Source organism: Hordeum vulgare, chromosome 5H (genome assembly GCF_904849725.1).
Source record: "Hordeum vulgare subsp. vulgare chromosome 5H, MorexV3_pseudomolecules_assembly, whole genome shotgun sequence".
NCBI lineage: Eukaryota > Viridiplantae > Streptophyta > Magnoliopsida > Poales > Poaceae > Hordeum > Hordeum vulgare.
Window position 1 is genome coordinate 461,644,287 of NC_058522.1, and position 72,089 is coordinate 461,716,375.

The following is a 72,089-nucleotide window of genomic DNA, read 5'->3' on the forward strand; positions in this document are numbered from 1 at the left end:
ATGGCTCCTACGGGTTGACGTACCATCGACGTGCAAGTCGATATTAACTATTACAACATGATCATCTCATACATCCAATATATCACATCACATCGTTGGCCATATCACATCACAAGCATACCCTGCAAAAACAAGTTAGACGTCCTCTAATTTTGTTGTTGCATGTTTTACGTGGTGACCATGGGTATCTAGTAGGATCGCATCTTACTTACGCAAACACCACAACGGAGATATATGAATTGCTATTTAACCTCATCCAAGAACCTCCTCGGTCAAATCCGATTCAACTAAAGTTGGAGAAACTGACACTTGCCAGTCATCTTTGAGCAACGGGGTTACTCGTAGCGATGAAACCAGTCTCTCGTAAGCGTACGAGTAATGTCGGTCCATGCCGCTTCAATCCAACAATACCGCGGAATCAAGAAAAGACTAAGGAGGGCAGCAAAATGCACATCACCCCCCACAAAAACTTTTGTGTTCTACTTGAGAAGACATCTACGCATGAAACTAGCTCATGATGCCACTGTTGGGGAACGTCGCATGGGAAATAAAAATTTTCCTACGCGCACGAAAACCTATCATGGTTATGTCCATCTACGAGAGGGGGTATTCGATCTGCTACCCTCATAGATCAGCACATCAGAAGCGTTAGTGAACGTGGTTGATGTAGTGGAACGTCCTCACGTCCCTCGATCCGCCCCGCGAACCGTCCCGCGATCAGTTCCACGATCTAGTGCCGAACGGCGGCACCTCCGCGTTCAGCACACTTACAGCTCGACGATGATCTCGGCCTTCTTGATCCAGCAAGAGAGACGGAGAGGTAGATGAGTTCTCCGGCAGCGTGACGGCGCTCCGGAGGTTGGTGATGATCTTATCTCAGTAGGGCTCCGCCCGAGCTCCGCAGAAACGCGATCTAGAGGTAAAACCGTGGAGATATGTGGTCGGGCTGTCGTGGCAAAGTTGTCTCAAATCAGCCCTAAAACCTCCGTATATATAGGGGGAACAGGGGGAGCCTTGACTTGGGGCTCAAGAGGCCCCAAGGGTGTCGGCCGAGCCAAGGGGGGAAGGTCTCCCCTTCCAAACCGAATCCAACTTGGTTTGGAAGGTGGAGTCCTTCTTCCCTTTCCCACCTCCTCCTTTTTTTTCCTTTTCTCTTTGATTTTATTCCTATGGCGCATAGGGCCTTCTTGGGCTGTCCCACCAGCCCGCTAAGGGCTAGTGCGCCACCCCCAAGGCCTATGGGCTTCCCCGGGGTGGGTTGCCCCCCCCCCACCCGGTGAACACCCAGAACCCATTCGTCATTCCCGGTACATTCCCGGTAACTCCGAAAACCTTCTGGTAATCAGATGAGGTCATCCTATATATCAATCTTCGTTTCTGGACCATTCCGGAAACCCTCGTGACGTCCGTGATCTCATCCGGGACTCCGAACAACATTCGGTAACCAACCATATAACTCAAATACGCATATAACAACGTCGAACCTTAAGTGTGCAGACCCTGCGGGTTCGAGAACTATGTAGACATGACCCGAGTGACTCCTCGGTCAATATCCAATAGCGGGACCTGGATGCCCATATTGGATCCTACATATTCTACGAAGATCTTATCGTTTGAACCTCACTGCCAAGGATTCATATAATCCCGTATGTCATTCCCTTTGTCCTTCGATATGTTACTTGCCCGAGATTCGATCGTCAGTATCCGCATACCTATTTCAATCTCGTCTACCGGCAAGTCTCTTTACTCGTTCCGTAATATAAGATCCTGCAACTTACACTAAGTCACATTGCTTGCAAGGCTTGTGTGTGATGTTGTATTACCGAGTGGGCCCCGAGATACCTCTCCATCACACGGAGTGACAAATCCCAGTCTCGATCCGTACTAACTCAACGAACACCTTCGGAGATACCTGTAGAGCATCTTTATAGTCACCCAGTTACGTTGCGACGTTTGATACACACAAAGCATTCCTCCGGTGTCAGTGAGTTATATGATCTCATGGTCATAGGAACAAATACTTGACACGCAGAAAATAGTAGCAACAAAATGACATGATCAACATGCTACGTCTATTAGTTTGGGTCTAGTCCATCACATGATTCTCCTAATGATGTGATCCCGTTATCAAGTGACAACACTTGTCTATGGTCAGGAAACCTTGACCATCTTTGATCAACGAGCTAGTCAACTAGAGGCTTACTAGGGACACTATTTTGTCTATGTATCCACACATGCACTGTGTTTCCAATCAATACAATTATAGCATGGATAATAAACGATTATCATGAACTAGGAAATATAATAATAACTAATTTATTATTGCCTCTAGGGCATATTTCCAACAATAGGTGCCTCACAAAGACGAGCAGCAGTCGCCTCCCTCTCATACTCCTATGCCTCTCCTATGGTTATGTAGTATCTCCGTTTAACCTGAAAGTCAAAGAAAGCAGGAGCGGGAAGGGTAATATGGAGAACATGCTGCCTGTTAAATATCAATCGGTATAGGAGGAATTCATCATCCCTCTCAAGGAACTGGTAGCGTGTCAAAGCGACGCGGTCAAGGAAGGTTGTATGGAGCGGGGGATCTCCTGCGCGGATGGGCACTCCATGAAATTTGCTATGCGAGTGGCATAGATGTCGCCAAAGAAATCTCCCTCAATAGCGTTCTTATTCAGCCTCCTTGCTATAATAGCTCCCATGTTGAAGCTTTTGTCACTCGTAACTGCGCTCTTAAGGATACTATGTCGGATGCGTAGGTGACAATGTTCAACCTTACCGTTAATGCACCTACCTATGAAGAGGGATAAGTAGTGCAAGGCAGGGAAATGAATGCTTCCTATGGTAGCTTGCCTGATGTCTCTAGTTTCTCCAACAGATATACTAGATAAAAAATCTCTAACCGAAGATTTAGCAGGATCTTTAAGATTACCCCCATCGGGTATTTTGCAAATCCTATTGAAATCCTCCAAATCCATGGCATAGGATTTATCATACAAATCAAACAGTATGGATGAGTCACGGCCAACTAAAAAATTAAATTTACGCACGAAAGAGGCAGTGAGCATAGCATACTGTTCACATTTATCTGCGAGGAATTCTTCTAACCCGGCATTGCGGACAAGTGTATCAAACTCATCCTTGAAGCCTGCTTCGATCATGATCTCATCGGAAGACCATTCACATGGTTGTACCGGTGCATCCCTTAGTTGATAAGGATCGGGCTCCCGAATAGAAAGACGGGGACCCTTCTTACTTGAGGAACCACCATGAAACTTCCTCCTGAACATACTTACTTTTGCTGAAATTTTTGAAGTTCAAGAGAAGAGTGAATAAAGACCAACCACACCTTGTAGAAACTACTCCTACTAGTGCCCAGAGACCGTATCACGCGCTGAAACTACTTGGGACCAGCTAAAATCAACATTTCAAGCTCAAGAATAGGGTCACCAAGGTAGCAAGAATACGCGAAGGATAAAGCACTAGAGCAAAAACTAATTGGACCAATGAAGGAGTCACTTACCAAGGAGTAATTTCCCCAAAACGGTTCGGAGAATGATGCTTTGAGCAAGGAGATCGAAAATCACAGCCAAATGAGCAAGAACACGGGTTTCAGCTGCGAAAGGATTTTTTCTGGAGGTAGAGGAAGATGATGGGAGCTTGAATGAGTGGAGGGGGGCCCTGTGGGCCCCACAAGCTTGCTTGCCGCGGCCAGGGGGGTGGATGCGGTGCCAGGGCTTGTGGCCCACTGGGGTGGCCCCCAGGCCAGCTCTCACTCCCAATATTTTTCAAATATTCCATAAAAAATCATACTAGATTTTCAGGACCATGAGAGAACTTTTATTTTCAGGGTATTTTTCTCCGGGACGCAAAAACAGGAAACAGGAAAAACTAAACTAAACCTATGATTTTTATTCTAAGCAAAAGAAAGTGAAAGCTTAAAACAGAGGTATGTGACTCTTTGATTCATCCATTTCATGGTCATCGAAATAAATTCGTCAATGGGATTGATCAAATCCTCATGACAAAACTTTCTCGAATCGCAACAGAGAACGGAGAATTTTCGAATAGCCACTAAGTCTCCTCAATGGGGATATGAATCTCCCCAACAAGCAAATCATACTTCATCTTGACACGAGGAATAGGGCATTCAAAGCTCCTAATAAGAATCGATGAAGTTTTTTCGATAGCATTGATGCAATGTACTTGATATTGTTTCTTCGGAAAGTGCACGGTGTGCTCATTACCATTGACATGGAAACTAACATTGCCTTTGTTGCAATCTATAACAGCCCCTGTCGTGTTTAAAAAGGGTCTTCCGAGGATGACAGCCATGGCATTGTCCTCGGGAATATCCAAGATAACAAAGTCGGTTAAGATAGTGGTGTTAGCCACCACAACATGCACATCCTCGTAAATGCCAACAGGGAAAGCAGTTGATTTGTCGGCCATTTGCAGAGAAATTTCAGTGGGTGTCAACTTATCCAGTTCAAGTCTACGATAAAGAGAGAGAGGCATAACACTAACACCGGCTCCAAGGTCACATAAGGCAGTTCTTAGATAGTTTCCTTTAATGGACCAAGGTATAGTAGGCACTCCGGGATCACCAAGTTTCTTAGGAGTTCCACCTTTGAAAGTGTAATTGGCAAGCATGGTGAATATCTCAAGATCTGGTATCTTCCGTTTGTTGGTCACGATATCTTTCATGTACTTGGCATATGGAGACATTTTGAGCATAACAACTAACCGCATCTGCAGAAAGACGGGTCTTATCATTTCAATAAAGCGCTCAAAATCCTCATCATCCTTTTTCTTGGATGGCTTAGGAGGAAAGGGCATAGGTCTCTGAACCCATGGCTCTCTTTCTTTACCATGCTTCCTAGGAGTGAAGTCATTCTTATCGTATCTCTTAGGTTGTGGGTTATCAGGATTAACCGTAGGTTCAATCTCCACATCCTTATCATTACTAGGTTGAGCATTATTATTAACATCGCTGTCCATATTGTCACCAGGTTCATGTTCATCACCAGATTGTGTTTCTGCATCAGACGCAGAAATATCATTTGGTTCTTCAGGTGTGACAGTATTTGGTGAACTAACATGCAGGTTTCTGTCATCCTTCTTCTTCTCCTTAGGATGACTGGGTGTATGTGCATTAATTCCTTGAGAATCTTGATCAATTCTCTTAGGATGACCCTCAGGATACAAAGGTTCCCGAGTCATTTTGCCTCCTCTAGTAATGACTCTGACAGAGTTGTCATTTAATTCATTGAGCAGGTCATTCCGAGCTTTAAGTACTTGTTCTACCTCAGTAGTAATCATAGAGGCATGTTTACTCAGAAGCTTTAGATCATTGACATTTCTGTCTACACAAGCACTTAAATGACTAAGCATACGAGTACTTTGTTCCAAATGTCTGTTAACATAATCAATGAAACTCTGTTTTTTGGCAACAAAGTTGTCAAATTCATCAAAGCATAGGCTAGCAGGTTTATCAAAAGGAATATCACTCTCATCGAACCTACGCAGAGAATTGTCTTCCACTACCTGTATCGGGTTATCGAGACCATGGATCTCTTTGATAGGTGGTAGGTATTTGACATCTTCAGATCTAATGCCTTTCTCTTGCATAGATTTCTTGGCTTCTTGCATATCTTCGGGACTGAGGAATAGAATACCTCTTTTCTTCGGAGTTGGCTTAGGAGGTGGTTCGGGAATAGTCCAAGCATTATCGTTGATCAAGATGTTATTCACTAGGATCTCAGCTTGTTCTACAGTTCGTTCCCTAAAAACACAACCGGCACAACTATCTAGATGGTCTCTAGAAGCATAGGTAAGTCCGTTATAGAAGATATCAAGTATCTCGTTCTTCTTAAGAGGGTGATCAGGCAAAGCATTCTGTAGCTGGACGAGCCTCCCCCAAGCTTGTGGGAGATTCTCTTCTTTGAGTTGAGCAAAGTTGTATATTTCCTGCAAGGCAGCTTGCTTCTTATGGGCAGGGAAATATTTCTCACAGAAGTAATAGACCATATCCTGGGGACTACTCACACATCCAGGAGCAAGAGAAGTGAACCGGGCTTTAGCGTCATCCTTTAGAGAGAAAGGAAACATCTTAAGGATATAGTAGTGGCGGATCTTCTCCTCACTCGTGAAAAGGGTGGCTATATCGTGTAGTTTGGTAAGATGGGCTACGACCATCTCAGACTCATAACCGTGGAAAGGATCAGATTCGACTAGAGATATTATCTCAGGATCGACAGAGAATTCATAATCCTTATCGGTGATAAAGATAGGTGAAGTGGCAAACTTCGGGTCGTATTTCATCCTAGCTTTCAGAGATTTTTCTTCCACTTGAGAAGTAATTTCTCAGCGTCATAGGCATCCTTACACGCAAGAAAATCCTCAGCTATCTATCCCTCCATAACATAACCCTCGGGTATATCAGGCAATTCATATCTAGGATCTAGCAGGTTCTATCTCAACAGTATCGACAATTTCAGAAGCATCACGAGCATTGGCAGTAACTCTAGCAATATGAGTATCAAGGAACACCCCTAGTGGCACATCAGGCAAAGTAGTATCTCTAGCAGTATCAAGCATAGCATCATCAGGAAAAATAGCATCTCTAGCATCATCAGGCAAAGCAGTATCAAGCATAGCATCTCTAGCAGTATCAGGCATAGCATCTCTAGCAGTATCAGGCATATCATCTCTAGCAGTATCAGGCATAGAATCAAGCATAGTAACATCATAAGCATCATCAAGCACATGCGGCATATCAAGATTTCTAGCAGGAGGTGATGTCGCAAAATTACTCATAACAGAAGGTGAATCAAGTGCAGAGCTAGATGGCAGTTCCTTACCTCCCCTCGTAGTTGAGGGCAAGTCTTTGGTTTTTGGATCTTTCACATTCTTCATAGTGATCAGCAGATATAAATCCCAAGTGACTCAGAGAATATAGCAATCCTCCCCGGCAAGAGCGCCAGAAAAATGCTGCTAACGGCAGTCCCCGACAACGACAATAGAAGAATGTTGTTGACGTGTCCCTGACTTGATGCCTTCGCGACAACAGAGCCAGAACTGCTCCGAGTTGCTCAACAATTAGCAATTCTCTTGCAATGGCCCACCAGCGCGTGGGTTCGCTGCAGTTTTCAAGGGTAGAGTTTTCGACCCAAATTTGTAGGTTCGCCAGGGAGGAGGAGAGAGGATACTCTCGAGTATTAGCAGCTGAATGTGTCAGATTCAACCACACTTGAAAGATTAGTATCTGCAAGAAAAGTATCAGCAGCAAAGTAGTATGATAACAACGGTGTCAGAAACGATCTATTGACGGCACACTATTCCTAACTGTTGTATCAATGGCGCCAGAAGTTGCCCGTAGACGGAAATAGTCTTTTGCCGTCAACATCGAGCGAAAAAGTATTGTAGCGGGTAGCAGCAGTGTAACGTGTAACATCAGTGGCAAGGAATAGCAGTAGTGACAGCGGTAGCAAGTAGCAACAGTAGTAACAGCCGCAGAGCAAAACAAGTAACAACAGCAGAGCAAAACAAGTAACAGTAGCAGTGGGACAAACTTGTAGGCAATGGGTCGGTGATTCGTTTGGATGATATTCATCATGCAACAGTTATAACACGGAGAGATATGTGGCTAGCTCCCGTTCGTCAATGTGATGTAGGCATGCATTCCGTGTGTAGTCATACGTGCATAGGGAAAAGAACTTGCATGACATCTATTGTTCATCCCTCCCGTGGCAGCGGGGTCCAAAAGGATACTACATGATATTAAGGTTCTCCTTTTAATAAAGAACCGGAACAACGCATTAGCACTTGGTGAACACATGAACTCCTCAAACTATGGTCATCACCGGGAGTGGTTCCGGTTATTGTCACTCCGGGGTTGCCGGGTCATAACACATAGTAGGTAACTACAACTTGCAAGATCGGATCTAAAACACACATATATTGGTGACAACATAATAATTTCAGATCTGAAATCATGGCACTTGGGCCCTAGTGACAAGCATTAAGCATGGCAAAGTAGTAGCAACATCAATCTCAGAACATAGTGGATACTAGGGATCAATCCCCGTCAAAACTAACTCGATTACATGATAGATCTCATCCTACTCATCACCTCCCAGCGAGCCTACGAATAGATTACTCACGAACGATGAAGAGCTTCATGGAATTGGAGAGGTAAGAAGGTTGATGATGATGATGGCGACGATTTCCCCTCTCCGGAGCCCAAAACGGACTCCAGATCTGTCCTCCAGATGAAGAACAGGATGTGGCGGCGCCTCCGTATCGCAAACGCAACGCAATCTTCTCTTCTAATTTTTTCTGGGCGAAAGTGAATTTATAGAGCTGAGTTTGGGGCGGCAGAGCCACGTGGGCCCTACAAGCTTGGTTGCCGCGGCCAGGGGGGTGGCCGCGGCAACAGGGCTTGTGGCCCACTGGCCCATCCCCTCCGGTGGATCTTTGCGCAGGTATTTTTCGTATTTTCCAGAAAAATTCTCCGTAAATTTTCAGGACATTCCGAGAACTTTCATTTCTGCACAAAAACAACACCATGGCAATTCTGCTGAAAACAGCGTCAGTCCGGGTTAGTTCCATTCAAATCATGCAAATTAGAGTCCAAAACAAGGGAAAAAGGGTTTGGAAAAGTAGATACGATGGAGATGTATCACTCCTCCTCCTGCGCGTGAGGGCACTCCGCCTCCTTCTTCGACTCCTCCTCCGGCGTGTCGGAGCAGTCCACCTCCTTCTTCGGTTCCTCCTCCGGCACATCGGAGCAGTCTGCCTCCTTCTTTGGCTCCTCCTCCGGCGCGGCGGATCAGTCCGCCTCCTTCTTTGACTCCTCCAACGCGTCGGAGCAGTCCGCCTCCTTCTTCGGCTCCTCCTCCGGCGTGTCGGAGCACTACACCCCTTCTTCGGCTCCTCCTCCAGCGCGTCGGAGCAGTAATCCTCCTTCGGCTCCTCCTCACGCGCGTCGGAGCAGTCCGCCTCCTCTGCAACAGCAGAAGACAGACGTCGTCGCCGCTCCGCCGAAAATTACACAAGTAAGAAAGATGCCGCCTCCTCCTCCTTCTCTCAAGCGGAAGACAGACTCCGCCGCCGCTCTGGCGGCTAGCAGTGATGCAATGTTAGCAAAACTAAGAAGTGGGAAAACAATTCCCCAGCTCGACCAACAGAAGAAGGAATCGTGCCCCCAGCTCAAGGTGTCTAGTGATGTCATCGTTGCTAATGATTCAGGGTTCTGCCCGATACCAATCCTGGTGATTACGTGAACGATTCGGTAATTTTTGAGATTGCTAAGATAACAAATGAAGAAACATATGAATACGTGCTCGGGAAGCCTCTCATCAAATCTGGCCATCCTCCTCTAACACCGAGGATGCACGAATTGCATGAGTGGAACATGAACATCTTCAGGGAGAAAACGTCTGTGTATATGAGAGTGAAAAAAGATCACGATTTCATTGGAGCTACAGTGCTGCTTGTTCAATTTGAGGAGTTATTTCAGTTATACAATGAACTGGCCCTCGACAAAAAACTCTTGACTTCCTACTATTTGTAAGTATTACTTCTATAGTGAAGTCTCTAGCTCAGCTCGTTCATTGGATGTATCTATAGTTATCCTCACTATATATATTATGCAGATTGAAGATCGTCGAATTAAAAAAAGCAGGAATCTTCGACGTTGGGTTCATTAGCCCAGAATCGATAAATGTATTGTCGGTACAAAATGAAACCAAAGAGGCCGAGGTTAAGTTGCTAAATTCGTTGCTTGTAAATCAAAACAAAAGGGAAATACTATTTCCTTACAACTTCAAGTGAGTGTTGTTGTCTTCTCTGTATACCCGGTTTTTCTTACTCGAGGTTAATTAGTAATTGTAATTGATGAGTTATATATGCATGCGCATTTACCACTTTATTCTGCTATCCATTAAGCTTGACGCGGCAAAATTAATTGTCTTAGACTCGAGATGTAAAGATCCCAAGGATTATGTGGACATGACTGCAATGCTCAAGAAGTAAGTTCACTCAATACCGGGACCATACCGGCATGCAACTTTCGTTAATTTCCTGATATCAAGTAATAATTTTCTTTGCCTGGCAGGGTTTGGAAGAAGTTCACGAATAAGGTTCGTGGTATACCCAAAGAGTTGCAATTTACGCATCCCTAGTAAGTAGTACTAGCTAGTTCCACGCATCTCTAATTGATTCAAGTTTTCATCAATATATCATTACCATGCTTGCTTATTAGTTTGATTAAACTCTATATATTCTTGTAAAGTGCTTGTACCATGTAGTTGGGACTGAAAAATGTGCATACTACGTATGCGAGTTCATTCGCCTCTCGACCTCTGGGCTGGGCATCTCTGACGAACAATTTGAAGTACATAAATAATATTCACAATTTTATTTTATATATTACCATGAATTGTGTTGAGTTTTATTCATATATATGCATGTATTGACCCCTTCTTTAAATTAGACCTAGAAGAAGCGGGATGAACCCCTATCAGATGATGGCATATGAGCAATTCAAGAGAAATTAGCGAGATTCTTTCTTGACCACGACATACCTAAAGACGGAGAATACCATGTGAGCTATTTGTGATTGGATCTTAGGTAGATGATGTTAGGCATTGTAAAAGATGTTATATTGTAAAGATGTTAAGTATTGTAAATGGTTTCAGTCATTTTCTTATTAGCTAGCGGCATGTTCTCTCTATATGTATAGTAGCTAGCGTCGACCAAGCACGAAGAAAGAGAGGACACTTCTCTCTATTAGCTAGCTAACAAAATATGAAACCACTAAATTAACTCTCCACCCCCACTCCCTCGTTAAAAAAAACCCAGCTCCGGCCAGATGCTGACGCGTGGATGCCATGTTGTCCTGGTTGGCGTGACCAACTGGGACTAAACGCCCTCCTGCCCGGGCTCCCCGCAGCGGCCACATGGAGACCATTCGGTCCCGGTTCTTAAGCGAACCGGGACAAATGGGCCTCTCGAACTAGGACAAATGGGTCATTTTCTACTAGTGAACCCCAGCCAAACGGATCACTCTTGCGCTGCGCAGGCAATCCATGTCTCGCATGTTTGGTCAACCGACGTAGTACACAACACTTTGGTATTTCAGAGAATTTAAGAAGATTTACCAACAAAAAGAAAATATGTTTGCAAGGCAGCCCTTTTCGAACCATCCTTCCACAACTACATGATATCGTTTCATCTGAGTGACTTGATTCATGTATAACATCATACCTGAACTTGTGGTTATTCTGCCATGTGACGATATAGGTAGACCGCTGAACTCCCACTAGCATCTCAAATATCTCCAATTCTGCCAGCTTCAAAAGATCTTTTTGCAGAATATAGAAATTAGCAGGAGTGAAAACAAGGGCAACATGATCCTCAATAGCCTTATATGCAGTAATTGATGGTGGAAGTGACTGATTAGTAGTGCAATCATCTTCCGCCTCGTCCTCACGTAGGTGATCTATACAGTTCTTATAATGTACTACCAGATCAACAATAGTCATACCATAGTCCAGATGGAGATGAAGGGCGGAGTTCAGACTTTCGCTCCTCTGATTGCTACGCATACCAACAAAGAATCCATGTGGAAGATATGACGCTGCCCATAGTGTCTTATTTATGTACATCCTATTAAGCCACTGTTCAGTTTCACCTATCTGCCACCTAACAATGACAGCGTTCCATCTCTTCTCAAAGTTGGCTGGCGAGGTCGCATAGTAAATCAGTGATTTGAACTCGATAAATGATTTGTGATAAAGGTGCCTCTGCATATTTTTCTCCACATGCCATGAACAAAGACGATGGAAGATATCCGGAAGAACGGTATGAATGACTCGAATCATTGCAGCGTCTCCGTCAGTGATTACTGATTTCGGTTTTACCTGATGCTACTGCGACAACAGACCTTCCCTGGTAACGGCGCCAGGAATCCAGCTGCTGCGGCTGTGCCTATAGGGACTTCCTTGGAAAATATGCAAAGGATTTCCCCGCGGCCTTGGAGCATTGCGTTGGTGTTCCCTTGAAGAGGAAAGGGTGATGTAGCACAGCGGCGGTAAGTATTTCCCTCAGTTTTGAGAACCAATGTATCAATCCAGTAGGAGGAGCATTCACAAGTACCTGCACAAACACAAAGAGCTTGCACCCAACGCTATGAAGGGGTTGTCAATCCCTTATAGATTATTTGCAAAGTGAGAACTGAAAGCAAAGAGTAAACAGAGCAAAGTAAAACTGAAAGTGGAAACGATAGTTGTGAATAGACCCGGGGGCCATAGTGTTCACTAGTGGCTTCTCTCATGAAAGCCAGTAGACGGTGGGTGAACGAATTACCGTCGAGCAATTGATAGAACCGCGCAAAGTCGTGACGTTATCTAAGGCAATGATTATGTCTATAGGCATCACATCCAAAACAAGTAGACCGATACTTTCTGTATCTACTACTATTACTCCACACGTCGACCGCTATCCAGCATGCATCTAGTGTATTAAGTTCAAAAGAACAGAGTAACGCCTTAAGCAAGATGACATGATGTAGATGGACAATCTCATATCTACGATAAAATCCCATCTTGTTACCCTTGATGGAAACAACATGATGCGTGCCTTGCTGCCCCTTCTGTCACTGGGAAAGGTCACCACACGGTATGAACCCAAAATCAAGCACTTCTCCCATGGCAAGAATCATAGATCTAGTTGGCCAAACAAAACCCCAAGACTCGGAGAGACTTACAAGGATATCAAATCATGCATATAAGAAATCAGCAAAGACTCAATATAATTCATAGATAATCTGATCACAAATCCACAATTCATTGGATCTCGATAAACACACCGCCAAAGAGGATTACATTAGATAGATCTCCATGAAGATCATGGAGAACTTTGTATTGAAGATCCAAGAGAGAGAAGAAGCCATCTAGATACTAACTACGGACCCGTAGGTCTGAAGTGGACTACTCACGAGTCATTGGAGAGGTGATGATGTTGATGTAGAAGCCCTCCAACTCCAAAGTCCCCTCCGGTAGGGCACCAGGAAGGGTCTCCAGATGAGATCTCGCGGTAACGGAAGCTTGCGGCGGCGGAAAAGTGTTTTCGTGGATGCCCTAATTTTTTCTGGATTTTTAGGGAATTTATAGGCCAAAGACCTAGGGCAGGGGAGCGCCAGGGAGGCCACAAGCCTGGTTGCCGCGGCCTCCCCCCTGGCCGCAGCAACAGGGCTTGTGGGCTCCCTGTGGGCCCACTGCCTGGGCCCTCAAGCCTCCCGATCTTCTTCCGTTCTGGAAAAATTTATTTCGGGGATTTTATTCCGTTTGGACTCCGTTCCAAAATCAGATGTGAAAAGAGTCAAAAACCCAGAAAAAACAGGAACTAGCACTGGATTAATAAGTTACTCCCAAAAAAAGATATAAAAGGTAAACAAAACATCCAAAGTTGACAAGTTAACAACATGAAACCATAAAAAATTATAGATACGTTTGAGACGTATCAAGCATCCCCAAGCTTAACTCTTGCTCGTCCTCGAGTAGGGAAGTGATAAAGAATGAATTTTTTTATGCTTTCATGCTACCTAGCATAGATGTCCTTTGTAACTCCTCTTATGTGACGTGAATGTTCAGATCCATTAGATTCAAAACATTAGTTTGCTATTGATGTGGAGACAATAATAATTCAAGCAAACTAGCAAGACAATCATGAACTTTCAAAATAACAAGGCCAAAAGAAAGTTATCCCTACAAAATCATATAGTCTGGCTATGCTCTATCATCATTGCACAACAAATTTAAATGATGCACAACCCTGGTATTGGACAAGTAATTGTTTTCACACCTTTACTTTCTCAAACTTTTCCGACTCTCACGCAATACATGAGCGTGAGCCATGGTTTTAGCACTATAAGTGGCGTGGAGTGTGGTGGAGGTTGCAAGGCAAACAAGGAAAAGATGAACACATTGACTAGGCATATCAATGAGCTATGGAGATGCTCATCAATAGATATCAACGTGAATGAGTAGGGATTGCCATATAATTGATGCACTAGAGCTAAGAATATGTGAAAGCTCTTAAACAAAACTAGTGGGTGTGCATCCAACTTGCTTGCTCACGAAGACCTAAGGCAATTTTGAGGAAGCCTATCATTGGAATATACAAGCCAAGTTATAAAATGAAAATTTCCCACTAGCGATGGTCGTGACAAAACGAGAGACTCTCAATCATGAAGATCATGGTGCTTAATATGCACAAGTGTGGAAAGGTGGTAGCATTGTCCCTTCTCTCTTTTTCTCTCATCGTTTTTTTGGTGGGCTATTTGGCCTCTTTTTTTTATTTAATTTTTTTTATTTTGGTGGGCATCTTTGGCCTCTTTTATTTCCTCACATGGGACAATGCTCCATCAATGATGATCATCACACTTACAACTCAAAACTTAGAGCAATGATGACTCTATATGGAATGCCTTCGGTAGTGTACCGTGACAATGATCTAGCATGGCATAGACATCAACGGAAATATCATGCTAGCTATCTTATGATCATGCAATGGAAATGTAGAAGTGGTGGCACATGTCATGGTGGTAGTTGCTTGGCAATATATCTCGGAATAGCTTTGAAAAAGACATAGTAGGTAGGTATGGTGGCTGTTTTGAGGGAGGCTATATGGGTGGTTTTGTGCACCGGCGAAAGTTGCACGGCACTAAAGAAGATAGTGATGGTGGAAGGTGAAAGTGCATCTAAACCATGGACTCAACATTAGTCATGAGGAACTCATATACTTGTTGCAAAAGTTTTAGTAGTAATTGAAACAAAGCATTCAACGCATATTCCTAGGGGAAGGGTTGGTAGGTATAAACCATCGCGCGATCCCGACCGCCACACAAAGGATGACAATCAATATAATAATCATGCTCAGACTTCATCACATAGCGGTTCACCATACGTGCATGCTACAGGAATCACTAACTTCAACACAAGTATTTCTAGATCCAGAACACCTTACTAATATAACTTCAATATTACCACAACCACAACTCAAAACTAATTGAGATGAATCAAACTTCTCTAACTATTCAATGCACATGAAGGTGGAAGTTTTCATATCCCTTTGGATAACTACCCCTTTTGAGACCTATCATAGCATAGATCAACTACCAAGCCACGCACCGCCGTGCTCTAAAAGATATAAGTGAAGCACATAGAGCAAAAGCAACTAGCTCAAAAGATATAAGTGAATCACATGTGAGCTGAATTGTCTAACCAAAGGATATAAGTGAAGCTCGACAAAATCATGGTGAGTGCATGTCTCTCTCTCTAGGTGTGCAGCAAGTAATATTGTGACACAACAAAAATAAAAGACTCCTACGATACAAGACGCTCCAAGCAAAACACATAACATGTGGTGAATAAAAATATAGCCCCAATTAACGTTACCGATGGATTGAAGATGAAAGAGGGGATGCCTTCCCGGGGCATCCCCAAGCTTAGGCTTTTACGGCATCCTTGAATCAACTTGGGGTGCCTTGGGCATCCCCAAGCTTGAGCTCTTGCCACTCTTTATCTTTTTGTCCATAAGAACTTCACCCAAAACTTGAAAACTTCACAACACGAAACTTAAACACAAACTCGTGATAACATTAGTATAAAAAAGCAAACCACCACTTCCTTAGGTACCGTAGAAAACTTCAATTCTACTTATGTTGATGTTGGGTTACTGTATTTTCAATCTTCCATGGCTAATACCCCCCGATACTATCTATAGTTTCATCAAAATAAGCAACCAACTCAACAAAAACAGAATCTGTTAACAGCAGACCAGTCTGTAGCAATATGTATACTTTGTATACTTCTGGTACTTCAAAAATTCTGAACAATTACGACAGTCTGAAGAATTTGCGTAGCAATCAGCTGAAAAAAGAATCAACTCAAAAGCTCTTACAGAAAAAAATGAAAATTCTTTTCGTGAGCAGAAAGTTTCTGTCTTTTCGAGCATGACTGTGGCACCCCGATAGAGGGCCGACACACGTCCGTCCCCAGGATAAGACCGGACGCACGTCATGAGCATGATACAGAAATTCTAGGGAAATATGGCTTTATTAATATGATGGAGTGCTACAATACTGTTGCATACAACAATATTACATGACTCCAAGGCTAGCTAAATGGCAGCGAAGGTCTAGATACGGCGGCTTCCACGATCCTGGCTGGGCTCCATAACTCGCAGGACTGGCTTGGTTACGATCTAGCACCACGAGTCTTCTCCTGCAACTGGCCACGTGCAAGGCCAGGTGAGTACTTTGAATGTACTCGGAAGACAGCCAAATACATAGCATCCAAACAGCGGATAACAGAGCAAATACTATGATTATAAGATAACTACTCTATGGCATGGAATCAACGGGAAGAATATCAATCAAGCATACCAGGTTATTAACTCAATATGTAATCCACCTCACTAGCATGACAAAGATCACCACAAGTGTTTAACTAGTTTACCATTGCCGAATATCAACTTACTCTCTTCGGGGTTGTCCCACAACCCTCGACATACTCACGATCCAAACGAATCTCATTCTCATCACATAGTCACCAGACCATTCATCATATAACCTTCCCTTGGCTAGCATATCCGGTTATCAACATCCTCGGATGTTCTCATGAGACGAGTTCTTCCATCATTACTATCATAGATACGGTTGATCTCTTCTGAGGTCTGTTCCGGTTGTCCATTACCGCGGACACGACTATTCGAATAGATTTGACACACTCTGCAGAGGTTGCACACTTTACCCACACTCTGGAGTACTGACCTCGTGATCCCATTCGGGTGGATCATCATTACTCCATTAGACTTTCCTGAACCGCGATCCTCTCATCATACCTCCGGCAACCACTCCCTCTCTGGAGTCCTGCCCTGGGTGGCCCTGTGTCCTCATGACACCTGCCACCGTCGTGGACAAACTAAACTTGTCCCAATCGGGGACGCGCCCTATCTCAACTGGGCTCACAGGGTTATCACCGCCTACCGGGCCAAGGTAGCACGCATGCATAACCCTCCCTCTTTGGAGGTATCGGTGAGAGCGATCACGCGAGCAGCTCAGTCACGGCCGTCCCATACCGGCAAAATGTGGTTGTACGATAATGCCCGGAGAGGTGACTCAATCAACCAACTAGATTGTCTCAACTCAAATAACGTATTTGTCATAGCTGACACTCTAGGGTCACGGCAATCCGATGATAGATAAGCTCAACTACTACTGTTCATGCATAGCCAATAACCGTCGAGTAAAATAATCATAGACAGTAATCTCAACAGTACGATATAAATAGCAAGAAATTCCTTTACCGATTATAGCTGTAGGTGGGACCGTCGGAACCCTCACATAGAATCAGCAAATAAATCGGTAGCCACCAGATCGGTCTTTACAACACAGATCTGGGACATTACCGGAATAACTCAACCCCGACTCAAGATGGCCGGAAAGCAGCTCAGAGCATGAGGCGCTGTCGGTAAGAAGAATGTGGCAGTTCCCTAAGATGGCCGAATGACAGCTTAGAGCATAGTGTCACTGTCAGGGAAAGAAATCCAACAGTTGCTCGTGACGGTTGAAAAACAGCTCAGAACACGAGACAACTGCTGACGAGAGAAATATAAAGTTGGCATCCACCCCGGACGGCTAGAAACAACACCGACTCAGGCATGGTGCCATTATCGAAGAAAATGCGATCAAGGGTTCGTCGGCGTCTCCCACGTTACATTGCTCGTTTATGAATATCACAAATTAAATATGTAAGAGCATCATAGAACAAAGTGTGAGAGTACCTCCTATATGAAAAGCACTACGGAGGAATATACGACTGTCGTTACCGATGCATATAAACACAGAGTACCGGTGTTGCAAATAGTCACACAGAGTGCAAGCAAAGCTATCACACATATCCGGAGCTCATGATAAGAGGTTGACTTGCCCGGGGGTCGTCGAATACACCACGGAGAAGCGCACTATGACACCGAGAAACATTACCGGAGAGGGTTCTCTCTCGACAGGCTCGATCGGAGGGCAAGGGCAAAATGGTCGATTTTTACTGAGCAAACATCTCGTGAAAATAACATAGTCGGGACGGGCTCGACAAGACGAAGACGTGGCTGCTGGTTTTACCTCGATCGGAGCTACCAGCAAAAAGATACGGGCGAAAGAAGATCAGGGACCAATCTGCTATAAAAATATCTGCACATAGGTCCCTGGGCTGAACCGAAAGCGCCTTTTGTCGGAATATGTTTTCCTAATAGGAAAACATATTTCTCAGAAATATGTTTCCACTTACTCCCCTGGGCCCGGCTCTCTCTCTCTCTTACGGGCGGGGCCCACCTTATCCACTCCTCTCCTCTCTCTCCTCTCTCTCACCTGCACCTGGGGCCCACCCAATCTCTCCTCTCCTCTCTCCTCTCCTCTCATCTCATCTCCTCTGTGCCCGTCCCCTACCTCCAACCGCGACAGGGCCAGGAGGGGGGGGGCTCCGGCCGGCGCTACTGCTGCTGCTACTCCCATGCGCGGGAGGTGCACCCGGCGGCAGGGGCGGGTGTCCCGTGCCTCACCGCGCCCATGGGAGGCGGCTCCGCCACTTGGGGCGGCCGAGGCGAGGTGCGGCGACGGCGGAGGTGCCGCGGCCATGGCGGCCAAGGAGCTCGAGGCTCGGGGGGGCGAGGAGACTAGGGAAAGGGGTGAGGGGCTGTGCTGCTCCCTAGGAGGGACTCGGGGACGCCTTAAGTAGCTCGGGAGGGGAGGTTCTAGCGACGCCGGGAGGAAGCTCCGAGATCCATGGTGAACTCCAATGGCAGGCACCTCCAGAGGCAAGAGGACAGAGGGGAGAGAGCTCTAGAGCATGCAGGAAGACTTGGGGAACCTCCTAGACATCCATGGACATGCTGGAACCAGCTGGAGCGAAGCTCCCATCACCTCCAATGCACAGAGCACCGATTTGGCAGTCTCTGCCCATGGTCACCATGTGTCCATGGACTTGACCTGTCCTATGAGATGTCAAACCATGCCTGGGGTGTTCACCAAGGAACACTGAGTTGCACTATGCCTTTGGATAGCCATGGGGAACAGTGAGGTGACTACACCAAGGTCAAATAGTTCCCAACAACAAGGTGTTTGTGCTGTTTTGTCACCACCACATTACACCTTTTGGAAAGATGCTTGGTCTGAGGTTGACCACTCACTAAGGTCACTATGCTGGCCAAAATTCAGCTCAATCCAACAAGTCTATGGGGCACTTCCTTTGTAACTTGGCATACTGACCAGAAATGAAGAAGTTGTTTCTGGGGTCAATTGGCTAAATGGAAATGGCTGAAATTTGGAGGAGACCCATGATTTAGGCATATGAAGTCACTGTAAAAGTTTCATACCATTGCACCAGTATAAATGGTACTTCCTTCACAATGCTTCAATCTGGACAGAATCTTAGATAATTTGCTGGGGAAGATTGGAGTCATCACATAGGCTGAATGTTGGTGGACAAGGATGATTTAACATGTTGAATCACTCTGCAAAGTTTCAACTCAAGGAGAATAAGGAATCAAGCACTTCCTTCACAAACAGAAGCTTTGGACATAATTTGCAAAGGGTGATTGTGCTCAATTTTTGAATTGGGGAACCAGGGATCTTGATGGAAATGATCAATATATGGGCATGAGAAGCTCCACAAATTATTTCGGATTTTTCCTAGCTACCAAAATGGTAGTTCCTTTGGAAAGCACCCAAATTGCCATATTGGCATAAAATAGGAAAATGAAATTTTCCTTTATTCTATTATGGCCAATATTTTATGAGAGCTTCATAGGATCACAAACAACATTTCCACCAATTTTCATGAGCATAGGAGATGGATAGATATTTTATTGGATTTAATTCCTCGGACAGGCAGAAACAGAAATTAATTCCAAAGGGGAAATATTGCATATGACTTTGCAATATGTTTGCATATCTGGGGTTTATGAGGGAATGAGGATCTCTGGGAAGACTTGGAGGATCAACAGAGCAAGAGAAATGGATGGCTCCTTTGAAAACACAAGGACAGGATTCCTAGTTCCAATACTTCGGAGCTAGGGTTCCCAAGAGGTTCGGAGAACAAACTAGCACAGGGAGATGGGAAAAGCACGGAGAGGTTGAGAATGAACTGGATTTACCTGGTCATTTGCCATACTCCAAAGGAAAAAATCCGGGAGAGAAAAGCTAGGAAGGAATAACAGCACAAAAATCGATAACCCGATTTTTGGGGTGTTACAAACCTTCCCCCCTTAGAAGAATCTCGTCCTCGAGATTCCCATGGTTAGCTTATCATAACAACTACGGCTATGCTTCCTAGAAAACTCCTAGGCTCTGTCTTAACCCTGTGGCTGAAAACAATCGGGTTAAGAGTTCCAAAATTGGTACACCCAGATCAACAACTATCGCGGGGTCTACACTACACGCGGGGTCGCTGGGTAGCCTTATCATTTTATAAAAAGCGAAATTTCCTTTTTCCAAAAATGCTTGGGGTACCACGGTGAACAGGGCCTACTCTCTCTGGCAAGTGGGACCGGGGCCCACTGGCAGCCTTCTCCTTCCTCTATCTCCGGCCAACGGCTCTCACTCTCCCTCGCTCCTGCGCCGCTCGGAGTGCGGCTAGGCACTGCACACTCCTAGCACCCTACGCCGGTGGTGCGCGGCGTGCACGAGACCGACGCAGAGAGCACTCCCATCGCGGGCCAACGCCGGTCGGCACTGCTCTCGGATTCCCTCCTGGACGCCGGTGATCGAGCAGCGCGCGGCCTCCTGGACCTCGCTCACCGTACGCCGGACCGGGGCTATAAAAGCGACCTCGGTCTCTCTCTTATTCCTTGCATCCAGCTCCTCTTCCCTCCTCCTTCGGGTTGCCAGAGCACGAGGCAAGGCGCTAATGGCGGGCGTGGGGTCGGAGCTACTTACCATCCTCTTCGCTGGTCTACTGGCGGCGCTGGACGGCGGCTCGGTGCTACTGTGCGCGATGATCCTCGATGATCATCGCGATGCCGTGGCTAGGGAGATAGCCGAGGGATAACTACGCCGTCTCAAGCAGGCGAAATAAGCGCTGACGGGGCGGCAAGGGCGGCTTGTCAACATCGCACCAGATCATGACAGAGGCACTGCTGGACCTGGGGTGCAGTCGACGGAGCTATATCGGCATGGAGACCACGCTGCTGGTAGCTCCTGACTGACGGCCTGCATAAATAGAGGGTACTAGGGGTAGAACTATGGTCTAGGTCTTGGTCTGCAAAGGTTGTAATGGTCTATGCTGCAATAAAATCTCTCAGAATCTCTCCGATATAGCTACACTACAAAACAAGTAGAACCGCGCAAAGTCGTGACGATATCTATGCAATGATTATTTCTATAGGCATCACGTGCAAAACAAGTAGACGAATACTGTCTGCATCTACTACTATTACTCCACACGTCGACCGCTATCCAGCATGCATCTAGTGTATTAAGTCCATAAGAACAGAGTAACGCCTTAAGCAAGATGACATGATGTAGAGGGATAATCTCAAACCAATGATAAAAACCCCATCTTTTTACCCTTGATGGCAACTGCTTGATGTGTGCCTTGCTGCCCCTACTGTCACTGGAAAGGTCACCACATGGCAGAACCCAAAACCAAGCACTTCTCCCATTGCAAGAATCATAGATCTAGTTGGCCAAACAAAATCATGCATATAAGAAATCAGCAAAGACTCAAATATATATCATAGATAATCTGATCATAAATCCACAATTCATCGGATCTCGACAAACACACCGCCAAAGAAGATTACATCGGATAGATCTCCATGAAGATCATGGAGAACTTTGTATTAAAGATCCAAGAGAGAGAAGAAGCCATCTAGCTACTAACTACGGACCCGTAGGTCTGAAGTGAACTACTCACGGGTCATTGGAGGGGCGATGATGATGATGAAGAAGCCCTCCAACTCCAAAGTCCCCTCCGACAGGGTGCCGGTAAGGGTCTCCAGATGAGATATCGCGGAAACGGAAGCTTGCGACGGCGGAAAAGTATTTTCGAGGCTCCAATGATTTTTTGCGGAATATTTGGGAATTTATAGGCCAAAAACCTAGGTCAGGGGGCGGCCAGGGAGGCCACAAGCCTGCCCACCGCCGCCTCCCCCTGGTGGCGGAGTGGGGGCTTGTGGGCTCCCTGGAGCCCACCTGGCTTGGACCAAAAGCCCCCTGGTCTTCTTCCGTTCGGGAAAAAATCATTTCGGGGTTTTTCTTCCGTTTGGACTCCGTTCCAAAATCAGATCTAAAAAGAGTCAAAAAACACGAAAAAAAACAGGAACTGGCACTTGGCACTGAATTAATAAGTTAGTCCCAAAAAATATATAAAAGGTACATAAAACAACCAAAGAAGACAAGATAACAACGTGAAACCATCAAAAATTATAGATACGTTTGAGACGTATCAAGCATCCCCAAGCTTAACTCCTGCTCGTCCTCGAGTAGCGAAGTGATAAGAATGAATTTTTGATGATTTCATGCTACCTAGCATATGTGTCCTTTGTAATTCCTCTTATGTGATGTGAATGTTCAGATCCATTAGATTCAAAACAATAGTTTGCTATTGACGTGGAAACAATAATAATTCAAGCAAACTAGCAAAGTAATCATTAACTTCCAAAATTACAAGGCCAAAAGAAAGTTATCCCTACAAAAGCATATAGTCTGGCTATGCTCTATCATCATTGCACAACTAATTTAAATCATGCACAACCCCGGTATTGGCCAAGTAATTGTTTCACACCTTTACTTTCTCAAACCTTTTCAACTCTCACACAATACATGAGCGTGAGCCATGGTTATAGCACTATAGATGGTGTGGAATGTAGTGGAGGTTGCAAGACAAAAAGGAGAAGATAGTCACATTAACTAGGCATATCAATGAGCTGTGGAGATGCTCATCAATAGATATCAATGTGAATGAGTAGGGATTGCCATACAATATATGCACTAGAGCTACGAGTATGTGAAAGATCTTAAAGAAAACTAGTGGGTGTGCATCCAACTTGCTTGCTCACGAAGACCTAAGGAAATTTTGAGGAAGCCTATCATAGGAATATACAAGCCAAGTTATATAATGAAAAATTTCCCACTAGCTATATGGTGGTGACAAAACGAGAGACTCTCAATCATGAAGATCATAGTGCTTAATATGCACAAGTGTGGAAAAAGTGGTAGGATTGTCCCTTCTCTCTTTTTCTCTCATTTTTTTATTTTGCTGGGCTCTTTGGTCTCTTTTTATTTATTTATTTATTTATTTTTGTGGGCTATTGTGGGCTCTTTTATTTCCTGACATGGAACAATGCTCCATTAATGATGATCATCACACTTTCAACTCAAAACTTAGAGTAACGATGACTCTATATGGAATGCCTTCGGTACTGTACCGTGGCAATGATCTAGCATGGCATAGACATCAATGGAAACATCGTGCTAGCTATCTTAGGATCATGCAATGGCAATGTAGATGTGGTGGCACATTTCATGGTGGTAGTTGCATGGCAATATATCTCAGAATGACTTTGAAAAAGCCATAGTAGGTAGGTATGGTGGCTGTTTTGAGGGAGGCTAATGGTGGGTTTTCAGCACCGGCGAAAGTTGCACGGCACTAACAAGATAGTGATGGTGGAAGGTGAAAGTGCATCTAAACCATGGACTCAACATTAGTCATGAAGAACTCATATACTTGTTGCAAAAGTTTTATTACTAATAGAAACAAAGCATTCAACCCATACTCCTAGGGGAAGGGTGGTAGGTATAAACCATCGCGCGATCCCGACCGCCACGCAAAGTATGACAATCAATATACTAATCATCCTCAGATTTCATCACATAGCGGTTCACCATACATGCATGCTACGGGAATCACTAACTTCAACACAAGTATTTCTAGATCCACAACACCTTACTAGCATGACTTCAATATTACCATAACCACAACTCAAAACTAATTGAGATGAATCAAACTTCTCTAAGTATTCAATGCACATGAAGGTGGAAGTTTTCGTATCCCTTTGGATAACTACCCCTTTTGAGACTTCTTTCACAACATAGATCAACTACCAAGCCACGCACTGTTGGACTCTAAAAGATATAAGTGAAGCACATAGAGCAAAAGTATCTAGCTCAAAAGATATAAGTGAAGCACATGTGAGCTGAATTGTCTACCAAAAGATATAAGTGAAGCTCGACAAAATCACGGTGTGTAGCAAGGATAATTATGACACAACAAAACTAAAATACTCCTACGATACAAGACGCTCCAAGCAAAAACACATAAAATGTGGTGAATAAAAATATAGCCCCAAGTAACGTTAACGAAGGATTGAAGATGAGAGAGGGGATGCCTTCCCGGGGCATCCCCAAGCTTAGGATTTTACGGCATCCTTGAATCTCTTTGGGGTGCCTTGGGGATCCCCAAGCTTGAGCTCTTGCCACTCTTTATCTCTTTGTCCATAAGAACTTCACCCAAAACTTGAAAACTTCACAAAACGAAACTTAAACAAAAACTCGTGATAACATTAGTGGAAGAAAGCAAACCACCACTTCCTTAGGTACTGTAGCAAACTTAAATTCTACTTATGCTGATGTTGGGTTACTGTATTTTCAATCTTCCATGGCTAATACCCCCCGATACTATCCATAGTTTCATCAAAATAAGCAACCAACACAACAAAAACAGAATCTGTTAACAGCAGACCGGCCTATAGCAATCTGTATATTTCGTATACCTCTGGTACTCCACAAATTCTGAACAATTACTACAGTCTGAAGAATTTGCGTAGCAATCAGAAGCAAAAAGAATCAACTCAAAAGCTCTTACATAAAAAAATGAAAATTCTTTTCGTGAGCTGTAAGTTTCTGTCTTTTCCAGCATGACCAAAAGATCATCCCGAAGACTAATCATAACGGTTTTGCTTGGCACAAACGGAAAAAGAAACACAAAAAACACAATCATAACAGAATTATGAAAGTGTGGAAAACACAAAACAGAAAGAAAATGGATAGATTCCCCACACTTTCATAATTCTGTTATGATTGTGTTTTTCTGTTTCTTTTTGCGTTTGTGCCAAGCAAAACCGTTATGATTAGTCTTGGGGATGATCATTTGGTCATGCTGGAAAAGACAGAAACTTTCTGCTCACAAAAAGAATTTTCATTTTTTTATGTAAGAGATTTTGAGTTGATTCTTTTTTCTGCTGATTTCTAAGCAAATTATACAGACTGTCGAAATTGTTCAGAATTTTTGAAGTAACAAAGGTATACGAAATATACAGATTGCTACAGACTGGCCTGCTGTTAACAGATTCTGTTTTTGTTGTGTTGGTTGCTTATTTTGATGAAACTATGGATACTATCGGGGGGTATTAGCCATGGAAGATTGAAAGTACAGTAACCCAACATCAGCACAAGTGGAATTTAAGTTTGCTACAGTACCTAAGGAAGTGGTGGTTTGCTTTCTTGTACTAATGTTATCACGAGTTTTTGTTTAAGTTTCGTGTTGTGAAGTTTTCAAGTTTTGGGTGAAGTTCTTATGGACAAAGAGATAAAGAGTGGCAAGAGCTCAAGCTTGGGGATGCGGCACCTCAAGAGATTCAAGGATGCCGTAAAATCCTAAGCTTGGGGATGCCCCGGGAAGGCATCCGCTCTCTCGTCTTCAATCCATCGGTAACGTTACTTGGGGCTATATTTTTATTCACCACATGTTATGTGTTTTTGCTTGGAGCGTCTTGTATTGTAGGAGTCTTTTATTTTTGTTGTGTCACAATCATCCTTGCTGCACACCTAGAGAGAGAGAGAGAGATGCACACAGCGTGATTTTGTCGAACTTCACTTATATCTTTTGGTAGACAATTCAGCTCACATGTGCTTCACTTATATCTTTTGAGCTAGATACTTTTGCTCTATGTGCTTCACTTATATCTTTTAGAGCGCAGCGGTGCATGGATTGGTAGTTGATCTATGCTTTGAAAGTAGTCTCAAAAGGGGTAGTTATCCAAAGGGATACGAAAACTTCCACCTTCATGTGCATTGAATAGTTAGAGATGTTTGATTCATCTCAATTAGTTTTGAGTTGTGGTTATGGTAATATTGAAGTCATGCTAGTAAGGTGTTGTGGATCTAGAAATACTTGTGTTGAAGTTAGTGATTCCCGTAGCATGCACGTATGGTGAACCGCTATGTGATGAAATCTGAGCATGATTAGTATATTGATTGTCATGCTTTGTGTCGTGGTTTTGTCACGGCAGATGTCCTCGTGAAAGGACTTAGTACTGGAGCCATCGCACCTTGGTGGCGACTCAAAGGGGTTGAGCAGGAGAGACACGGCGATTTACCCAGGTTCGACCCCTCGAGAGGAGGTAAAGACCTACGTCCTGCTTTGAGTTGTATTGATGTGGATTCGATTACGAGGAGGGCGTAACTCGCCAAACCTAGCACTCGATGATTTCTAACCTGACCTCTGCTTCCCTAGGACACGCCTTTATATACAGGTCGAATCCCTAGGGTTTACAAGGGTACTTTCCTTCCTACAAATCGTGACCTCCACGATCTCCAAATCGCCATCTTCCAAGGCTTGGAGACCTTCCGGAAACTGTAAACCGCCACACAACTTTCGGCCTCGCCAGACCAAGGCCCGAACCACGCTCAGATGAATCGCCTGATTCGGTGACCCGGCCCAACTAGGGCGGGTTATTAAAAGGTAATATCCCCAACATTAGGCCCCAGATTGACTTGAATTCTCTTCACGCCAATATTCTTGCTTAGCTAAAGGCGATTCACCCTTTATCCTTCTTTATACATTTTAACCCGCCATCTGTCGTGGAAGATCTTTAAATCGCCAAACCATTTCTCACTGGCATCTTCTTGTCCCTTGAATTTTGGGCAGACTGACGTAATCCTAACGAAACTTTTGGTATTGTTAACCCAAAATTTTCGGAGCGCCATTATAGCGAATCTTTTATCCTTCGGCGGTTCCCGCTCACGGCGCCTCGATTCCAGCGCCCGCCTTGTTAAATAGGTGGGAGGGGACAGGACTGGCGCATTCCACCGACCAGTCTCGTTAATCTCCTCCCCATTATCGCGGTGAGGAAAACTTATCGCCTTCCAAGAGCTCCGCCGCCGACCGCAGCTCCTGTCGTCGCCCGAAAGCTTCGGCACCGCCCACAGATCTCCGCCACTGTCAAGCTCCGTACCGGGGCCGATCTGCTCGCGGCCATTGACCATCTCATCGTCGTCAACCACCTCGTTGTTGCCAGGCACTCCGTCGCCGCCGAAGATCTCTGCGCTCGACCAAGTCCTTCGTGCTCCTCCAAAAGCCTCCATCACCGTCGACCACTTCCGATCGAAATCATCAGGTTAGGTCACCGCTCATTTAAGAACAGATACCCATCCTTGTTCGAAGCTTCAACATCGCCATGTTCTTGATGCCTTCGTGAATATCTGTTACCTGTCCTTGAATGATTAATGCTAATGACGACGAGATAGCCAATGTTTTTAATACCTTCATTTATCTGCCCTTGATTTGTGTGTTTAGAACAATACTTCGTCAAACGAACGATATCACCTTATCCTGGTAGTAAGCTGCCATGTCCAGTCATTTTTCTCATGTTTTTTGGACTGTCCAGTAGATCCATAGTCTACCGCTCATTGCGTAAAATCTGTTTGTAGTCTTCACACTTCACCGTTTTGAACAAATGTCTCCGACGCTCTTAAGACACAACTCTTGTGAGTAGCCAAACTCCGTAAGTCGCCATGGCAACCCGACCCGGATCTTTATATGGCGGGTCAAGATTTTTCCTTAGTCCGTGAACAAATTACTTGGCGAGTCAAATGAACTTATTTCACCTCTTATGGTAGATGTTCAAAGCGTGTGAATTCACCCGTACTTTACTAATTTGTAGCATGGGCACCGTCTTCAAAAGTGACTGGCTCCCTACCAAAGTCGACGACACCATACTAGCAGATTATGTGAAAACAGGCAACTTGGACCCTCAGGATGTTATCAGTTGGCGTACCGGGTTTGGAGAGGATCTCCCCAACCCCAAAGAGGGAGAGATAGTCGTTTTCGTTGAACACCTTGAGCGAGGTTTTAAGCCGCCTGGATCAAAGTTTCTTAGAGATGCCATGGATTTCATGAACGTCCGCCTCCTGGATTTGGGACCTAACTCGATAAGTAACCTATGCCAGTTCCAAGTGTTCTGTGAGGCTTATGTGCAGACTGAGCCCTCAGTTCCCTTATTCTGGCACTTTTCCACTTAAATCGCCAAACAGAATTTCACAATGGCCCCAGCCTGGAACTTGGCGGTGTAAATGTTCAGCGCCGCAGGGATAGCCCATTTCCCTCACTCGCCATGCCAAGCCATCCCAAAGGCTGGGGCGAGTCTTGGTTCTATTGTCAAGAGACCTCACCTGCAGGCGAAAACATGCTTCTGGGCTATAGGAAAGATCGCCTTCCAACGAACTTCAAGCTTCCGAACAAGCTCACCGAAGAGGAGGAAGTAGATTTTATCCCAGTATTGTCCGAGTTAAGATCTCTGACAAACAACGGCCTTACTGGGGTCGGCTTGATCCGCTGCTGGGTTGAATGGCGCATCCTTCCTTTGAGTCGTCGGGACGGGCTAATGTGCGAATTTGATGGCACCTTAGACCATCCCCAATGTTATTTCCGTACGGATTTAACGGAAAAGGATATTGTCACCATCATCAAGAAGCTGACCGGCGAGCCTGCGGGAAAATGCGGCCAAATCGGCCTCAAACCCTTCTGCAAAATTAATCCGGCGCCCAAGGTAAGAAATTTTTACCCGCCTTTTGTCTTTACTTCTTATGTTTCATTCGAATTGTGGCCTTTTATAACATATGTCATTCCAGAAAGGTGACAAATTTTGGTCCAAGAAACCCAAAAGACCAGCCATGAAGCAAACTAAGCCGCCCCCAAAGAAAAACAAGGGCAAGGGCAAAGCTGTTGTGGCCGAGCCATCCGAAGCCGATGAATCTCAAGTCGGCGACTGTTGGGGATATTACCTGTTAATAACCCGCCCTAATTGGGCCGGGTCACCAAATCAGGCGATTCACCTGAACAGTGGTTTGGGCCTTGGCCTGGCCAGATCAAGGTCATGTGGCGGTTTATGATTTCTGGAAGGTCTCCAAGCTTTAAAGGACGGTGACTTAGAGACCGCAGGGGGCACGATTTGTAGGAAAGGAAAGTACCCTTGTAAACCCTAAGGATTCGACCTGTATGTAAAGGCGAGTCCCAGGGAAGGAGAGGGCAGGTTAGAAATCATCGAGTGCTAGGTTCGGCGAGTTACGCCTTCCTTGTAATCGAAACCACATCAATACAAACCAAAGCAGGACGTAGGCCTTTACCTCCTCACGAGGGGCCGAACCTGGGTAAATCCCCGTGTCTCTCCCGCTTAACCCCTTTGAGTCGCCGCCAAGGTGCGATGGCTCCAGTACTAAGTCCTTTCACGGGGACATCTGCCGTGACAAAACCACGACAGTTGGCGCCCACCTTGGGGCCTACGCACGGAGGAGTTGAGTTCTCAAAGGGAGCCCTACCAGGGTTTGGGAGTTACACGACGGGGCTCATGACCCGGAGCCGCTGCGGGAAACCCTACATCGACAACCAGCGATGGGGGCCTGAAGCGGATTCGATTGAATCTGGTTACAGGGTCCCCTTCGGCAAGATCAACATCTTCATTGGTATGATCGGATCATCCGTGCCTAAGCCGGACATCTCCACCGACATCGTCGAGCCGGCCAGGTACGTCCGCCCAGTAATAACTCCAAATCTGACTCGCCCGGTCTTTGCGGGGTTCACGCAGGGATCGAAGGAGCCAGAGCGCTCGGCGACTCAGGAAACTACACCGGTCAACTCTGATGACGAATCATCCATGGGCGATTCAGATTCAATCTGATCTCTACATGGGGATTGTCTAGGGGGCTTGTCGCTGGCCATGGACCCTGAAGTCCTTGACCGAACCCGCCGCCAGATCGCCATTTACATGGCAGGGGCGACTCAACCCACACAAAACCCCATCGGAGGCAATGGAGCCGGCGAGACGTCTAGAAGCCCGGCCGCAGTTCTGGTGGATTTAGCGGCGGAGATCACAAGGCTGATGGCGACTCCCCTCACACCAGAAAACCAGGAGGAGATAAACACGGAGCTGGCGAAACTCGGAGAGGCAGTGGCAAAGGCTCATCGGGATGCCGACGTGGAGTCCGCCAGGATCGAGACTCGGCAAGCTCAAATTGCGGCCGAAAGGATGCGCTTAAACACTGACAACTGGCGGCTCGAAAAATAGCAGCGCGCATCTGACGCCGTCCATCAACGGAGACACCAGGGTCGCCTGCCCCATGATATCAACCCGGCTCGCCTGTTCGACACTCCACGAACCCCTGGGGTGGGAGCCTCCCCGGGGGGAGGACCGAGTCGCCCACCTAACCCGCCGGTTCAGCCGGCCGAGGATCGCATTCTCGATTCCGGAAGCCTCAAGGCCACTTTTCCAACCCGGTGGACAATGTCCTTGCCGCAACTCGCCATCTGGAATCTCTTCCGATTCACGGCAACACTCCTGCCGAGATAGAAGCAAGGAACGCCATCAAGATGTTGAAGACGGCGGTGGTTCAAAACGCACAATTCTCACACAGCCTTGAGAGGCTGCATTCCACTCCTAGGCAAGTTACACAAGGATTCGGCCAGAGGACCAGCCCGCCGTAAACAGCGGGCCGCGACTCGTCCCATAGGACAACCCGCCTGATCAGAACCCGCCGGGCCGGGATCTCCCGAACACCCAAGTCGCCCCGGCCCCCCTCGTCGGGGGCGGTGGGCGAGTGGGGGTGCCATGCTTGGCCCCCGCCCTTCGTAACGAAAGGATGCCCAAAGATTTTAAGGGACCAAGAAAGGTGCCTAATTACACCCCGGACCTTGAGCCGACATCGTGGGTCGAGAGTTATGAAATCGCCATGGACATGCTCGACGTAAACGAGGCGGTTTGCGCCAGATACTTCACGATGATGCTCGAGGGGTCAGCACGTACTTGGTTGAAAAACTTACCTCCCAACTCAATCCAGACCTGGGCCGAGTTAAAAGAGCGTTTCATCAAAAACTTCCGAGGAACTTGCAAACGTCCGATGACGATCGTCGATCTACACCACTGTGTTCAGCGCCCTGATGAGTCGGCTCACCATTGGTCACGACGGGTTGCGGAAATTATCCATTCGTCAGATGGTATTACGGCGGCTCAGGCTGTGCTGATCCTCGAGCAGAATTGCCATTACGAACCCTTGTTGCAAAAATTGGGGTGACTCAAGCAAAAGGTCCAAGACATGGGAGAGCTGATGGACACCCTCAGTAGGTACGCTGAGGCAGATGACACCAAAGATCCTGGTGAGGACGGTAAGGGTAATTCGCCCAAGAAGGGCGAGTCATCCAAAAACCATACCCGGTTCCAGGGACGTAACCGCCACAATCAAGGGGCCAATGGCAAGGGAGGACCGCAAGAGGAGTCCTCGGACTTAGTCGCCAATACCAACACCAACAATGGCAACCAACGCCAGAAGAAAAACAGGGGGTTTAGCGGGAAGAGGCCGCGTAACTATGAATAGCTACTCAAAGGCCCTTGCCCGCACCATGCCACGGCAGACGGTCCGGCAACTCACTCCTGGGAGAACTGCTTCGTAATGCGGGAGTTTCGGGCGGAGGCGATCAAGAAAAGTCAAAACAATGACCCGGACCAGCGCGAGGAGCAGTTTGCCGCACCCAACCAGCGACAGAACCCCTTCGGCGGTTTTCCTGAGCAGGGGGCTCAGGGAGGCCCATAGCCAGGCGGCGGCCAGTACCCGGTGCACCACCAGCGGCGGTATAACCCGCCAGGAGCCTTTCAGCAGCCACCCCCACAAGGGGCTCCGCAGGGTCACGATGATAACGGGGGTTTTCGCAGCAACCCCAAACAGTTAAGTAATGGGCAGTATCATGTTTTCACCACCAATGCTTGCAGGCGTGATAAGAAGGTGAGTTACCGGGCATACAGTGTATCGGAACAAGCGCTTCCCAGATACCTCCATTGGTCTGAGCAAACCATATCATGGAGCAGGGAGGATCACCCGCCAAGAGTTGACAACCCAGGCGATTTAGCGTTGGTCGTGGCTCCCCAAGTTGGGGGTTACACCCTGTCCAAAGTGCTAATGGATGGTCGCAGCAGCATTAATATCTTATATTTTGACACTTTCCAAAGGATGAACCTATTGGAAAAGGACCTGATGCCTTCAACCACAGTTTTCCACGGAATCGTCTCGGGCAAGTCGGCCTACCCCATAGGCCGAGTCAGGCTCACAGTGGCGTTTGGGACAGCGCAGAATTATAGGTTGGAGTCACTGATTTTCGAGGTGGTCAAATTGAAAAGCCCCTACCACGCGTTATTTGGGTGGCCGGCTTACGCCCGTTTCATGGCTCGCCCGTGCTATGTTTACCTCAAGCTCAAAATGCCTGGTCCCAAAGGACCTATCATGGTTGATGGAGATAGAAAGATTGCAAAGGAATGTGAAGAAGGAGACGCGGCTTATGCGGAAGTCGCCTGCGCTGCAGAGGAGCTCAAACACCATCGGGCAAATGTTGACCCGGCGGACATGTCACCCCTAAAGAAGCCAACTACAGATGTTGAGTCGCCCCTCAAGTTCAAGCCAACGGATGACACTAAGACAATCGATTTCGTTCCCGGTGATTCATCCAAGCAGTTCACCATTGGGACGGGTCTGGACCCCAAATAGGAAAGTGCGCTCATCGAATTCATCCGTGAGAATCGGGACATCTTCCCATGGAAACCTTCTGACATGCCTTGTGTGCCGAGATAATTCGCTGAGCACCATCTTAATGTTGACCCAAAGGCAAAACCCATCCAACAGTATCTTCGCAGATTTAACGAGGAGCGACGCAAGGCGATTGGGGAAGAGGCCGCCCGTCTCTTAGCCGCCGGATTCATCGTGGAAGTTTTCCACCCCAAATGGCTGGCTAACCCGGTTTTGGTACTCAAGAAGAACGGTACTTTTCGTATGTGCATTGACTACATGGACCTCAACAAAGCTTGTCCAAAAGATCCCTTCGCTCTTCCCCGCATCGACCAAATCATTGACTCGATGGCGGGATGCGAACGATTGTGCTTTTTGGATGCCTACTCAGGATATCACCAAATCAAGATGGCTGTGGAGGATCAAGAGAAAACAGCCTTTATAACCCCCTTCGGGGCTTTTTGTTATGTGTCCATGCCTTTTGGACTCAAAAGTGCGGGGGCGACTTATCAGCGCTGCATCCAGAATTTCCTTCGCAACCAAATCGGTCGCAATGTCCACGCCTATGTCGACGATATTGTGATCAAAACCCGCCAGGGGGAGACACTACTGGAGGATCTCAAGGAAACATTCGATAATCTACGGGTATATCAGATGAAGCTGAATCCCACCAAATGTGTTTTTGGTGTGCCTGCAGGGAAATTGCTGGGCTTCCTGGTATCGGAGCGTGGCATTGAAGCTAACCCGGACAAGATCGAAGCAGTTACAAACCTTGGGAAGCCGGCGAACGTTAATCAAGTTCAACGACTGGCGGGTCGCATTGCGGCCCTAAGTCGTTTCGTAAGTCGCCTGGGTGAAAAGGCGATTCCTCTTTATCAGTTACTAAGGAAATCTGATCGGTTTGTTTGGACGAGTGAGGCAGACGAAGCGCTCGAAGCCCTGAAACGCCAATTGGTTAACCCGCCGGTCCTGGCCGCCCCGACTAAAAAAGAGCCCATGCTTCTGTATATCGCGGCAAATTCCAAAGCAGTAAGTGTGGCAGTGGTTGTTGAAAGAAAGGAAGAGGGGAAGGAGTACCCAGTGCAACGACCGGTGTATTTTATCAGCGAGGTGCTAACCCTTTCCAAGCAACGGTACCCACACAGGCAGAAGTTAGTGTATGGGGTGTTTATGGCGAGTCAGAAACTTAAGCATTATTTCCAAGAACACCCTATCACAGTGGTTAGCTCTGCCCCCCTTGGGGACATCATCCAGAATCGGGAGGCAAAAGGGCGGATTGCCAAGTGGGCCATTGAACTTGGGCCGCATCACATATAGTATACCCCCCGCACGGCCATCAAGTCTCAGGCTTTAGTTGATTTCGTGAACGACTGGACGGAGTTGCAGGCTCCGGAAGACAGGCCTGATCTCACTTACTGGACTATTTATTTTTGATGGATATAGGCAGCTGGAAGGCTCGGGGGCTGGGGTGGTGTTTGTATCCCCTCAAGGAGATAAATTCTGTTATGTTCTCTGACTCATGTTTCCGTGCACTAACAATGCTACAGAATACGAACCTTTGCTTCACGGCTTGCGACTCGCCAAGGAGATGAATCTAACGCGAGTCAGATGTTTTGGCGACTCTGATTTGGTGGCGCAGCAAGTTTCGGGTACCTGGGATTCTCGGGACCCCATGATGGCGGCTTACAGGAGAGCTGTGTCCGATATGGCGGGTCATTTTCATGGTTATGAGGTGGACCACATTGATCCGCGCCTCAACGAGGCAGCTGACACCCTCTCATGACTTGGTTCCCAGCGAAAGCCAGTTCCTCCCAATGTTTTTCTGGATATTTTGCATAAGCCATCCGTGATTCTACCATCGGAGGAGGAGTTGGCAATACCAGATCCTGAGTCTCAGCTCGTGGCGGCTCTCCACGTTACGCCAGATTGGGTTCTTCCTTATCTGGCTTATCTCGCCCGGGGCGAGTTACCAACAGACGAAGTTTTGGCTCGTCAAATCGTTCGGCGCAGCAAGTCCATGGTCATCATCAATGGCGAGTTATATAAGCGGAGCGCCTCTAGAGTTTTTCAGCGATGCGTTTCCTCCAAAGAAGGATGCATAATCTTAAATGACATTCATTCCGGAGACTGTGGGCATCATGTCGGGTCACGCTCTTTGGTATCAAAGGCTTTCCGTCATGGTTTCTTTTGGCTGACGGCTCACGCAGATGCAGAAGATATAGTACGTCGGTGCGAAGGATGCCAGCGTTATGGGCGACAGGCTCATGTGCCAGCTCAAGAATTAAGAATGATCCCCATCACTTGGCCTTTTGCGTTCTGGGGGCTAGACATGGTCGGCCCCTTTAAAATGTCCTCCAACAAGAAGACCCATCTGCTGGTGGCGGTTGATAAGTTCACCAAGTGGGTTGAGGCGGAACCTGTTGGAGCTTGCGATGCAGAGACAACGGTCAAATTCTTGAAAAAGCTGATTTTTCGGTTTGGATATCCGCACAGTATCATTACTGATAATGGTACTAACTTGTCCCAAGGGGTGATGCAGGAATTTTGCCGTCGAGAACATATCCGGCTTGATGTTTCTGCAGTCGCTCACCCACAATCTAATGGGCTGGCGGAGCGGGCGAATCAGGAGGTTTTGCGAGGAATTAAGACCCGACTCATGGTTCCCCTGGAAAAAACCCCAGGGTGTTGGGTTGAAGAATTACCTTCAGTACTGTGGAGTATCCGGACCACCCCGAACCGGTCCACGGGTTTCACCCATTTCTTTCTGGTCTACGGAGCAGAAGCCGTTCTTCCTACTGATATAAGGCATGACTCACCCAGAGTCGCCGCATATGTGGAACAAGACAATGAGCTGGCGCGTCAAGAATCCTTGGACGCCTTAGAAGAGGCACTTGACCTGGCTGCGGCCCGTTCAGCTATCTATCAGCGGGATCTACGGCGTTATCACAACCGCCGGGTTAAGAGCCGGACCTTTCAGGAAGGCGACTTGGTTCTACGGTTGATACAAGATCGTGCTAGTATGCATAAGTTGTCTCTACCTTGGGAAGGACCGTTTGTCATCAGCAAGAATCTCCGCAATGGCTCTTATTATCTGGTGGATCTTCGGCCTAACCGGCCAACCACGGAGGCTGAGTCGACTCGCCCCTGGAATATTGCCCATTTGCGGCCTTATTACACTTGAGCTCTTAAACTCTGCATTTTTGTAAGTTTTTCAGTTTCATTATGAAATAATAAAATTTAAAAATGCTCCTCGACTTGGGGGCTTCTTCATTAAAAATCAGTTGTCATCCTGTTGTGACCTTATGAGCCGACAGAATCATCATCTTAGGGTGGCGCTTGAGCTTTCTGACTCGCCCCATCCTGTCGCGACCTTATGAGCCGACGAAACCATCATCTTAGGGTGTGTGCTTGAGCTTTCTGACTCGCCCCATCCTGTCGCGACCTTATGAGCCGACGAAAACATCATCTTAGGGTGTGTGCTTGAGCTTTCTGACTCTCCCCATCCTGTCGCGGCCTTATGAGCCGACGAAAACATCATCTTAGGGTTTGTGCTCGAGCTTTCTGACTCGCCCCATCCTGTCGCGACTTTATGAGCCAATGAAAACATCATCTTAGGGTGTGTGCTTGAGCTTTCTGACTCGCCCCATCCTGTCGCGACCTTATGAGCCGACGAAAACATCATCTTAGGGTGTGTGCTCGAGCTTTCTGACTCGCCCCATCCTGTCGCGACCTTATGAGCCGACGAAAACATCATCTTAGGGTGTGTGCTTGAGCTTTCTGACTCGCCTCATCCTGTCGCGACCTTATGAGCCGACGAAAAAATCATCTTAGGGTGTGTGCTCGAGCTTTCTGACTCGCCCCATCCTGTCGTGACCTTATGAGCCGACGAAAACATCATCTTAGGGTGTGTGCTTGAGCTTTCTGACTCGCCCCATCCTGTCGCGACCTTATGAGCCGACGAAACCATCATCTTAGGGTGTGTGCTTGAGCTTTCTGACTCGCCCCATCCTGTCGCGACCTTATGAGCCGACGAAACCATCATCTTAGGGTGTGTGCTCGAGCTTTCTGACTCGCCCCATCCTGTCGTGACCTTATGAGCCGACGAAAACATCATCTTAGGGTGTGTGCTCGAGCTTTCTGACTCGCCTCATCCTGTCGCGACCTTATGAGCCGACGAAAACATCATCTTAGGGTGTGTGCTCGAGCTTTCTAACTCGCCCCATCCTGTCGCGACCTTATGAGCCGACGAAAACATCATCTTAGGGTGTGTGCTTGAGCTTTCTAACTCGCCCCACCCAGTCGCGACCTTATGAGCCGATGAAACCATCATCTTAGGGTGTGTGCTCGAGCTTTCTGACTCGCCCCATCCTGTCGCCACCTTATGAGCCGACGAAAACATCATCTTAGGGTGTGTGCTCGAGCTTTCGGACTCGCCCCATCTTGTCGCAACCTTATGAGCCGACGAAAACATCATCTTAGGGTGTGTGCTTGAGCCATCTGACTCGCCCCATCCTGTCGCGACCTTATGAGCCGACGAAACCATCATCTTAGGGTGTGTGCTCGAGCTTTCTGACTCGCCCCATCCTGTCGCGACCTTATGAGCCGACGAAAACATCATCTTAGGGTGAGTGCTTGAGCTTTCTGACTCGCCCCATCCTGTCGCGACCTTATGAGCCGACGAAATTGCTGTTTTTATTTTCCTTCATGGCATGGCAGCGAGGGTTTCAAAACCTTTTTCCTGATTCATCTTCAAAATATTTGTTATCATTATTTGGTTTCACATATGTTGTTTTCAAAGCCTAAGTCAGGTTGATGATCAAAGTCACATCATCCATGGCGGATTAAGCATTATAAAGGATTCTCAAAATGGCGGATCAAATATTTCAAATCGCTTTAAGGTCGATATAAAGATTCTTTCGAGAGTATCACAAAAGCAATAACGACTTATGAAAAAGACCTATTACATGGCTCTCAGGCCAAATCGATGAAGTTTATTCTGTTGGCGCCTTCGGATCATTTTGCTGCGAACTTTGGCTGACCTCGATTTGCAAGTCGCCCAGTACCCAGTTACACTTGGCCAGAGCCGCGAAGTCATCTTCATCGGTCAGGATTGATGCCAGATCTGCTTCCAAGTCAAAAGGGTTCTTGGGTCGCCGAGGAGTTAAACTGGTCGTCACAAAGGTTGGCGGGTTGACCTTCTTCTTCTTGCTGTCATAAGCAGCCTGATACTTTGATAAATCCAAACTTGCAACGAGTTGGGTTGCCGCCAGCCGGGAGTCCTTGACAACACGTTGATAGTCCTCTTCGACGAATTCTGGCCCATCATCTTTGAGTTGAGGAAAGCCTGCCGCTACCTCTTCCGGGTTGATCTCTGGAGCATACGCCAAGCAGCGACTTAAGGTAGTCAGTACCCCCTTCCGGGCGGCTGACCGAGTCAACTCGCCAATCTGAGGGGGAAGCGTGGATAGGCAGCCAAGCATCTTCTTTATGGAAGTTATAGGCTCTTTGGCACCCATCACAGCTTTAACAGTTAAAACACTGCCGGTGTACAGCTGCTCTGTCAGCGTGTAAATCGCCTTCAGCATCAGCACGCAATCATCCTGAAGGTTGGCGGCTCTCGGACCTGTGTAAGGGGTCATGATAATCAGCGACTTACAATAAGATTTATTGATAAAAAAGGAGAAAAATCAAAAGTTTGAGTAAGTTTACCAAAGACGGCTTGCGTCATGTTTGAGATGTGACGCTTCAAGCCAGACATTTCTTGTTGCACAGTAGCCAGCCTGGCTTCAGCCTTCTCTGCTCTTTTTGTTGCAGCATCTTGGTCAGCTTGAGCTCTTTTCAAATTGGCTCTGATTTTTTCCAGCTCAGCCAGGACCAATTGATACTTCTCCTCTGACTTAGCTCGGGCATCTTGCTGATCTGATAAGTTTTTCTTTAAATAGCCAAGCGCCGATTCAGTCTGAGCAAGAGTTTCCTATTGAAAGTACATAATAAGGGGCAAATCTCAGAACTATTGCAAGCAATATCCCTGACACTTGGGGGCTAATGTATAATTTTTTCTTTTCAGATGAAATTATACAATATCAAGACCCGGCTCATCTTTTTACTGATGACCCGGCCCTTGGGGGTTACTGGTCGAAAGTTTCTCTAAATTTATCAAGACCCGGCTCATCTTTTTACTGATGACCTGGCCCTTGGGGGTTACTGGTCGAAAGTTTCTCTAAATTTATCAAGACCCGACTCATCTTTTTACTGATGACCCGGCCCTTGGGGGTTACTGGTCGAAAGTTTCTCTACATTTATCAAGACCCGGCTCATCTTTTTACTGATGACCCGGCCCTTGCGGGTTAATGAGAGTAATACAATATAACAAAGCTTACCTCATGTTTATTTTTTAGCATCCGGAGCAGGCTTTTCTCCATCTCATAACTCGCCTCCAGGCGACTTGCAAAACCAGAACAGAGCTCTTTGAACTCCAGATTTTCATATTCAGAAAGCTTGGCCTTGGAGAGTCCAAACTCAGGAAGGGTTTGAGAGGAGGACGTCACATGCTTTGACAAAACCGTTGTTGCCGGTTTGGAGAAGCTGGTACCAGTAATAACTACAGTATCCGGGTCTTCTGCCGTCATCAATGGACTTGGCGGCTTAGGGGCATCCATTGTTTCCTTAGGCGAGTTTGGAGGATCCATTTGATTCTCGGGCTCGCCTTGATCCGGGTTATCTTGGATCGGCACTGATTCTTTGATAGGATCTGAAATTATGACAGGAGTTGACCTGCTGGTTTTCCTTTTCTTGGCATGTGCCCTAAAAGAGGGGAGAAGCGCATTAAAAAACTGAAAGTTTATCACCTTCAGATTCAAAGTAAAATTATCAAAAGACTTACCCAGGGACTCGAATCATTGGCGGAAGTGTCGACATTACTGAGTCGCCAGATGTAGGAGGAGAGTTCTGCAAGAATTATACGTCAAAGATATAGGCGGGTTACAGATGTGATCCAAATAAACATGAAAAATTATTATTCATGGGTACCTCATTTGTTTTCCTCTTGTTCGTTGCTGGTAAGCCAGACACCAGATCACCGGAATGACTTCGGGTTTTCCGATTTGAAGTATGTTGTGCTTTCTTCAGTAGAAAATTTGGGTCCAAACAAGCATTTGGATGTGAGAAGGGAACTTTCCCACAAATTCGTCTGGCCGGCTTAGGTGGAGAAGGAGATGAATCGGAGGAAACATAAATTACCTCTACAGAATCCTCCTGGCTTTCGTTGTCTTCATTCTATTCAAAAGAGGCAGAGATATAAATACAAAGTTAACCGTAGTGGATGGCGAGTGAAAAGAGGATAGGTGTTTACCTCCGAAGGTGCATCGCCGACTTGAGACTCGTCGGCTTTGGATGGCTCGGCCGCAGCAGCTTTGCCCTTGCCCTTGGTTTTCTTTGGGGGCGGCTTAGCGTGCTTCATGGCTGGCCTTTTGGGTTTCTTGGACCAAAATTTATCACCTTTCTGAAATGGCGTGTGTTACAAAAAGCCACAATTCAAATGAAACATAAGAAGTAAAGACAAAAGGCGGGTTAAATTTGCTTACCTTGGGCGCCGGATTAATTTTGCAGAAAGGCTTGAGGCCGATTTGGCCGCATTTTCCCGCAGGCTCCCCAGTCAGCTTCTTGATGATGGTGACAATATCCTTTTCCATTAAAGCCGTATGGAAATAACATTGAGGATGATCTAAGGTGCCATCGAATTCGCACATTAGCCCGTCTCGGCGACTCAGAGGGAGGATGCGCCATTCGACCCAGCAGCGGATCAAGTCAACCCCAGTAAGACCGTTGTTTGTCAAAGATCTTAACTCGGACAATACTGGGATGAAATCTGATTCCTCCTCCTCGGTGAGCTTGTCTGGGAGCTTGAAATTCGTTGGAAGGCGATCTTTCCTATAGCCCAGAAGCTTGTTTTCGCCTGCAGGTGAGGTCTCTTGACAATAGAACCAAGACCCGCCCCAACCTTTGGGATGGCTTGGCATGGCAAGTGAGGGAAACGGGCTATCCCTGCGGCGCTGAACATTGACACTGTCGAGTTCCAGGCTAGGGCCGTTGTGAAATTCCGTTTGGCGATTTAGGTGGAAAAAGTGCCAGAATAAGGGAACTGAGGGTTCAATCCGCAGATAAGCCTCACAGAACACTTGGAATTGGCATAGGTTACTTATCGAGTTAGGACCCAGATCCTGGAGGCGGACGTTCATGAAAGCCATGGCGTCTCTAAGAAACTTTGATCCGGGCGGCTTAAAACCTCGCTCAAGGTGTTCGACGAAAACGACTATCTCCCCTTCTTTGGGGTTGGGGAGATCCTCTCCGAGCCCGGTACGCCAGCCGATAACATTCTGAGGGTCCAAGTTGCCCGTTTTCACATAGTCTGCTAGTATGGTGTCGTTCACTTGGTAGGGAGCCAGTCACTTTTGAAGACGGTGCCCATGCTACAAAGAAGTAAAGTACGGATGAATTTACACGTCTCAAACATCTACTGTAAGGGGTGAAATAAGTTCATTTAACTCGCCAAGTAATTTGTTCACGGACTGAGGGAAACAACTTGACCCGCCACATTAAGAACCGGGTTGGGTTGCTATGGCGACTTATGAAGTTTGGCTATTCATGAGAGCTACGTTATAAAGGAGTCGGAGACATTCGTTCAAAACGGTGAAGTATGAAGACTACAAACAGCTTTACGCAACCAGTGGGTAAATTATGGATCTATTGGACAGATGAAAAAACATGAGAAAAATGGGTGGATGCAGCAATTTACTACCAGCACAAGGTGATGTCGTTCGCTTCACGAAACATTACTCTGGACTCGCAAGTTAAGAGCGGATAAATGAAGGCATTCAAAACATTGGCTATCTCGTCGACATTTGTGTTAATCAGTCAGGGACAGGCAACAGATATTCACGAAGAACATCAAGAACATGGCGATGTTGGAACTTCGAACAAAGATTAGATCTGTTCTCAAATGGGCGGTGGTCTAACCTGATGCTTTCGGTCGGAAGTGGTCGACGGCGACGGAGGCTGTTGGAGAAGCACGGAGGTCCTGTCAAGCAAAGAAAACTTCGGCGGCGACAGAGTGTTTGGCAAACGGCGAGGTGGTCGACGGCGACGCGGTGGTCAATGGCGGCGAGCAGATCGGCCGCGGTACGAAGCTTGACGACGGAGAAGATCTATGGGCGGCGCCGAAGCCTTTCGGGCGAAGACAAGAAGTGCGGTCAGCGGCGGAGCCCTCGGGAGGCGATAAGACTTCCTCGATGTGATAATGGGGAGGAGATTGACAAGACTGGTAGGTGGGAAGCGCCAGTCCTGTCCCCCCCATCTATTTAACAGGACGGGCGCTGGAATCGAGGCACCGTGAGCGGGAACCACCGGGGAGTAAAAGATTAGCTATAATGGCGTTCCGAAAATTTTGGGATAACGATGCGCCAGGATCCGTTGGGATTATGTCTGTCTTCCCGGAATTCAAGGGATAAGAAGATGCCAAGAAGAAATGGTTTGGCGACTTGAAGATTTTCAGTGCCAGATGGCGGGTTACAATTTCTGACGTATGGAGGAAAATGAGGAATGAATCGCCTTTAACTGAGCAGAAATATTGGCGTGAAAATAATTCAAGTCAATCTGGGGCCTAATGTTGGGGATATTACCTGTTAATAACCCGCCCTAATTGGGTCGGGTCACCAAATCAGGCGATTCACCTGAATAGTGGTTTGGGCCTTGGCCTGGCCAGATCAAGGTCATGTGGCGGTTTATGATTTCTGGAAGGTCTCCAAGCTTTGAAGGACGGCGACTTAGAGACCGCAGGGGGCACGATTTGTAGGAAAGGAAAGTACCCTTGTAAACCCTAAGGATTCGACCTGTATATAAAGGCGAGTCCCACGAAAGGAGAGGGCAGGTTAGAAATCATCGAGTGCTAGGTTCGGCGAGTTACGCCTTCCTTGTAATCGAAACCACATCAATACAAACCAAAGCAGGACGTAGGCCATAACCTCCTCACGAGGGGCCGAACCTGGGTAAATCGCCGTGTCTCTCCCGCTTAACCCCTTTGAGTCGCCGCCAAGGTGCGACGGCTCCAGTACTAAGTCCTTTCACGAGGACATCTGCCGTGACAAAACCACGACAGCGACGCACCTTCAGAGGTAAAAACCTATCCACTTTTCACTCGCCATCCGCTATTGTTAATTTTGTATTTATGTCTCTGCCTCTCTTGAATAGAATGAAGATAACGAAAGCCAGGAGGATTCTATAGAGCTAATTTCTGTTTCTTCCGATTCATCCCCTTCTCCACCTAAGCCGGCCAGGCGAATTTGTGGGAAAGTTCTCTTCTCACATCCGAATGCTTGTTTGGACCCAAATTTTCAACTGAAGACAGCACAACATACTTCAAATCGGAAGACCCGAAGTCATTCCGGTGATCTGGTGTCCGGCTTACCAGCAAAGAACAAGAGGAAACCAAATGAGGTACCCATGAACAACACTTCCTCATGTTTCTTTGGATCATATCTATAACCGGCCAATATCTTTGACGTATAATTCTTGCAGAATTCTCCTGCTACATCTCGCGACTCAGTAATGTCGACACTTCCGCCAATGATTCGAGTTCCTAGGTAAGTCCTTTGATAATCTTACTTTGAGTCCGAGGGTGATAAATTTTCAGTCCTTTTAATGCGTCTCTCCCCTCTTTTTAGGGCACAAGCAAAGAAGAGGAAAACCAGCGGGTCAACTCCTATCACAATCTCAGAGCCCATCAAAGAGTCAGTGCCGATCCAAGATAACCCGGATCAAGACGAGCCTGAGGATCAAATGGATCTTCCTGGCTCACCCAAGGAAACAATGGATGCCCCTAAGCCGCCAAGTCCATTGACAACAGCAGAAGACCCGGATGCTGTAATTATCACTGGCACCAGCTTCTCTAAGCCGGCCACAACGGTTTTGTCAAAGCATGTGCCATCATCCTCTCAAACCATTCCTGAGTCTGGACTCTCCAAGGCTAAGCTTTCTGAATATGAACATCTGGAATTCAAAGAACTTTGCTCTGGTTTTGTAAGTCGCCTGGAGGCGAGTTATGAGATGGAGAAAAGCCTTCTCTGAATGCTAAACAATAAACATGAGGTAAGCTTTGTTATATATCATATTATTCCCATTAACCCCCAAGGTCCGGGTCATCAGTAAAAAGATGAGCCGGGTCTCGATAGCTTAGAAAAACTTTCGACCAGTAACCCCCAAGGGCCGGGTCATCAGTAAAAAGATGAGCCGGGTCTTGATAGCTTAGAAAAACTTTCGACCAGTAACCCCCAAGGGTCGGGTCATCAGTAAAAAGATGAGCCGGGTCTTTATAACTTAGAAAAACTTTCGACCAATAACCCCCAAGGGCCGGGTCATCAGTAAAAAGATGAGCCGGGTCTTTATAACTTAGAAAAACTTTCGACCAGTAACCCCCAAGGGCCGGGTCATAAGTAAAAAAGATGAGCCGGGTCTTTATAACTTAGAAAAACTTTCGACCAGTAACCCCCAAGGGCCGGGTCATCAGTAAAAAGATGAGCCGGGTCTTGATAGCTGTATAATTTTATCTGAAAAGAAATTATACATTAGCCCCCAAGTGTCAGGGATATTGCTTGCAATAGTTCTGGGCTTGCCCCTTATCATGTACTTCAACAGGAAACTCTTATTCAGACTGAATCAGTACTCGGCGATTTAAAGAAAAACTTATCTGACCAGCAAGATGCCCGAACCAAGTCGGAGGAGAAGTATTGATTGGCCTTAGCTGAGATGGAAAAACTAAAAGACGATTTAAAACGGGTTCAAGCTGACCAAGATGCTGCAACAAAAAGAGCAGAGAAAGCTGAAGCCAAGCTGGCTACTGTGCAACAAGAGCTATCTGGCTTTAAACGTCATATCTCAAACATGGTGCAAGCCGTCTTTGGTAAAGTACTCAAAACTTTGATCTTTGTTTAAACCAATAACTCTTATCCTGAGTCGCCGATTATTATTACCCCTTGCACAGGTCCAATAGCCGCCAATCTTCAGGATGATTGCCTGCTGATGCTGAAGGCGATTTACACGTTGACGGAGCAGCTGTATACCGGCAGTGTAGTAACTGTTAAAGCAGTGATGGGCGCCAAGGAGCCTATAACCTCCATAAAGAAGATGCTGGGCTGCCTGTCAACGCTTCCTCCTCAGATCGGCGAGTTGACACGGTCAGCCGCCCGGAAGGGAGTGCTGACTACATTAAGTCGCTGCTTAGCGTATGCTCCAGAGATCAACCCGGCAGAAGTAGCAGCGGGCTTTCCTCAGCTCAAGGATGACGGGTCAGAATTCGTCGAAGAGTACTATCAGCGTGTCGTCAAGGACTCCCGGCTGGCGGCGACTCAACTTGCTGCAAGCCTGGACTTATCAAAGTATCAGGCTGCTTATGATAGCAAGAACAAGAAGGTCAACCCGCCAACCTTTGTGACGACCAACTTAACTCCACGGCGACCCAAGAACCCATTTGACTTGGACGCAGATCTTTCATCAATTCTCACCGATGAGGATGACTTCGCGGCTCTGGCCAAGTGTAACTGGGTACTGGGCGACTTGCAGATTGAGGTCGGCCAAAGCTCGCAGCAAAATGATCCAAGGGCGCCAGCAGAATGAACTTCATCGATTTTGCCTAAGAGCCATGCAATAGGTCTTTTTTAGGAATCGGTACTGCTTTTGTGATGCTTTCGACAAAAATCTTTATGTCGCCCTTAAGGCGATTTGAAATATTGGATCCGCCGTTTGAAAATCCTTTATAATGCTTAATCCGCCATGGATGAGGTGATTTTGATCATCAACCTGTTTTAAGCTTGAAAAAACATATGTGAAACCAAATAAATGATAACAAATATTTTCAAGGTGAATCAGGAAAAAAGGTTTGGAAAACCTTGTGGCAATGCCATGAAAGAGAATAAAAAATAGCAGTTTCGTCGGCTCATAAGGTCGCGACAGGATGGGGCGAGTCAGAAAGCTCAAGCGCCACCCTAAGATGATGGTTTCGTCGGCTCATAAGGTCGCGACGGGATGGGGCGAGTCCGAAATCTCAAGCACGCACCCTAAATGATTTCATCGGCTCATAAGGTCGCGACAGGATGGGGCGAGTCAGAAAGCTCAAGCACGCACCCTAAATGATGATTTCGTCGGCTCATAAGGTCGCGACAGGATGGCGAGTCAGAAAGCTCAAGCATGCACCCTAAATGATTTCATCGGCTCATAAGGTCGTGACAGTATGGGGCGAGTCAGAAAGCTCAAGCACGCACCCTAAATGATGATTTCGTCGGCTCATAAGGTCGTGACAGGATGGGGCGAGTCAGAAAGCTCAAGCGTCCACCCTTAAGATGATGATTTCGTCAGCTCATAAGGTCGCGACAGGATGTGGCGAGTCAGAAAGCTCAAGCACGCACCCTTAAGATGATGGTTTCGTCGGCTTATAAGGTCGCGACAGGATGGGGCGAGTTAGAAAGCTCAAGCGCCACCCTAAAGATGATGGTTTCATCGGCTCATAAGGTCGCGACAGGATGGGGCGAGTCAGAAAGCTCAAGCGCGCACCCTTAAGATGATGATTTCGTCGGCTCATAAGGTCGCGACAGGATGGGGCGAGTCAGAAAGCTCAAGCACGCACCCTAAATGATTTAGTCGGCTCATAAGGTCGCAACAGGATGACAAAATTGATCTTTAATGAAGAAGCCCCCAAGTCGGGAAGCATTTTAATTTTATTACTTCATAATGAAACTGAAAAACTTACAAAATGCAGACTTTAAAAGCTCAAGTGTAATAAGGCCGCAAGTGGGCAATATTCCAAGGGCAAGTTGACTCAGCCTCCGTGGTTGGCTGGTTAGGCCGAAGATCCACCAGATAATAAGAGTCGTTGCGAAGATTCTTGCTGATGACAAACGGTCCTTCCCATGGTGGTGACAACTTATGCATGCCGGCACGATCTTGTATCAACCGAAGAACTAAGTCGCCTTCCTGAAAGGTCCGGCTCTTAACCCGGCGGTTGTGATAACGCCATAGATCCTGCTGATAGATGGTCGAACGGGACGCAGCCAGGTCACGTGCCTCCTCTAAGGCGTCCAAGGAATCTTGACGCGCCAGCTCATTGTCTTGCTCCACATATGCGGCGACTCTAGGCGAGTCATGCCTTATATCAGTAGGAAGAACGGCTTCTGCTCCGTAGACCAAAAAGAAAGGGGTAAAACCCGTGGACCGGTTCGGGGTGGTCCGGATACTCCACAGCACTGAAGGCAATTCTTCGACCCAACATCCTGGGGTTTTCTCCAGGGGAACCATGAGTCGGAGCTTAATTCCTCGTAAGACCTCCTGATTCGCCCGTTTCGCCTGCCCATTAGATTGTGGGTGAGCAACCGCAGAAACATCAAGCCGGATATGCTCTCGACGGCAAAACTCCTGCATCGCCCCTTGGGACAGGTTAGTACCATTATCAGTAATGATACTATGTGGATATCCAAACCGGAAGATCAGCTTCTTCAAGAACTTGACCGCTGTCTCCGCATCGCAATTTCCAATAGGTTCCGCCTCAACCCACTTGGTGAACTTATCAACCACCACCAGCAAATGGGTTTTCTTGTTGGATGACATTTTAAAGGGGCCGACCATGTCTAACCCCCAGACCGCAAAAGGCCAAGTGATGGGAATCATTCTTAATTCTTGAGCCGGCACATGAGCCTGCCGTCCATAACACTGGCATCCCTCGCACCGGTGAACTATATCATGTGCATCTGCATGAGCCATCAGCCAAAAGAAACCATGACGGAAAGCTTTTGACACCAGAGAGCGTGACCCGGCATGATGCCCATAGTCTCCGGAATGAATGTCATTTAAGATTATGCATCCTTCTTCGGAGGAAACGCATCGTTGAAAGACTCCAGAGGTGCTCCGCTTATATAACTCGCCATTGATGATCACCATGGATTTGCTGCGCCGAACGATTTGACGGGCCGAAACTTCGCTTGTGGGTAACTCGCCCCAGGCGAGATAAGCCAGATAGGGAAAAACCCAATCCGGCGTGACGTGGAGAGCCGCCACGAGCTGAGACTCAGGATCTGGTATTGCCAATTCCTCCTCCGATGGTAAAATCACGAATGGTTTATGCAAAATATCCAGAAAACATTGGGAGGAACTGGCTTTCGCTGGGAACCAAGTCGTGAGAGGGCGTCAGCCGCCTCGTTGAGGCGCCGATCAATGTGGTCCACCTGATAACCATGAAAATGACCCGCCACGTCAGACACAGCTCTTCTGTAAGCCGCCATAATGGGGTCCCGAGAATCCCAGGTACGTGAAACTTGTTGCGCCACCAAATCAGAGTCGCCAAAACACCTGACTCGCGTTAGATTCATCTCCTTGGCGAGTCGCAAGCCGTGAATCAAAGCTTCGTATTCTGCAGCATTGTTAGTGCATGGAAACATGAGTCGGAGAACATAACAGAATTTATCTCCTTGAGGGGATACCAATACCACACCAGCCCCCGAGCCTTCCAGCTGTCTAGATCCATCAAAATAAATAGTCCAGTAAGTAAGATCAGGCCTGTCTTCCGGGGCCTGCAACTCCGTCCAGTCATTGACGAAATCAACCAAAGCCTGAGACTTGATGGTTGTGCGGAGGGTGTACTGCACGTGATGCGGCCCAAGTTCAATCGCCCACTTGGCAATCCGCCCTGTTGCCTCCCGATTCTGGATGATGTCCCCAAGGGGGGCAGAGCTAACCACTGTGATAGGGTGTTCTTGGAAATAATGCTTAAGTTTCCGAGTCGCCATAAACACCCCATACACTAACTTCTGCCAGTGTGGGTACCGTTGCTTGGAAAGGGTTAGCACCTCGCTGATAAAATACACTGGGCATTGCATTGGGTACTCCTTCCCTTCCTCCTTTCTTTCAACAACCACTGCCACACTTACAGCTTTGGAGTTTGCCGCAACATAGAGAAGCATGGGCTCTTTCTCAGTCGGGGCGGCCAGGACCGGCGGGTTAACCAATTGCCATTTCAAGGCTTCCAGCGCCTCGTCTGCCTCATTCGTCCAAACAAAACGGTCAGATTTCTTTAATAACTGATAAAGAAGAATCGCCTTTTCACCCAGGCGACTAACGAAACGACTTAGAGGTGCAATGCGACCCGCCAGTCGTTGTACTTTATTAACGTTTGCCGGCTTTCCAACGGATGTAACTGCTTCGATTTTGTCTGGGTTAGCTTCAATGCCACGCTCAGACACCAGGAAGCCCAACAATTTCCCTGCAGGAACACCAAAAACACACTTGGTGGGATTCAGCTTCATTTGATATACCCGCAGATTATCGAAAGTTTCCTTGAGATCCTCCAATAGCGTCTCCCCCTGGCGGGTTTTGATCACAATATCGTCGACATAGGCGTGGACGTTGCGACCGATTTGGCTACGAAGGCAATTCTGGATGCAGCGCTGATAAGTCGCCCCCGCACTGTTGAGTCCAAAAGGCATGGACACATAGCAAAAAGCCCCAAAGGGGGTTATAAAAGCTGTTTTCTCCTGATCCTCCACGGCCATCTTGATCTGGTGATATCCTGAGTAGGCATCCAAAAAGCACAATCATTCGCATCCCGCCACCGAGTCAATGATCTGGTCGATGCGGGGAAGAGCGAAAGGATCTTTCGGACAAGCTCTGTTGAGGTCCGTGTAATCAATGCACATACGGAAGGTACCGTTCTTCTTGAGTACCAAAACCGGGTTAGCCAGCCATTTGGGGTGGAAAACTTCCATGATGAATCCGGCGGCTAAGAGACGGGCGACTTCTTCCCCGATCGCCTTGCGTCGTTCCTCGTTCAACCTGCGAAGATACTGCTGAATAGGTTTTGCCTTTGGGTCAACATTAAGATGGTGCTCGGCGAACTCTCTCGGCACACCAGGCATGTCAGAAGGTTTCCATGCGAAGATGTCCCGATTCTCACGGATGAATTCGATGAGCGTGCTTTCCTATTTGGGATCCAGACCCGTCCCGATGGTGAACTGCTTGGATGAGTCGCCAGGAACAAAATCGATTGTTTTAGTGTCATCCATTGGTTTGAACTTGAGGGGCGACTCATCATCTGTCGTTGGCTTCTTCAGGGGTGACATGTCTGCCGGGTCAACATTGGTCCGATGGTGTTTGAGCTCCTCTGCAGCGCAGGCGACTTCCGCATAAGCCGCGTCCCTTTCTTCACATTCCTTTGCAATCCTTCTATCCCCATCGACCGTGATGGGTCCCTTGGGACCGGGCATCTTGAGCTTAAGGTAAACATAGCACGGGCGAGCCATGAAGCGGGCGTAAGCTGGCCGCCCAAATAACGCATGGTAGGGGCTTTTCAATTTGACCACCTCGAATATCAGTGACTCCGACCTGTAATTCTGCGCCGTTCCAAACGCCACTATGAGTCTGACTCGGCCTATGGGGTAGGCCGACTTGCCCGGGATGATTCCGTGGAAAACCGAGGTTGAAGGCATCAGGTCCTTTTCCAATAGGTTCATCCTTTGGAAAGTGTCAAAATATAAGATATTAATGCTACTGCCACCATCCATTAGCACTTTGGACACGGTGTAGCCCCCAACTTGGGGAGCCACGACCAACGCTAAATCGCCAGGATTGTCAACTCTTGGCGGATGATCCTCCCTACTCCACGATATGGTCTGTTCAGACGAGTGGAGGTATCTGGGAAGCACCGGCTCAGACACACAGTACGCCCGGTGACTTACCTTCTTATCACGTCTGCAAGCATTGGTGGTGAAAACGTGATACTGCCCATTGCTTAACTGTTTGGGATTGCTGCGGAAACCGCCGTTGTCATCCTGACCCTGTGGAGCCCCCTGCGGGGGCGGCTGCTGAAAGGCTCCTGGCGGGGTTATACCGCCGCTGATGGTGCACCGGATACTGGCCGTTGCTCGGCTGCGGGCCTCCCTGAGGCCCCTGTTCGGGAAAACCGCCGAAGGGGTTCAGTCGTTGGTTGGGTGCGGCAAACTGCTCCTGGCGTTGGTCCGGGTCATCGTTTTGGCTTTTCTTGATCGCCTCCGCCCGAAACTCCCGTATTATGAAGTAGTTCTCCCAGGAGTGAGTCGCCGGACCGTCTGCTGTGGCATGGTGCGGACAAGAACCTTTGAGTAGCTCTTCATAGTTACGCGGCCTCTTCCCGCTAAAGCCCCTGTTTTTCTTCTGGAGTTGCTTGCCACTGTTGGCGTTGGTATTGGCGACTAAATCCGAGGGCTCCTCTTGCGGTCTTCGCTTGCCATTGGCTCCTTGATTGTGGCGGTTACGTCCCTGGAACCGGGTATGATTTTTGGATGACTCGCCCTTCTTGGGCGAATTAGCCTTACCGTCCTCACCAGGATCTTTGGTGTCATCCGCTTCAGCGTACCTAGTGAGGGTGTCCATCAGTTCTCCCATGTCTTGGACCTTTCGCTTGAGTCGCCCCAATTTTTGCACCAAGAGTTCGTAATGGCAATTCTGCTCGGGGATCAACATAGCCTGAGCCGCCGTAATACCATCTGACGAATGGATAATTTCCGCAACCCGCCGTGACCAATGGTGGGCCGACTCATCAGGGCGCTGAACACAGTGCTGCAGATTGACGATCGTCATCGGACGTTTGCAAGTTCCTCGGAAGTTTTTGATGAATCGCTCTTTCAACTCGGCCCAGATCTGGATGGAGTTGGGAGGTAAGTTTTTCAGCCAAGTATGTGCTGACCCCTCGAGCATCATCGTGAAGTATCTGGCGCAAACTGCCTCGTTTACGTCGAGCATGTCCATGGCGATTTCATAACTCTCGACCCACGATGCCGGCTCAAGGTCCGGGGTGTAGTTAGGCACCTTTCTTGGTCCTTTAAAATCTTTGGGCATCCTTTCGTTACGAAGGGTGGGGGCCAAGCATGGCACCCCCACTCGCCCACCGCTCCCGGCGAGAGGGGCCGGGGCGACTTGGGTGTTCAGGAGATCCCGGCTCGGCGGGTTCTGATGATCAGGCAGGTTGCCCTGAGGGACGGGTCGCGGCCCGCTGTTCACGGCAGGCTGGTCCTCTGGCCGACTCCTAGTATAACTCGCCTAGGGAGTGGAATGCAGCCTATCTAGGCTATGTGAGAACTGGGCGTTTTGAACCACCGCCGTCTTCAACATTTTAATGGCGTTCCTTGCTTCTATCTCGGCAGGAGTGTTGCCGTGAATCGGAAGAGATTCGAGATGGCGAGTTGCAGCAAGGACGTTTTCCACCGGGTTGGAAAAGTGGCCTTGAGGCGTCCGGAATCGGGGAATGCGATCCTCAGCCGTCTGAATCGGCGGGTTAGGTGGTTGACCCGTTCCTCCCCCTGGGGCGGCTCCCGCCCCAGGGGTTCGTGGAGTGTCGAACAGGCGGGTCGGGTTGAGATCATGGGGCAGGCGACCTTGATGTCTCCGTTGATGGACGGCGTCGGATGCGCGCTGGTGTCTTTCGAGCCGCCAGTTGTCAGTATTTAAGCGCATCCTTTCGGCCGCAATTTGAGCTTGCCGAGTCTCGATCCTGGCAGACTCCACCTCGGCATCCCGATGAGCCTTTGCCACTGCCTCTCTGAGTTTCGCTAGCTCCGTTTTTATCTCCTCCTGGTTTTCTGGTGTGAGGGGAGTCGCCATCAGCCTTGTGATCTCCGCCACTAATTCCACCAGGACAGCGGCCGGGCTTCTAGACGTCTCGCCGGTTCCATCGCCTCTTGTAGGGTTTTGCGAGGGTTGAGTCGCCCCCGCCATATAAATGGCGATCTGGTAGCGGGTTCGGTCAATGACTTCGGGGTCCATGGCCAGCGACAAGCCCCCAAGACAATCCCCATGTAGAGACCGGATTGAATCTGAATCGCCCATGGATGATTCGTCATAAGAGTTGACCGGTGTAGTTTCCTGGGTCACCGAGCGTTCTGGCTCCCCTGATCCCTGCGTGAACCCAACGAAGACCCGGCGAGTCATATTTGGTGTCACCACTGGGCGAACGTACCTGGCCGGCTCGACGATGTCGGTGGAGATGTCCGGCTCGGGCACGGATGATCCGATCATGCCGATGAAGATGTTGATCTTGCCGAAGGGGACCCTGTAACCAGATTCGATCGAGTCCGCTTCGGGCCCCCATTGCTGGTTGTCGATGTAGGTCTTCCTGCGGCGGCTCCGGGTCATGAGCCCCGTCACGTAACTCCCAAACCCTGGTAGGGCTCCCTTTGAGAACTCAACTCCATCGTGCGTAGGCCCCACGGCGGGCGCCAACTCTCGTGGTTTTGTCATGGCAGATGTCCTCGTGAAAGGACTTAGTACTAGAGCCATCGCACCTTGGTGGCGACTCAAAGGGGTTGAGAAGGAGAGACACGGCGATTTACCCAGGTTCGGCCCCTCGAGAGGAGGTAAAGACCTACGTCCTGCTTTGAGTTGTATTGATGTGGATTCGATTACAAGGAGGGCGTAACTCGCCAAACCTAGCACTATGATTTCTAACCTCACCTCTGCTTCCCTGGGACTCGCCTTTATATACAGGTCGAATCCCTAGGGTTTACAAGGGTACTTTCCTTCCTACAAATCTTGACCTCCACGATCTCCAAATCTCCATCTTCCAAGGCTTGGAGACCTTCCGGAAACTGTAAACCGCCACACAACTTTCGACCTCGCCAGACCAAGGCCCGAACCACGCTCAGATGAATCGCCTGATTCGGTGACCCGGCCCAACTAGGGCGGGTTATTAACAGGTAATATCCCCAACACTTTGCGTGGCGGTCGGGATCGCGCGATGGTTTATACCTACCAACCCTTCCCCTAGGAGTATGCGTTGAATGCTTTGTTTCGATTACTAATAAAACTTTTGCAACAAGTATATGAGTTCTTCATGACTAATGTTGAGTCCATGGTTTAGATGCACTTTCACCTTCCACCATCACCATCTTCTTAGTGTCGTGCAACTTTCGCCTGTACACAAAACCCACCATTAGCCTCCCTCAAAACAGACACCATACCTACCTATTATGGCTTTTTCAAAGTCATTCCGAGATATATTGTCACGCAACTACCACCATGACATGTGCCACCATGTCTACTTTGCCTTTGCATGATCGTAAGATAGCTAGCATGATGTTTCCATTGATGTCTATGCCATGCTAGATCATTGTCACGGTACACTACCGAAGGCATTCCATATAGAGTCATAGTTGCTCTAAGTTTTGAGTTGAAAGTGTGATGATCATCATTAATGGAGCATTGTCCCATGTGAGGAAATAAAATAGGCCAAAGAATCCCACCAAAATAATAATAATAAAGAGGCTAAAGAGCCCACCAAAATAATAAAAAAATAAAAAAAAATGAGAGAAAAAGAGAGACGGGACAATCCTACCACTTTTTCCACACTTGTGCATATTAAGCACCATGATCTTCATGATTGAGAGTCTCTCGTTTTGTCACCACCATATAGCTAGTGGGAAATCTTCATTATATAACTTGGCTTGTATATTCCAATGATAGGCTTCCTCAAAATTGCTTTAGGTCTTCGTGAGCAAGCAAGTTGGATGCACACCCACTAGTTTTCTATAAGAGCTTTCACATACTCGTAGCTCTAGTGCATCATTTGTATGGCAATCCCTACTCATTCACATTGATATCTATTGATGAGCATCTCCACAACTCATTGATATGCCTAGTTAATGTGACTATCTTCTCGTTTTTGTCTCGCAACCTCCACTACATTCCACACCATCTATAGTGCTATAACCATGGCTCACGCTCATATATTGCGTGAGAGTTGAAAAGGTCTGAGAAAGTAAAGGTGTGAAACAATTACTTTGCCAATACCGGGGTTGTGCATGATTTAAATTCGTTGTGCAATAATGATAGAGCATAGCCACACTATATGCTTTTCTAGGGATAACTTTCCTTTGGCCTTGTTATTTTGAAAGTTCATGATTACCTTGCTAGTTTGCTTGAATTATTATTGTTTCCACGTCAATAGCAAACTATTGTTTTGAATCTAATGGATCTGAACATTCACGTCACATAAGAGGAATTACAAAGTACACCTATGCTAGGTAGCATGAAAGCATCAAAAATTCATTCTTTATCACTTCCCTATTCGAGGACGAGCAGGAGTTAAGCTTGGGGATGCTTGATACGTCTCAAACGTATCTATAATTTTTGATGGTTTCACGCTGTTATATTGTCTTCTTTGGTTGTTTTATGTACCTTGTATATCTTTTTTGGGACTAACTTATTAATTCAGTACCAAGTGCCAGTTCCTGTTTTTTCCTTGTTTTTGACTCTTTTCATATCTAATTTTGGAACGGAGTCCAAACGGAAGAAAAAACCCCGAAATGATTTTTTCCCGAACGGAAGAAGATCAGGGGGCTTTGGTCCAAGCCAGGTGGGCTCCAGGGAGCCCACAAACCCCCACTCCGCCACGAGGGGGAGGTGGTGGTGGCAGGGTTTGTGGCCTCCCTGGCTGCCCCTGACCTAGATCCTTGGCCTATATATTCCCAAATATTCCGCAAAAAATCAGGGGAGCCTCGAAAATACTTTTCCACCGCCGCAAGCTTCCGTTTCCGCGAGATATCATCTGGAGACCCTTCTCGGCGCCCTGCCAGAGGGGACTTTGGAGTTGGAGGGCTTCTTCATCATCATCATCGCCCCTCCAATGACTCGTGAGTTCACTTCAGACCTACGGGTCCGTAGTTAGTAGCTAGATGGCTTCTTCTCTCTCTTGGATCTTCAATACAAAGTTCTCCATGATCTTCATGGAGATCTATCCGATGTAATCTTCTTTGGCGGTGTGTTTATCGACATCCGATGAATTGTGGATTTGTGATCAGATTATCTATGATATATATTTGAGTCTTTGTTGATTTCTTATATGCATGATTTGATATCCTTGTAAGTCTCTCCGAGTCTTGGGTTTTGTTTGGCCAACTAGATCTATGATTCTTGCAATGGGAGAAGTGCTTGGTTTTGGGTTCTACCATGTGGTGACCTTTCCCAATGACAGTAGGAGCAGCAAGTCACACATCAAGTAGTTACCATCAAGGCTAAAAAGATGGGGTTTTTATCATTGGTTTGAGATTATCCCTCTACATCATGTCATCTTGCTTAAGGCGTTACTCTATTCTTATGGACTTAATACACTAGATGCATGCTGGATAGCGGTCGACGTGTGGAGTAATAGTAGTAGATGCAGACAGTATCCGTCTACTTGTTTTGCACGTGATGCCTATAGAAATAATCATTGCATAGATATCGTCACGACTTTGCGCGATTCTATCAATTGCTCGACAGTAATTTGTTCACCCACCGTCTACTTGCTTTCATGAGAGAAGCCACTAGTAAACACTACGCCCCCCGGGTCTATTCACATCCATCGTTTACACCTCCGCTTTTACTTTGCTTTGTTACTTTGTTGCTTTCAGTTCTCACTTGGCAAACAATCTATAAGGGATTGACAACCCCTTCATAGCGTTGGGAGCAAGCTTTTGAGTTTGTGCAGGATCCTGAGATACTCCTCCACTGGATTGATACCTTGGTTCTCAAACTGAGGGAAATACTTACCGTCGATGTGCTACATCACCCTTTCTGCTTCAAGGGAACAACAACGCAAGGCTCCAAGGCCACGGGGGAAATCCTTTGCATACTTGCCTAGGAAGTCCCTTAAGGCGTAGCCGCAGCTGAAGGATTCCTGGTGCCGTCGACACACCTGTTTGTGGCGCCATTGGAAGGACTTTTGTGCATTAGCATAGCTGACATCACCGTGTCAGCATCACCTTTAGCAAGGAGATAGGTTTTACAGATCACGCCTCACAAGTCCGCATTTATCATACGAACCGTATCTGCTGATAAAGTTATCAACTATGATGTGCTTTCAGATCCCCTTCCCTGATACCGCTAAAATCTCCGCCTTCTGGAAATCATCTATCCATCTATGTGACCACAAAAATGGCACCTCATTGGGTCGAGCGAGGTCATGGTTGTGATCATCTAAAAATGCCGCGACGAACCAAACTCCACGGGCTTTATCCAGTTTCACCACCAAGTGCGCACCGCAATCGCAACGAGTCTCCCCCTTAACCTGCGGGTGCGGCCATCCATGGTTATGAATTTTCTCTGCCGTCTCCCTGCTCTGAAGCAAACAAACCGCCTGAACCTTATAATTCCTGCAGAACCTTTTCCTCGTTTCACCTTCTCTTTCCTGATGCCGAACCCGCGCTCTTTCACATGATTGTTGTAGAACATGTATGCATCCCCTTGGGATTGAAATATCATTTCCATAACCTTACAATGTGTATCCAGCATCTTTTCCAGCTTCTCAGTCTCCGCAATGTCAATCTCTACTTCACCGTCATCATCGATGTAATCATCTATGTCCTCCTATAGAAATACACAAAAAACCATGTGAGTTATGCTCTATCATAATCTAGTTCACACTACTGGTTACCGTACAAAAATCATTGAACATACCTGATTTACGTTATCGTAGAAAGAGTCATCCTTATTATTTTCCGCATTCTTAACATCCACATCTTCCTGTACAATAAACATACACATGAAATCAAGATTGTATTTTACAAACTTAAAGATCTAAATATATGTCACTTACGTTTTCACTGCATGTATCATCTTCATTATTTTGAAAATCCTCCGAAGGTAAATTATCATATGAATACCATGATTCATTGGCGCTATTATAATCATCATTAATTGAATTGTTATCAGTTCCATCGACGGTATATATATCATACTCATCCCTGGAATAACCAGTTTCCTCCTCCGTTCAAACACACCTCAAACACAATACAACAATAAAAAATAAAAAATATATAATTAAATTCTTGCATAAGATTCAGTTTTATTTCAACGTCTTAGGTCGCAAACCTGTGATGACTCCGGCGGCAGGGGATGATCGTCGACGGGGTGGCGGCGGGGTGATCGGGAATGGGGCGACAGAGTGGTGATCAGGAACGGGGCGGCGTTGTCTGCGGCGACGGGGTGGACGTGCGGCAGGGGAGAACGTGGACAGGGCGGAGGCGTGGTGATCGGGAATGGGACGGCAAAGTGGTGGTCGAGAACGGCGCGGCGGAGTGGTGGTCGGGAACGGGGCGGCATCGTCGGCGGCGATGTGTGATAACCCACAAGTATAGGGGATCGCAACAGTTTTCGAGGGTAGAGTATTCAACCCAAATTTGTTGATTCGACACAAGGGGAAGCCAAAGAATATTCTCGAGTATTAGCAATTTAGTTGTCAATTCAACCATACCTGAAAGACTTAGTATCTGCAGCAAAGTATCAGTAATAAAGTGGTGTGATAGCAACAGTAGCAACGGTAACAGTAGCAACAGTGACAGCAGTGGCAGTAACAGTAGCAGCACTGACAGAAGTAGCGGCAAAGTAATGTAGGAACGACCAATAGGAAAAACTCGTAGGCATTGTATCGGTGATGGATAATTATGCCGGATGACATTCATCATATAACAGTTATAACATGGGGAGATATGTAACTAGCTTCAGTTCGTCAATGTAATGTAGGCATGCATTCCGTATATAGTCATACGTGCTTAGGGAAAAGAACTTGCATGACATCTATTGTCCATCCCTCCCGTGGCAGCGGGGTCCAAAAGGAAACTACGGGATATTAAGGTTCTCCTTTTAATAAAGAACCGGACCAACGCATTAGCACTTGGTGAACACATGAACTCCTCAAACTATGGTCATCACCGGGAGTGGTTCCGGTTTTTGTCACTCTGGGGTTGCCGGATCATAACACATAGTAGGTAACTACAACTTGCAAGATCAGATCTAAAACACACATATATTGGTGACAACATAATAATTTCAGATCTGAAATCATGGCACACGGGCCCTAGTGACAAGCATTAAGCATGGCAAAGTAGTAGCAACATCAATCTCAGAACATAGTGGATACTAGGGATCAATCCCCATCAAAACTAACTCGATTACATGATAGATCACATCCAACCCATCACCGTCCACCAAGCCTACGATGAGATTACTCACGAATGATGAAGATCATCATGGAATTGGCGATGAAGGAAGGTTGGTGATGACGATGGTGATGATCTCCCCTCTCCGGAGCCTAGAAAGGACTCCAGACCTGCCCTCGAGAGGAAGAACACGTGGTGGCGGCGCCTCCATATCGTCAAACGCGATGAACTCTCCTCCTTGATTTTTTCCGAACGAAAGGGACTAAATAGAGCAAGATTTGGAGGCGGTGGAGCCCTGAGGGCCCCACAAGCCTGCTAGGTGCGGCCGGGGGGGGGGGGCCGCGCCTCCTGGGCTTGTGGGCTCCTCGCTCCACGCTAATTGCAATCTCTGGCGATGGCTGGACGAATGCTGATGACAACAAACCTTCCCCTGCAACGGCACCAGAAGAATGCTGCTAGCACTCCCCGGCAACGAAACTAGAAGAATGTTGTTGATGGCCCACCAGCGCGTGGGTTCGCAGCAGTTTTCGAGGGTAGAGTATTCGACCCAAATTTGTTGGTACGCCAGACAGGAGGTGAGAGAATACTCTCGAGTATTAGCAGCTGAATTTGTCTGATTCAAGCGCACCTGAAAGATTAGTATCTGCAAGCAAAATATCAGTAGCAAAGTAGTATGATAACACCCATGTCAGAAACGATCCATTGACGGCAGACTATTCCTAACGATTGTATCAATGGTGCCAAGTTGCCTAGTTGACGGAAATTGTCAGTTCCCGTCAACGATGAGCAAATTAGGATTGTAGCAGGTAGCAGCAGTGTAACGAGCAATAGCAGCGGCAAGGAACAGCAGTAGTGACAACAGTGGCAAGTAGCAACAGTAGCAAGCGACAGTAATAGCAATAGTAGCAGCAGCAGCAGAGCAAAACAAGTAACAGCAGTAGGACAAACTCGTAGGCAATGGGTCGGTGATTTGTTTGGATGATATTCATCATGCAACAGCTATAACACGGAGAGATATGTAGCTATCTCCCGTTCGTCAATGTGATGTAGGCATGCATTTCGTGTGTCGTCATACGTGCTTAGGGAAAAGAACTTGCATGACATCTATTGTCCATCCCTCCCGTGGCAGCGGGGTCCAAAAGGAAACTACGGGATATTAAGGTTCTCCTTTTAATAAAGAACCAGACCAACATATTAGCACTTGGTGAACACATGAACTCCTCAAACTATGGTCATCACCAGGAGTGGTTCCGGTTTTTGTCACTCTGGGGGTTGCCGGATCATAACACATATTAGGTAACTACGACTTGCAAGATCGGATCTAAAACACACATATATTGGTGACAACATAATAATTTCAGATCTGAAATCATGGCACTCAGGCCCTAGTGACAAGCATTAAGCATGGCAAAGTAGTAGCAACATCAATCTCAGAACATAGTGGATACTAGGGATCGATCCCCATCAAAACTAACTCGATTACATGATAGATCTCATCCTACTCATCACCGCCCAGCGAGCCTACAAATAGATTACTCATGAACGACGAAGAGCTTCATGGAATTGGAGAGGGAAGAAGGTTGATGGTGACGATGGCGATGATTTCCCCTCTCCGGAGCCCAAGACGGACTCCAGATCTGCCCTCCAGATGAAGAATAGGTGGTGGCGGCGCCTCCGTATCGCAAACTCGACGAAAACTTCTCTTTTTTATTTTTTCTGGGACGAAAGGGATCTTATAGAGCTGGAATTGGGGGCGGCAGAGCCGTGTGGGCCCCACAAGCCTGCCCACCGCCACCAGAGGGGTGGTGGCGGAGCCAGGGCTTGTGGCCCACTGGCCCACCCCGTGAGGTGGAACTTGGCGCATATATTTTTTATATTTTCCAAAACTGCTCCCCGTAAATTTTCAGGACGTTTGGAGAACTTTGATTTCTGCACAAAAATAACACCAAGGCAATTCTGCTGAAAACAGCATCAGTCCAGGTTAGTTCCATTCAAATCATGCAAATTAGAGTCCAAAACAAGGGCAAAAGAGTTTGGAAAAGTAGATATGATGGAGACGTATCAACTCCCGCAAGCTTAAAACCTTGCTTGTCCTCAATCAACTCAGTTGACAAACTAAGAGAGAAAGAAAAACTTTGACAAACTCTGTTTGATCTTGTTGTTACAACTATGTCTAACTCATAACCATAATTTCAGCAAGATCACAAGTTAACCACATAAGCAAATGACACAAAGGCCTCACGGTAAACTAATATCAATGGCATAATCAGCTAACGAGCAAATAATAATGAGTTTCAAATACCAACACTTCAATCAAAACAAGCATGAAGCAATATGAATAGGTGGTATCTTGCTAGCTCTTTCTGAGACCGCAAAACATAAATGCAGAGCACTTTCAAAGATCAAGGGCTGACTAAACATTGTAATTCGTAGCAACGAAGATCCAGTCATAGTCATACTCAATATCAATCAAAAGCAAAGCATAAAAATGACAGAGGTGCTCTCTAATTGGTGCTTATAAAAGAGGAGGATGACTCAACAGGAAAATAAATAGACAGACCCTTTGCAGAGGGAAGCATTGATTTGCAGAGGTGCCACAGCTCAAGCTTTGAAAACAGAGATAATAATTTTGGGTGGCATGCTTTCATTGTCAACGCAATGACCAAGAGTTCTCAATATCTTCCATGCTACTCATGCTATAGGCGGTTCCCAAACAGAAAAGTAAAGTTTTAACTCCCCCACCACCAATCAATCACACTCCACGGCTAACCGAATCCTCGGGTACCGTCCATACTAACATCAATCCGGGGGGGGGTCTTGTTTTACAGTTATGTTTTTTATTTAAGCGTGGAACTGGGCATTCCAATTACCAGCCCCTTTCTCGTGAATGACTGTGAATAAACACATGTCGAGGATAACACTCCTAGCATGGAAGATACCAATAGCCCTTTGTCACCACATGAGCGGTTCGGGCATGCAAAACAGATTATTTCTTGAAGGTTTAGAGAATGGCACATGCAAATTTACTTGGAACGGCAGGTAGATACCACAAATAGGTAGGTATGGTGGACTCTCATGGAAAAACTTTTGGGTTTATGGAAGTGGATGCACAAGCAGTATTCCGCTTAGTACAAGTGAAGGCTAGCAAAAGACTGGGAAGCGACCAACTAGAGAGCGACAACAGTCATCAAGATGCAATGAGTTTGACTAACATTAAATGCAAGCATGAACAGGATATAAATCACCATGAACACGAACATCATAGAGGCTATGTTGATTTTGTTTCAACTACATGCATGAACATGCGCCAAGTCAAGCCACTTGAAACATTCAAAGGAGAATACCATCATATCATACTACATCATAGTCATTTCAAAATCTATGTTGGCATTCAAGACAAACCATTATAAGCTCTCAGCTAAATAAGCATGGCATCAGAAACTATGATCTCTAAGTTGTCATTGCAAATACGGTTCTCTCACAACAAAGCTAAATCTGGGTCGACAAGCTAGTCATATTTACAAAAACAAAATAGATAGAGTTCATACCAGCTTTTCAGTCTCAGTCACTTCATCATATATCATCATTGTTGCCTTTCATTTGCACGATCGAACAATGTGAACAATAATAAGCGCATTGGACTAAGCTGAATCTGCAGGCAAACACAAAGGAGAAGACAAAGTAATATGGCTCTTTGAAAGCTAAACAGGTAAGCATGCAAGAACCAATCAACATTGTAACCAATATCTTCTACCTTGACACAAAGAAAAAGAAAACTATTTACACGGGAAAGCTCCCAACAAGCAAAAAGAAGAAAGAAAAATCTTTTTGGGTTTTCTCAAAAGGACACAAAACAAGAAAACAAGAAAACAAAAAGAAACTAGCATGAATAATACAGTGGCAAAGTGTAAACATCGGCTAACAAAGTGAAAGCATAAGCATGAATGTAAAGTCGGTGAGAACACGTACTCCCCCAAGCTTAGGCTTTTGGACTAGCTTGGTCTACTCCCAAGGTGGGAAATAACCAGCTCCAGGATACTCCGGAGCAGACGGTGGATGCCACTGCTGTGTGAGCTCCTCTGGCTCCCACTTATAAACTGGCGTCTGGTACTCGACTGGCGGCTCGGGCACGGGCGCCTGTGGTTGGGCCAAGCCCCAATATGCGTAGATGACCGCGGGCATAATAGTGTACCTGCCTGCATGAAGATCGAACAAAGAAGGAGCAGGCAAAGTAATAGTCTCTCGAGTACCCTGACTAAACACCAGGTTATAAATCATCCGTCTACTAGCATCTCTATCCAGAAAATCATGGCGAACCATGTTGTCATAATCCAGATATCTCTCAGGGAGAAGCATCTCTCCTTCCTCTCCCATTCTAATGGGTCTCTCAAAGTGTCTGGCAAGATGGGTAGCATAGATACCTTCATAGACAACACCTTTAGAATGGTTCAGGTTCAACCGTTGAGCTACTATAGCGCCCAGGCTATAAGTCTTATCGTTATAAAGGCCTTCGTGCAAAACCGCAAGGTCTGGAGAACTAAGTGATCCAGCCTCCCCACGGCCAATCAAACATTTTCCCACAAATAGTGAGAAGTACCGAAGCACAGGAAAATGTATGCTAGCAATTCTAGCGCGAGACACTCCTCTCTCCTGTCCAACAGCAATAGAACCAATGAAATCCTCCAAGTCCCGTGGACGAGGGTCGCGGATATCCCCAACATAAGGTAATTTGCATACATTGCAAAAGTCCTGCAGCGTCATGCACTGGGGGACATCGTAAATCATGAACTCAACCATGGGAGGATTCTTCCTCGGATAAAAGTTGAAGCTTTGAACGCAAATATTGGTGAGGAGGAGGTATTGTGAGCACTTATCTTCAACGAACGCAGTAAGACCTGCGTTCTCCACCAAGTAATAAAAGTCTTCATAAATTCCGGTGGCGCGCAGAGATTCATCACCTGGCCACTCGCACGCTCGAACTTCTGTGACTCGAGAAACTAATACTTGGGGTGGTTCTTCTCATCCTCCTTGGGGTCACGGCTTGAAGAGCCTCTCAAGAACCTCCTCATTTTTTCCTTTTTCTAGCTCTAAAAAATTCTGAAATTTGTAGAGACTTCAAAAGAAAAGTGAATAAAGATTAACCTAACTTGTAGCAACTACTCCTACTAGTGCCTAGAGACCGTATCACACGCAAAAACTACTTGGGACCAGCTAAAATCAACATTTCTAGCTCAAGAACAGGGTCACCAAGGTAGCAAGAATTCGCGAAGGATAAAGCACTAGAGCAAAAACTAATTGGACCAATGGAGGAGTCACTTACCAAGGAGTAATTTCCCCAAAACGGTTCGGAGAATGGTGCTTTGAGCAAGGAGATCGAAAATCACAGCCAAATGAGCAAGAACACGGGTTTGAGCTGCGAAACAATTTTTTCTGGAGGTGGAAGAAGAAGCTGGGAGCTGGAATGAGTGGAGGGGGTGCCTGTGAGCCCCACAAGCTTGCACCCCGCCACCAGGGGGTAGGTGGCGGTGGCAGGGCTTGTGGCCCACTGGTCAGGCCCCCAGACCAGCTCTCAGGCCCAGAAATTTTCAAAAAATCCAGAAAAAATCATACTAAATTTTCAGGACCATCGGAGAACTTTTATTTTCGAGGTATTTTTCTCCGGGACGCTAAAATAGAAAACATGAAAAACAAAACTAATTCTATCATTTTTCTTCTAAGCAACAGAAAAAGAAAGCTTAAAACACAGGTATGTGACTCCTTGATTCATCCGTTTCATGGTCATTGAAAGAAATCCGTCAATGGGATTGATCAAGTCCTTATGACAAAACCTTCTTGAATCACAAGAGAGAACGGAGAATTTTCGAATAGCCACTAAGTCACCTCAATGGGGATATGTATCTCCCCAACAAGCAAATCATACTTCATCTTGACACGAGGAATAGGGCATTCAAAGCTCCCAATGAGAATCAATGAAGTCTTTTCGATGGCATTGATGCAATGCACTGGAAATCGTTTCTTCGGAAAGTGCACTGTGTGCTCATTACCGTTGACATGGAAAGTGACGTTGCCTTTGTTGCAATCTATAACAGCCCCTGCCGTGTTTAAAAAGGGTCTTCCGAGGATGACAGCCATGGCATCGTCCTCAGGAATATCCAAGATAACAAAGTCTGTTAAGATAGTGGTGTTAGCAACCACAACAGGCACATCCTCGCAAATGCCTATAGGGAAAGCAGTTGATTTGTCGGCCATTTGCAGAGAAATTTCAGTGGGTGTCAACTTATCCAATTCAAGTCTATGATAAAGAGAAAGCGGCATAACACTAACACCGGCTCCAAGGTCACATAAGGCAGTTCTTACATAGTTTCCTTTAATTGAGCAAGGTATAGTGGGCACTCTGGGATCACCAAGTTTCTTAGGAGTTCCACCTTTAAAAGTGTAATTGGCAAGCATGGTGGAGATCTAAAGATCTGGTATCTTCAGTTTATTAGTCACGATATCTTTCATGTACTTGGCATACGGAGACATCTTGAGCATATCAGTTAACCGCATCTGCCAAAAGACGGGTCTTATCATCTCAACAAAGCGCTCAAAATCCTTATCATCCTTTTTCTTGGATGGCTTAGGAGGAAAGGGCATAGGTCTCTGAACCCATGGCTCTCTTTCTTTACCATGCTTCCTAGCAGTGAAGTCATTCTTGTCGTATCTCTTAGGTTGTGAATTATCAGGATTAACCGTAGGTTCAATCTCCACATCCTCGTCATGGCTAGGTTGAGCATTATTATGAACATCAATGTCCATATTGTCACCAGGTTCATGTTCATCACCTGATTGTGTTTCTGCATCAGACGCAGAAATATCATTAGGTTCTTCAGGTGTGACAGTATTTGGTGAACTGGCGTGCAGGTGATGACTGAGTATATCAGCATTGAGAATCTTGATCAATTCTCTTAGGATGACCTTCAGGATACAAAGGTTCCTGAGTCATTTTGCCTCCTCTAGTAATGACTCTGACAGAGTTGTCATTTAATTCATTGAGCAGGTCATCCTGAGCTTTAAGTACTTGTTCTACCTGAGTAGTAATCATAGAGGCATGTTTACTCAGAAGCTTCAGGTCGTTGACATTTCTGTCTACACAAGCACTTAAATGGCTAAGCATACGAGTACTTTGTTCCAAATGTCTGCTAACATAATCATTGAAACTCTGTTGTTTGGCAACAAAGTTGTCAAATTCATCAAAGCATAGGCTAGCAGGTTTATCAAAAGGAATATCACTCTCATCAAACCTACGCAGAGAATTCACTTCCACTACCTGTATCGGGTTATCGAGACCATGGATCTCTTCGATAGGTGGTAGATTTTTGACATCTTCAGATCTAATGCCTTTCTCTTGCATAGATTTCTTGGCTTCTTGCATATCTTCGGGACTAAGGAATAAAATACCTCTTTTCTTAGGAGTTGGCTTAGGAGGTGGTTCGGGAATAGTCCAAGCATTATCATTGATCAAGAGGTTATTCAGTACGGTCTCAGCTTGTTCTACAGTTCGTTCCCTAAAAAAAACCCGGCACAACTATCTAGGTGGTATCTAGAGGCATCGGTAAGTCCGTTATAGAGGATATCAAGTATCTCGTTCTTCTTAAGAGGGTGATCAGGCAAAGCATTCTGTAGTTGGACGAGCCTCCCCAAGCTTGTGGAAGACTCTCTTCTTGGAGTTGAGCAAAGTTGTATATTTCCTGCAAGGCAGCTTGCTTCTTATGGGCAGGGAAATATTTCTCACAGAAGTAATAGACCATCTCCTGGGGACTACGCACACATCCAGGAGCAAGAGAGGTGAACCAGACTTTAGCGTCATCCTTTAGAGAGAAAGGAAACAGCTTAAGGATATAGTAGTGGCGGATCTTCTCCTCATTAGTGAAAAGGTTGGCTATTTCGGATAGTTTGGCAAGATGGGCTATGACCGTCTCAGACTCATAACCATGAAAAGGATCAGATTCGACTAGACAGATTATCTCAGGGTCGACAGAGAATTCATAATCCTTATCGGTGACAAAGATAGGCGAAGTGGCAAACTTCGGGTCATTTTTCATCCTAGCTTCCCGAGATTTTTCCTTCCACTTGAGAAGAAATTTCTCAACGTCATAGACATCCTTACACGCAAGAAAATCCTCAGCTATCTCTCCCTCCATAACGTAACCCTCAGGTATATCAGGCAATTCATATATAGGAGAGCTAGATCTAGCAGGAACAAAAGCAGGTTCTATCTCAATAGTATCGGCAGTTTCAGAAGCATCACGAGCATTGGCAGTAACTCTAGCAATATGAGCATCAAGGAACACTCCCAGTGGAACATCAGGCAAAGTAGCATTTCTAGCAGTATCAAGCATAGCATCATCAGGCAAAATAGCATCTCTAGCATCATCAGGCAAAGCAGTATCAAGCATAGCATCTCTAGCAGTATCAAGCATAGCATCATCAGGCATAGTATCAAGCATAGCATCATCAGGCATAGTATCAGGCATAGTATCAAGCATAGCATCTCTAGCAGTAGCATCACAGGCATCATCAAGCACAGGCGACATATCAAGATTTCTAGCAGGAGGTGATGTCGCAAACTTACTCATAACTGAAGGTGAATCAAGTGCAGAGCTAGATGGCAATTCCTTACCTCCCCTCGTAGTTGAGGGAAAGACTTTGGTCTTCAGATCATTTAGATTCTTCATAGTGGTCAGCAGATATAAATCCCAAGTGACTCAGAGAATATAGCAATACCTCCCCGGCAACGGCGCCAGAAAAATGTTGATTGCAATCTCTGGCAATGGCTAGACGAATGTTGATGACAACAAACCTTCCCCTGCAACGGCACCAGAAGAATGCTGCTAGCACTCCCCGGCAAAAAAACTAGAAGAATGTTGTTGATGGCCCACCAGCGCGTGGGTTCGCAGCAGTTTTCGAGGGTAGAGTATTCGACCCAAATTTGTTGGTACGCCAGACAGGAGGTGGGAGAATACTCTCGACTATTAGCAGCTGAATTTGTCTGATTCAACCGCACCTGAAAGATTAGTATCTGCAAGCAAAGTATCAGTAGCAAAGTAGTATGATAACAACGGTGTCAGAAACGATCTGTTGACGGTAGATTATTCCTAACGATTGTATCAATTGCGCCAAGTTGCCTAGTTGACGAAAATTGTCAGTTCCCGTCAACGATCAGCGAATCAGGATTGTAGCAGGTAGCAGCAGTGTAACGAGCAATAGCAGCGGCAAGGAACAACAGTAGTGACAACAGTAGCAAGTAGCAATAGTAGCAAGCGGCAGTAATAGCAACAGTAGCAGCAGCAGCAGAGCAAAACAAGTAACAGCAGTAGGACAAACTCGTAGGCAATGGGTTGGTGATTTGTTTGGATGATATTCATCATGCAATAGCTATAACACGGAGAGATATGTAGCTATCTCCCGTTCGTCAATGTGATGTAGGCATGCATTCCGTGTGTCGTCATACGTGCTTAGGGAAAAGAACTTGCATGACATCTATTGTCCATCCCTCCCGTGGCAGCGGGGTCCAAAAGGAAACTACGGGATATTAAGGTTCTCCTTTTAATAAAGAACCAGACCAACGCATTAGCACTTGGTGAACACATGAACTCCTCAAACTATGGTCATCACCGGGAGTGGTTCCGGTTTTTGTCACTCTGGGGTTGCCGGATCATAACACATAGTAGGTAACTACAACTTGCAAGATCATATCTAAAACACACATATATTGGTGACAACATAATAATTTTAGATCTGAAATCATGGCACACGGGCCCTAGTGACAAGCATTAAGCATGGCAAAGTAGTAGCAAGATCAATCTCACAACATAGTGGATACTAGGGATCAATCCCCATCAAAACTAACTCGATTACATGATAGATCTCATCCTACTCATCACCGCCCAGCGAGCCTATGAATAGATTACTCACGGACGACGAAGAGCTTCATGGAATTGGAGAGGGAAGAAGGTTGATGATGACGATGGCGATGATTTCCCCTCTCCGGAGCCCAAGACGGACTCCAGATCTGCCCTCCAGATGAAGAACAGGTGGTGGTGGCGCCTCCGTATCGCAAACTCGACGAAAACTTCTCTTTTTTATTTTTTCTGGGACGAAAGGGATCTTATAGAGCTGGAATTGGGGGCGGCAGAGCCATGTGGTCCCCACAAGCCTGCCCACCGCCACCAGGGGGGTGGTGGCGGAGCCAGGGCTTGTGTCCCACTGGCCCACCCCCTGAGGTGGAACTTGGCATAGATATTTTTTATATTTTCCAAAACTTCTCCCCGTAAATTTTCAGGACGTTTGGAGAACTTTGATTTTGCACAAAAATAACACCAAGGCAATTGTGCTGAAAACAGCGTCAGTCCACGTTAGTTCCATTCAAATCATGGAAATTAGAGTCCAAAACAAGGGCAAAAGAGTTTGGAAAAGTAGATACGATGGAGACATATCACACGCCTCCGGTTGATTCTTGTGCCAGTATTTTTTATATATTCCACAAAAAATCCTCATAAATTTCCAAGTCATTCCGAGAACTTTTATTTCTGCGCAAAAACAACACCATGGCAATTCTGCTGAAAACAGCCTTAGTCCGGGTTAGTTCCATTCAAATCATGCAAATTAGAGTCCAAAACAAGGGTAAAAGAGTTTGGAAAAGTAGATACGACGGAGACGTATCAACTCCCCCAAGCTTAAAGCCTTGCTTGTCCTCAAGCAATTTAGTTGACAAACTGAAAGAGACAAAAGAAAAACTTTTACGAACTCTGTTTGATCTTGTTGTTGCAATTATGTCTAACTCATATTCAGATTTTCAGCAATATCATAAGCTAACCACATAAGCAATGACAATTAGGTCTCATGGCAAACTCATATCAATGGCATAATCAACTAGCAAGCAATAATAACAAGTTTCAAACGGCAACACTTCAATCAAAACAATCATGAAGTAATATGAACAGATGGTATCCCGCTAGCTCTTTCTGAGACCGCAAAACATAAATGCAGAGCACCTTTAAAGACCAAGGGTTGACTGAACATTGTAATTCATGGCAAAGAAGATCCAGTCAAAGTCATACTCAATATCAATTAAAAGCAAAGCATAAAAATGACGGAGGTGCTCTCTAATTGGTGCTTTTTGAAAGAAGAGGATGACTCAATAGAAACAAAAATAGATAGGCCCTTCGTAGAGGGAAGCATTGATTTGCAGAGGTGTCAGAGCTCAAGCTTTAAAGACAGAGATAAATAATTTTGGGTGGCATGCTTTCATTGTCAACGCAATGACCAAGAGTTTTCACCATCTTCCATGCTACACATACTATAGGCGGTTCCCAAACAGAAAACTAAAGTTTTGACTCCCCCACCACCAATCAATCACACTCGAGGACTAGCCGAATACTCGGGTGCCATCCATACCAACAACAATCCAGGGGGAGTTTTGTTTGCAATTATCTTTTCGATTTGAGCATGGAACTGGGCATTCCAATTACCGGCCCCTTTCTCGTGAGTGATAGTGAATAAACACATATCGAGGATAACACGCCTAGCATGGAAGATACTGATCGCCCCTTGTCACCACATGAGCGGTTCGGACATGCAACAGATTATTTCTTGAAGGTTTAGAGAGTGGCACATGCAAATTTACTTGGAACGGCAGGTAGGTACCGCATATAGGTAGGTATGGTGGACTCATATGGAACAACTTTGGGTTTATGGAAGTGGATGCACAAGCAGTATTCCCGCTTAGTACAAGTGAAGGCTAGCAAAAGACTGGGAAGCGACCAACTAGAGAGCGACAACAGTCATCAAAATGCATTGAAATTAACCGACATTGAGTGCAAGCATGAGTAGGACATAAATCACCATAAACATGAATAGCATAGAGGCTATGTTGATTTTGTTTCAACTACATGCGTGAACATGTGCCAAGTCAAGCCACTTGAATCATTCAAAGGAGGATACCATCCTATCATACTACATCATAATCATCATGAAATTCATGTTGGCATCCAAGACAAACCATTATAAGCTCCTAGCTAATTAAGCATGGCATCAGAAACTATGATCTCTAAGTTGTCATTGCAAACATGTTTCTCTCACAACAAAGCTGAATCAGGAACGGTGAGCTAGTCATATTTACAAAAACAAAATATCGAGTTCATACCAGCTTTTCCAGGTTCAGTCACTTCATCATATATCGTCATTATTGCCTTTCACTTGCACGGCCGAATGATGTGAACAGTAATAAGAGTGTTCGTGCATTGGACTAAGCTGGAATCTGCAAGCAAACACAAAGGAGAAGACACAGTAATATGGCTCTTTGACAGATAAACAGGTATGCATGCGAGAGCCACTAAACATTGTAACCATGGTCTTCTACCTTGACCCAAAGAAAAAGAAAACTATTTACATAGGAAAGCTCCCAACAAGAAAAAGAAGAAAAGGAAATCTTTTGGGGTTTTCTCAAACTAGACAACACACACGAGAAGAAAGCGTGAAAAAGAAACAAACTAGCATGGATGATACAGTGACAAAGTGTGAACACCGACTAACAAAGTGAAAGCGTAAGCATGAATATAAAGTCGGTGAGAAACACGTACTCCCCCAAGCTTAGGCTTTTGGTCTAAGTTGGTCTACTCCCATGGCTGGTCCGGGCGATATCCAAAATCATAATGGGGGTTGTACGGGAGCGCTGCAGCTACCGCCTGAATAGCTGCCTCGTGGAGGCGAGCAGCCTTTGCCTCTCTCTCTCTCTTACTCCTCTGCCTCTTCTCTGGTTATGTAATATATCTGCTTTACCTAAAAGTCAAAGAAGGCACGAGCAGGAAGGGTAATATGGAAAACACGTTGTCGGTTAAATATTAACTGGTATAGGAGGGATTCATTATCCCTCTCAAGGAACTGATAACGTGTCATCGCGGCACGATCAAGGAAAGCTGTATGGAATGGGGGATCTCCTTCGCGGATGGGTACTCCAAGAAAAATTGCTAAGCGAGTGCCATATATCCCACCAAAGAAATCCCCTTCATTAGCATTATTATTTAGCCTCCTCGCTATTATAGCTCCCATGTTGAAACTTCTATCACCTGTTACTGCACTCTTAAAAATACTAAGGTCGAGTGCACAGAGGCGACAATGCTAAATCTTGTCGTTAATGCATCTACCTATGAAGAGGGCAAAGTAATGCAAGGCACGAA